Source organism: Notothenia rossii, assembly GCF_949606895.1.
Source record: "Notothenia rossii genome assembly, chromosome: 1".
In the NCBI taxonomy this organism is placed as follows: Eukaryota; Metazoa; Chordata; class Actinopteri; order Perciformes; family Nototheniidae; genus Notothenia; species Notothenia rossii.
In genome coordinates this window covers 48,529,509-48,601,597 of record NC_136912.1, presented here as the reverse complement: position 1 = coordinate 48,601,597, position 72,089 = coordinate 48,529,509, and the positions used below count along the sequence as shown (strand labels likewise).

The 72,089-nt window shown below is 42.2% G+C and overlaps 1 protein-coding gene and 1 long non-coding RNA gene across 5 annotated transcripts; both read left to right on the top strand.

Annotated features, from left to right (window-relative positions):
- The first annotated feature begins 14,022 nt into the window (after window positions 1-14,022).
- Window positions 14,023-16,920, top strand: LOC307015483. Of its 2 annotated transcripts, none has more exons than XR_013801550.1 (3): window positions 14,023-14,151; window positions 15,139-15,254; window positions 15,894-16,920. It is a non-coding gene; the product is annotated as an uncharacterized lncRNA (long non-coding RNA). The 2 variants fall into 2 exon arrangements; XR_013801551.1 differs by having other exon boundaries at window positions 14,026-14,158.
- Window positions 16,921-47,332: 30,412 nt separating this feature from the next.
- Window positions 47,333-55,051, top strand: LOC307047408 (zinc finger MYM-type protein 1-like). 3 transcript variants are annotated; one of them, XM_079694370.1, is made up of 4 exons: window positions 47,333-47,448; window positions 49,317-52,743; window positions 52,974-53,073; window positions 53,628-55,051. In XM_079694370.1, exons 2-4 carry the CDS (start codon window positions 52,130-52,132, stop codon window positions 54,153-54,155), a joined length of 1,242 nt encoding a protein of 413 aa, XP_079550496.1. In that variant the 5' UTR covers window positions 47,333-47,448; window positions 49,317-52,129; the 3' UTR covers window positions 54,156-55,051. The 3 variants fall into 3 exon arrangements, with proteins under 3 accessions (XP_079550496.1, XP_079550495.1, XP_079550494.1); XM_079694369.1 differs by having other exon boundaries at window positions 47,351-47,448; window positions 47,600-52,743; XM_079694368.1 differs by lacking the exon at window positions 47,333-47,448 and adding an exon at window positions 47,609-47,683.
- Window positions 55,052-72,089: the final 17,038 nt, after the last annotated feature.

The following is a 72,089-nucleotide window of genomic DNA, read 5'->3' as shown; positions in this document are numbered from 1 at the left end:
CATAGGTCCGTGAAAGGTCCGTGAAAAGGTCCGTGAGGTAAGCCGATACGTGGTCTTCGTGAGACAACGAACTGACAATTAACAGGAGGGAGCTAACACAATATATACACAGGTAAAGGGGACACAGTTGGAAACAATCAGGGCGGGGAAAATAATCAAGGACGCAGGAGACAGAAAAGGGGCGGGGAGCGTGGAGGCCTGAAATGAGAGGAAGAAATAATTAAGGGTATAGACATAAAGCACAAGACAAAGGGACATGACAACTCTAACATAAAGAATAAACTTTCACAATAAGTTTCTTGGACATGACAGTACCCCCCCTTCTAGGGACGGCTCCTGACGGCCCAGGCTCCTCTGAGTTGAGGCGGTCAAAATCCTCAATGAGGCTTTTGTCCACGATGAAGCGGGAAGGAATCCATTGCCGCTCCTCAGGACCATAACCCTTCCAGTCAACCAGTAACTGTCGCCCTCTACCCCTTTTCCGACTAGCCAATAGTGACTTGACCATGTAAACCGGACCTCCATCGATCATCCGGGGGGGCGGGGGGGGGTTTGACGGTGGGAACCATAGCGCTCTCCTTCAATGGTTTTAATTTCCCTACATGGAAGGTGGGATGTACCTTCATGGCCCTGGGAAGCCGTAGTCTCACTGAGACTGGGTTTATGACCTTGGTGATGGGAAAAGGACCCACAAACCGGGGAGCCAGTTTTCGGGAGAGTACGTGGAGGGGAAGGTCTCGTGTAGAGAGCCAGACTTTTTGGCCTGGCTGGTATACAGGGGCTGGTCGGCGTTTTCGGTCTGCTGCTCTCTTAACCAGTTGTGAATTCCTGCAGAGTATCTTCCTAGCCGCAGCCCACACGCGCCGACAACGCCTGACCAGAGCGTGGGCAGACGGGACCGTGACCTCCCTCTCCGTGGCTGGGAACAGTGGCGGCTGGTAGCCATAAACACAGTGAAACGGGGACAGGCCCGTGGCAGAAGTAGGGAGGATGTTGTGTGCATACTCAACCCAGGTGAGGTGCTCGCTCCAGGAGGATGGATTCTGGGACACCAGGCAGCGCAGGCAGGTCTCCAGTTCTTGATTTAGGCGCTCTGTCTGGCCGTTAGACTCCGGATGATATCCAGACGAGAGACTGACCGTGGCACCGATGAGGCTGCAGAACTCCTTCCAGAAGCGTGACACAAACTGGGGGCCCCGGTCGGAGACAATATCCTTAGGGAAACCATGAAGCCGAAACACATTCTGCATCATGACCTCCGCCGTTTCCTTAGCTGAGGGCATCTTTGGCAGAGCAATGAAATGTGTCATTTTGGAAAATCTGTCCACTACCGTGAGAACTGTGGTTTTACCTCTAGAGAGGGGCAGGCCAGTGACGAAGTCCATGGAGATCTCTGACCAGGGCCTGTTGGGAATAGGGAGTGGTTGTAATAACCCTATTCGCGACCTGGAAGAGGTCTTGTTTCGAGCGCAGATAGGGCACGCCTCCACATACTCCTTCACCTCCTTCTCCATGGATGTCCACCAGAAACGTTGTTTAACAATGAACATAGTTCTCTTGACTCCGGGGTGGCAGGTGAGCAGCGAAGTGTGAGCCCAGTGGATCACCTGTGGTCGCTCGGCCTCCTGAACAAAAATCCGGTTAGGCGGGCAACCCCTTGGTGCAGGAGCTCCAGCATTGGCACGTATTACCTCCTTTTCTACTGGCCAAGTCAGCGCTCCTACCACCCGGTTCAATGGGATGATGGGTTCCGGCTCCTTGGCTGCAGGCACAGGGTCAAACAGACGGGACAGAGCGTCAGGCTTGACATTCTGAGACCCCGGCCTGTAGGAAAGAACAAAGTCAAAACGGTTGAAAAACAAGGTCCACCTAGCCTGGCGGGAGTTCAGTCTTTTGGCCTTTCTGATGTACTCCAGGTTCTTGTGATCGGTCCAGACCACAAAAGGATGCTCGGCTCCCTCCAACCAATGCCTCCACTCTTCCAACGCTAACTTCACGGCCAGCAACTCACGGTTTCCCACGTCATAATTTCTCTCTGCCGGGGAGAGCTTCCTGGACAGGAAGGCGCAGGGGTGAAGTTTGTTGTCCTTCTGTTGTTGCTGGGAGAGGACCGCTCCCACCCCCTCGTTGGAGGCATCCACTTCCACCACGAACTGGCGAGTGGGATCCGGCATGGTAAGTATGGGGGCAGTGGTGAACATCTTTTTCAGCCGAGAAAAAGCCTCCTCAGCCTGAGGAGACCACACAAAAGGCACCTGAGGGGACGTGAGGACACGAAGAGGGGCTGCAATAGCGCTGAAGCTCCGCACAAAACGTCTGTAAAAATTAGCAAAGCCTAAAAACTGCTGCACTTTTTTGCGAGAGTCAGGGGTAGGCCAACAAGCTACTGCGCTAACCTTCTCTGGGTCCATCATAACCTGACCTGGGGAAATGATGAAGCCCAAAAAAGTGACTGTTTCCACATGAAATTCACACTTTTCAGCTTTGACAAACAACTTATTTTGGAGCAGTTTCTGTAGAACCAGGCGGACATGTTGTTTGTGGGTGTGAAGGTCAGGGGAGTAGATCAGAATGTCGTCCAGATAAACAAAAACGAAACGGTTCAGAAACTCCCTCACCACGTCGTTGATCATAGCCTGGAAGACTGCAGGAGCGTTTGACAATCCAAACGGCATGACCAGGTATTCATAATGTCCTGAAGGGGTGTTAAAACCCGTCTTCCATTCATCGCCCTCCCTGATCCTGACCAAATGATAGGCGTTCCGCAGGTCTAATTTGGTGAAAACCTTGGCTTCCTGAAGCTGCTCGAAAGCGGACGAGATGAGAGGGAGGGGGTACCGGTTTTTAACCGTAATGTCATTGAGAGGTGAGTAGTCGATACAGGGCCTAAGAGACCCATCCTTTTTGCCCACGAAAAAAAACCCTGCCCCTGCTGGGGATGAGGAATGACGAATAAGCCCTGTCTTGAGGGAGGCATCAATATAGTCCTTCATGGCCTCTTTCTCAGGTCCTGAAATTGCATAAAGTCGACCCTTAGGAATGGGAGACCCGGCAATCAAGTCAATAGCACAGTCATAGGAGCGGTGAGGAGGAAGAGCCAGAGCTTTGGACTTACTAAAAACTTCACTAAGGTCGTGGTAGCAGGAAGGAACTGAAAGTACATCCGGAAGATATATTTTTGGGACTGTATCCTGCCTAACACTCCCAGTGTTACATCCCCTGTCAATCTCTGCTACCTGCTTAAAACAGAGATCAATGCAATTCTTTCCCCACCCCTCCACCCTCCCAGATTGCCAATCTATGTGAGGGTTATGAAGTTTCAACCAGGGAAACCCCAAAATGAGTGGATGTTGGGCTGAGTTAAATAAGTGAAAAGACATTGTCTCATGGTGGTTATCATTACATCTTACTTCTAAAGGCTCCGTTTGGTGAGTCACTTTAAACAACAGCCGCCCATCGAGAGCACTCGCTTCAAGAGGCTGGGGTAGAGGTTTAGTTTTTATGTCCCATTTTTTAACTAAACCCCAATCCATAAGACTTTCGTCCGCCCCTGAGTCAATGAGAACACCATGAGTAACTACATTGTCTCTGATTTTTACCTGGATCCGGGTCAGGGTGCGAGGAGGAAAGTCAGAGGAAGAGATCCGGCTCACCAACGTACTCCTCTTCATTGGTGAGCCTCCTCTTTTACCGGACAAGCCGCTTGTGGGTGTCCGCGCTGCCCGCAGTAGAAACACAGACCTTCCTTGAATCGACGCTGACGTTCTGCCAGCGACAGCTTGGCGCGGCCCAACTGCATTGGCTCCTCCACGGAGCCAGGGGGCGCTGTTGTCCGGAACGCAGGTGGTGAGGGGTGACGGGGCCTCCAAGAAGAAGTAATATCCAGCGGCGAGCGTCTCCTCTGGAGAGGTGGATCAACCGCATCCTTGGATTTATTCCTTCTCCTCTCCGTCAAACGATTGTCTATACGTAAAGCCATGGATATGACAGAGTCCAAATCAGCGGGCAGATCGAGAGGCGCCAGCTGGTCTTGTAAAGAATCCGAGAGACCGCTGACGAAAGCGTCAAACAATGCAGCGGAGTTCCAGCCGCTGTCGGCTGCCTTAGTCCGGAACTCGATGGCGTAGTCAGCCACACTCCGCTGATGTTGTCGCAGCTTGATCAGAGCCCGAGCTGCTTCCCTGCCCGGCGTGGTTTGATCGAAGGTCTTCCTCATAGTGTCTATGAAGTTTTCCAGAGACCCGCAGATAGGCGAGCCTCGGGACCATTCTGCCGTGGCCCACGCTGCTGCTCGGCCGGAGAGATGAGAGATCATAAAAGCCACTTTGGAAATGTCCGTGGGAAAAGCAGCCGGTTGGTGGTGATAGTGTAACTCACACTGCACGATGAACGGCCGGCAGCCTTCTGAGTCCCCGGAGTACCTTTCGGGTGGAGCCAGACGCATGGAAGCCCTGTGCGGCTCAGTAACCCGGTTGGGATCGAATCCGGTCACCGCTGGAACAGGAGGAGTCGTAGGAGGAGAAAACAGCCTGCAGGTGAGTGAGCACACGCTGAACCTCTGCTGCCAGTAGATTAACTTGGGTCGTCAACGATGTTTGTAGTTCCCCCTGGCTGCTGGTTAGATCCTGCACTCCCTGCTGCATGGTGGCCATACGCTCCTCTTGTTGCCCAAGACGTTGGCCCTGAGAACGGATAGCGTTCTTAATCTGATCTGAGTCGGCTGAGTTCATTTTGATGGTCAGTTCGTACTGTCAAGGGGAGAACACTGAGGCATGAACTCAATTGCACGACTCAAAACTCAGACTCAGATAGCGTTTCAAAATAAAGACTTTACTGGAATTTGCACAGTAATAAAACAAGGAAAACAAAACCACTCTTTTGAGGAAAACTATAATGCGATCTATAGCATAGGTCCGTGAAAGGTCCGTGAAAAGGTCCGTGAGGTAAGCCGATACGTGGTCTTCGTGAGACAACGAACTGACAATTAACAGGAGGGAGCTAACACAATATATACACAGGTAAAGGGGACACAGTTGGAAACAATCAGGGCGGGGAAAATAATCAAGGACGCAGGAGACAGAAAAGGGGCGGGGAGCGTGGAGGCCTGAAATGAGAGGAAGAAATAATTAAGGGTATAGACATAAAGCACAAGACAAAGGGACATGACAACTCTAACATAAAGAATAAACTTTCACAATAAGTTTCTTGGACATGACAGGCCCAATATAGAGAACACACTCATTTGTCCTGCAGCCTTTCCAGCCATTTGAGCTATTGTTCACATCTTTACTTCAAATAAAAGGTTTCACATTGCATATTTCCAGCTTCCTTTACACATACTGTTATTATTAATACAAAGTAATTAACCACACACATCTATTTAAAACAAGTAGATTTCCCTGATAATTGACATGCTGAAAATCTTAAGAAGAATGTCCCCTCCCCCAGCTCTCTCGTCCCTGTCATAAAAGCTGCTTCCATTTCATATAGAGTAATAAAACATGTTTAGGCTAATTTCTCCACGATGTTTGTAGCCATTTAGTACCCACACATGAAAGAATAAAAACAGAGGTATAGTTGAACAGTAATCACGCAGCACATATATTTACTGCAATGAAAACACACACATTTGCCCTAAGCATGTGTAACGCAACCTCTTCTTTTACGAGGGAAACATTCCAGAGTTTTGGAGCTATCCCCAAATAAGGATGTCCCCTGCTCACATCCCTGAACACAAAGACTTCACCTCAATATATTGGGGAGGGAAAATATACTTTGTCCCTTCAAATTTAACACACATGAATATATATAAGGTGACTTTAAAATGAATATACTAGATTTAACTTTCCTGCCATAACACGGTACTTTAATACTTCAAATAATTCAAATAATCCTTCAAACCTCTCAAATAAGTCATTACAACTTGACGAATCTGCTCTGTGGCAGTATAAATCAACAAATCTGCAGTCTTGACTTTTGCTACACTTCTTGCGATAAATGTGTCGCAAAAGTATTTTTCACCTGTAGATGTGGGAGGAGGGAGGGGGGTTGGAGCGAAGGGGCGGAGCTATCAGAACGACGAGGCTTGGGTCAGTCACACAGTCACAGCCATAGTCAGCCAGGTCGTACCGGATGACTGGTTCGTGTCGCTACCAGTCCGCTGACATAGCGCGTCAATCAACGGTAAGTTTTGCCCATTACTTGCCCAGTATTACTTTGAATATTATTATTTTGATTGAGGATTAAATCCGCTTTGAAGACCACCGTTTTATATCGTGCAGTTTAGCAGTTTAGCAGTTTAGTTTGCGGTCCGGGGGACGAGCCCCCGGACCGCAAGGTTTAGTCTCCATTTCCATAGCCCCACCAAAAATATTTTACACCAGCCGCCACTGTAAGCCAGACTAGTGCACGGGACTCATTAAACAGAGTAACATAGTAGAGCCCTACATTATTCAGGGAGCAACAGCCTGTGTTAAAGAAGCTAGCGGAAGCCATTAGCCACACGCTAGTGGCGTAGCTCACAGAATGACATTAAACTACACATAAAACAGTTTCAAACACACTTCTTTGATCGAAATATGACATAATCTGTGTACACACTAATAACCTGTTGAACGGGAGAAATGAATGAAGCAGAGGGAAAGTTGCTGCCATGTGTCTGTCGTCTGTCATCTGTGGTCTTCTTCTTCTTCTTCTTCTCTCGGACCATGCCGTTTCTCTAACGCTAAACCGGAAGTGGCGATACCGTAAACCGGAAGTGAGGCTACGAACGGCGAACTTAAAGATAACAATACCATTAGCACTCCTAGTGGTGACTTTATGAACGGCAAACAAATTATAACATTATAAAATGCCTTTAAGGCAGCACACTGTTTGAAGCGCTGCACATTATATAAATTACAGTTACACACGGCAACGACATTAACTGCAAACAGTCGGGACTTGTGTGAAGTGTAACACTAAACAATATATTAACATATTAAATACAACATTTATGACACCACTCGTTCCACTCAGTAACCCTCTTTGTTCGAAGACACGTGATAATCTATACACTATCATCTTCTCCACCCATTTACACAAGTGTGATGTTAATGCTATGGGTCTGTAGGTCTGTAGTTACTGCCCACTTCGACCATGCACTGCGTGGGTGTAAAATTACTACAATCTGCTTGTAGAATAATGTTCTAAGTGTGGGGCAGACATTCGAGATGGCCGGGTTCGAGTCTCGGAGTGGAATTTCTTTCTCTCCAGCTTTTTTTATTATCTGTTTCGAATGACTTATAATCTTTTTATTTAATGGGGGGCTGTGGCTCTCCCGGTCGCCTGTGAGTCGAGGTCATTCTTGGTAGCGACAGCCAATAACGTTCACGTCTGCTACCAAGATTCTACCAAGAATTGAGAGCTCTGGCCAATCAGCGCCCGTATTGCAACCAAGAATTGCTCCCGCAGCTACCAAGAATTGACCAATCAGCGTCTCCGTAGGCGGGGCTACTCTGCGGACGCCGCGAGCGAGGGATTCACTTTTTCCCAACATCACGAAAGTAAGTACATCATCCTTTAACTATGTTGTCAATGCTTATAAACTGTCATATTAGATGTATAGATATATTTTAACTAAACAACATGTTGCACTGGGACATTTGACTAATGACTAGCGAACCGGACATGTCCCGCCGTAACTTGCCGCTTGTGAAGGAAGAGGGGACACATATATAAATATATATATATATATATGAAAACAAGAGGGACATAATAGCACAAAACAATTAATGATAATGATTATTTCAGCCATATGTATAATAGTGTTAATATCTATGAGATTTAAAGTAATAATAATAATAATTCCCTGCAAAAGCACTAATAACAATACAATAATGGCAAAAATAGCAATTCGATATATAGTACAAATCAATCATTGTCATGTGAAGCAAGGAGTGGTTGGACCCAAATGCAGAGACTGGAGACAGCAGAAAACTTAACAAAAATGTATATTTAACAGGCAGAACAGGAACTCAAGTAACAACAATCAACACGGAAAAAACATAACTTCATGACATAGACAAACAAGGAACCGACAAGAACAGGACAGAAAACCAGGACTTATATACAAACAGGTTGACGAGGGGATGAAGTGCAAGTGAACACACAACACAGTGTGTAGCTATGATGGAGATATTTTCAGTTTAGCTGAATGTATGCCATGGCACACATGTATGACATACATCCCAGGTCTTAGAACACCAAATGTATAACTTTATCAGTCTTTAAAAAATAAATAAACAAACCTGAAAACGTGATCAATTCCCAATGATGCAATATATTTTCACGAGAATTTTACATTATCCGTTGCTAGGTTTTAGATTATCAGTAGGTAAAAGTGGTATCACAATTAGTCAGTCGGAATATTTTATTAAGTTATGCCCAGGTACTCACAAGAACATATCCTAGATGTCTGACAATATCCAGAGAATACATTATAAACTTAATTTGAGCCTCTTCACCTCATTGGAGTCAAGAATTACTGTCAAGCTCACCAAGAAACAGCATCGCGTGTGAAGACTGAATGAAAATGGATAGATACAGTACATGTTGAAAAGCATTGTAATTAGTAAAAGAAACAAGACCATTTTTTAAACTTCATGCAGATATTAATAGCATTTCAAGCTGTGCATGTTCTCAGGCAGCAATGCATAGTGCATTTATCTATAGCTTTTTTTTGTTCCTTTCCTACAGTATGTGCTTATGTACCGTGGGACTAATGAACAATGTTAAACTCAGGGATATGTTTTGTAATATATCAATGTCAACAAATTATGTTTTCTTTAAAAAAACATTTAGTGGCTATTATTGAATTTCCTCATGAGGTCTTGACTGTTATTTGTCGAAAACACATCCCAATGGATGACTATATAAAGCCCAGTCACCGTGACAAAGTGCAGGCCACAAGCGGGGCTAGTAACTATCAGAACATCAATGAGAGAGACCATTGTTTAAACTAAGTAATTTATTTAAGGAAAATTCACTTGAATACTACAACATAAAAACATAGGTACACACATATATACACTGCACACTAGAAAAATGTGCAAAGTAGTCGTTTTAAAAAAGGCAATTAGTGTGAGTTCAAAGGGTAAAGCTTGCGGGGGGGCCGCTGTGAAATATGTGTCATGTCCGTGACAAAATCAGACAACATTCAATGTTGCCATGAATGACAGTATATTTTGGATGACGTCCAGTCCAAGATCTCCTCTACGACCAGCAAGAGGATCAAACTGTGCGGTGAGTTGCTCCTTGTCCTCATCGCTTAGCAGGTGCTGGTTTTGAGGTAAGGTGACCCTCTCTGGCCAGTCCAATGCAACATCCCCTGCATCAGCTCCACCCTCTCTTTCTGGCTCCTCCTGAGCATCTCCTTGTCCTCCACCAAAGAGGCTCTGCATGGCAGAAGTGGTCTGGCCCTACCGTTACAGGCAACCTTGGACAAAAAAATGTATGGGACTCTGGTGTGTTTCGGTCCTCAACCCATGATTGTTCCACTGGTCCAAAAAAAACCGTAGGTCATGGTTTATGCGTGGGAGATAGACATAATGCAGGGCCCACATGTGCATTTCATTGTCTATGTCTATTATGCCTTCACTCTCCAGGAAGTTGAAGAGGTCGTAATAGACATTGCTCACACCTCGCGACAGGTCACCCCAGAGCCGTTCTATTCTCTGGTTGTGAGTGCTTCTTCCACTGAGAGCACTGCCTCTGTGAGAGCCTCTGAAGATGTTCATCATTAGGCAGACAGAGTTGTTTTCGCCCCCATGGTCGGTTCTAACCCTCGAGGGCACACCATACTTGTCCACCGCGTCCATGAAGCTCGCCATCACGGTAGTGCTCCTGTTGATGTCTGAGGCCCGGAGGAAGACGACCAGGCGGTTATACCCATCAATACCCCCATGAATGACAATCACACTGATTAATTTATTAATGTGTTTAATACATTCTGGCTAGGACAACCACACAAACGGCAGCAACTTTCCCTCTGCTTCATTCTTTTCTCCTGTTCAACAGGCTTATTATCTGATTACCAGCTCTGATTCACTTACAAATTATATCCGTTTTCTTCAGAATCAGAATCTGTCTAATCACACTTCCTTTCTAAAACAGAACAAAGAACACAGTGCCCCTTTCACACCAACGCAGTTCCCGTTCTAGCTCCGTGCTAGTGCTCTTTTGGTTCGGAACCGGTTCTTCTTTTCAGCCCCCAGTTCCATCCCCTGAAGACAAGGAATGTGTCATAGTAGAAATGTGCATCCCAATGAAAGAAGGAAGCATAAAGCTTGTCAATTTCTATAACCCGTTTAAAAATCTTCACATTCGAAGTAACAAAGGGTCAACAGGTCATGGTGGTGGGCTGCTACAGACCCCCCTCAGCTGTCAAGGACTCTTTATCTTCATTGGCAAAATGTTATCTCAACTTGCCTACAAGGAAATAGTGCTGCTTGGTGATTTTAATTGGGACTGGTTAACTTCTGTGTCAGAGGATTTTAAAAACCTGTGTACCTCTTTGAATATTACTCAGATTATAGATAGTCCTACTCGCCCAAATATTAAGTCCCCAAATAAATCCTCCTTAATTGATCTCATTTTAACAAATGTTCCACATAAATACTCATCTGTGGGAGTATTTGCTAATGATGTGAGTGACCACTGTGTTGTAGCCACAATTAGGGACACTAAGGTCCAAAAGGTTAAACCTCATATTATCCTAAAAAGAGACAAAAAACACTTTGTGGAGCAGGGTTTTGTACATGATCTGTTTGATTTTGATTGGGGTAAAATCGATCTGTGTGCTGATGTAGAAACTGCATGGTCTTATTTTTATCTTGGTTTTATGGAAATTATAGATAGACATGCACCTCTGCGTAAATTTAGAGTGAAGGGACGAGACAATCCTTGGTTTTCTGCTGAACTGTCCAGTCTCCTTCAGGAGAGAAAAAATGCCTGGGCAAAGGCTAGGAAATCAGGCTCAGAGGTAGAATGGCTACGCTTTAGGCAGCTAAGAAATAGCTTCACATCGCAAATAAAAAGTGCTAAGTCAAAGTACTATTTGTCAGTTACCACAGAAAACCTAAATAATCCTAGGAAATGTTGGAAAGCCATAAAATCGATTTCCACTGGTGATATCCCAAATGAGCTACCTCCGTGCCTCATCACAGTATCTGGCATTATATCAGACAGGGCTACTATGCTAAATTGCTTTAATAAGCATTTTGTGTCTTGTGGCTCTCTGTTTGATTATTTCACTGACTGTGCTTCTGCTTCTGTGAACACTCTAATCCCTGACTCTGAACAATGTGGTCTGGAAAACCCTTTCAGTTTTACTCCTTTTACTGTTGGTGTTGTTCATGAAGCATTATCCAAGTTAGATCCTAGGAAACCGGCTGGCCCGGACAACGTAGAACCTTTCTTTTTAAAGATAGCTGCAGATTTTATTGCTCTTCCTCTTACTACTCTTTTTAACCTCTCCCTCAGCACAAATATAATTCCAAAAGTATGGAAGTCTGCTTATGTCTTGCCTTTACTGAAAGGAGGGGAGGCAACTATTTTAAATAACTATAGGCCAATCTCTAAATTGTCAGTTCTAGCTAAAGTGCTCGAACGACTAGTGAGTGAGCAAGTAAAGGAGTTTTTATGTAAAAATGATATCCTGTCTAAACATCAGTCAGGTTTCAGAAAGAAACATAGCACCATCACTGCAACAATGAAAGTGGTGAATGACATTACTAGTATTTTAGATAATAAGCAGAGTTGTGCAGCTCTGTTTATTGACCTTTCCAAAGCGTTTGACACCGTTGATCATCGCATCTTAAAGCAGAGGCTACTCAGTATTGGCATATCCAGCCATGCAGTGGGGTGGTTTGTGAACTACATCTCTGAAAGGTCCCAATGTGTTCATTTTGATGGGCTGTCTTCTGAGTGGTTAAATATTTCTAATGGTGTACCACAAGGTTCTGTTTTAGGTCCACTTTTATTCTCCATATATATCAACAGCTTAGGTGATAATGTGGATGAAGCTACTTTACATTTGAATGCGGATGATACCGTGATGTATTGTGCAGGTACCTCCATTAAGGAGGCGGTTGTTAAATTACAGGCTGTTTTTAACACTGTTCAGACTCAGCTCTCTGAACTAAAGCTTCTTTTAAATGTGGATAAAACCAAGGTAATGCTCTTTTCAAACGCTAAAAAGACACCAGAGCCTGTTGTAGATATTGTAACTACGCAAGGGAAAAAACTTGAAGTGGTAACCTGTTACAAATAACTTGGTATCTGGCTTGATGACTGTCTCTCTTTTAAACTGCATGTCATTAACCTGCTAAGAAAACTGAGGGTTAGGCTAGGTTTCTTTTACAGAAACAAGTCCCGTTTCTCACTTGAGGCCAGGAAAAGGCTAGTCACTGTGACCTTTTTACCTGTGCTGGACTATGGTGATCTGTTTTATATGAATGCACCGGCCAATTACCTGATCAAGTTAGATGCCGCCTATCACAGTGCACTGAGATTTGTGACAAACTGTAAAGCATTAACCCATCATTGTACCCTGTATGCAAGGGCAGGTTTGCTTTCACTAACTGCACGGCGGCTCAATCACTGGTATCTTTTTATTTACAAAGCAATGTTAGGGAAACTTCCATCCTACATCTGCTCCCTGATCTCACGGCGTATTGTAAATGGCTACTGCCTGAGATCGAATGCTGTGGTTGTATTAAATGTGCCAACTGCTAGGACTTTCTTAGGGAATACAGCTTTTAGATGCGCAGCTCCGCTAATTTGGAACAGTCTGCAAAAGGAATGGAAGTTGAGCAGTTTGGTTCCATTACATGTTTTTAAAGCAAGGATAGATGCTATCCAATCGGAAACTGTTGGTATCTGTAAATGCTCCTAGCTATACAAAATGTAGTCAATGTAAATATGCCATATGATGTCCTCTTTGTTTTTCTGTCATGTTTGTATTCATGTTGGAACCTACTTGCAGCGGGTCACCATTGAAAAAGAGGTCAATGATCTCAATGGGTTTTCACCTGAATAAATAAAGGTTTTGAATTGAGTTGAATTGACATTGAAACTTGACAGACAATAGCAGGGACGGCTCATACAGGGAAGTATGGTGTGGTGACTTTAATGCTCACAACAGCCTATGGGGAAGCAGTCAAACAGACAGTAATGGGGATGTTGTAGAAGAAATGTTAGAGAAAAGATCATTGTTTTTGCCTTAATGATGGACAAAAAGCAAGAATAGATGTGAATAGGGGGACACAATCATGTTTGGACCTCACACTTGTGACGGATAGTTTAGTTAAATCATGGGAATGGTATCTGAAAAGTGACTGTACCAAAGGAAGTGATCATTACCCAGTTTTCACTATCATCAACACAAATAGGAAGTGAGTATATTTTCTAGGTGATGCTTTGGTAAAGCAGACTGAGAGAAATGTAGACTTTGCCGTAAGGAGTCAGCACAATTGTTAGCACTAGAAGGAAGTAATGAGGAGTGCTCAAATCAAATCACAATGCACATTAAAGAAGCAGCAAATAAAACTATACCAAAAACAACAGAGAGTAGGAGGAAAGTGGTGCAGTGGTGGAATGAGGAATGTAGCAGAGCTATTAAAGAACGAAAAAAGGTATTCAGTAACTACAGACCCATAGCATTAACATCACACTTGTGTAAATGGGTGGAGAAGATGATAGTGTATAGACTATCACATGTCTTATAACAAAGAGGGTTACTGAGTGGAACGAGTGGTGTCATAAATGTTGTATTTAATTTGTTAATATATTGTTTAATGTTACACTTCACGCAAGTCACGACTATTTGCAGTTAATGTCGTTGCCGTGTGTAACAGTAGTTTATATAATGTGCAGGCATTTTATAATGTTATAATTTGTTTGCAGTTCATAAAGTCACCACTAGGAGTGCTAAATGTATTGTTATCTTTAAGTTTGCCGTTCTTAGCCTCACTTCCGGTTTACGGTATTGCCACTTCCGGTTTAGCGTTAGAGAAACGGCATGGTGCGAGAGAAGAAGAAGAAGAAGACCACAGACGACAGACACATGGCAGCAACTTTCCCTCTGCTTCATTCATTTCTCCTGTTCAACAGGTTATTAGTGTGTACACAGATTATGTCATATTTCGATCTAAGAAGTGTGTTTGAAACTGTTTTATGTGTAGTTTAATGTCATTCTGTGAGCTACGCCACTAGCGTGTGGCTAATGGTGTCCGCTAGCTTCTTTAACACAGGCTGTTGCTCCCTGAATAATGTAGGGCTCTACTATGTTACTATGTGTAATGAGTTCCGTGCACTAGTCTGGCTTACATTTCAAGTTTATTCTGTTTGTATAAATAGGTCAAATGCTGGTCTGAGGTCATATGTTCATATTCAATATCTTAATATTTTTTCTAAACTGATTGTTGTTTTTAAGTCTTTGTTTTTAAGTCTTGTATTACTGTGTGATCTTCTTTGTTGCTTGTTTTTAATTATGCTCTTTAAGGTGTCCTTGAGAGCTTTGAAAGGCGTCCATAAATAAAATGCATTATTATTATATTATTTAAATGCTAAAGCGCTAATGCTATGCTAATATTGTGCCTCTACAACAGCCATGTTAAAGTGAGTACAGTCGGGTTGTGTGTGTTATCTGTTATCACTGTATTATACTGTAAATGAAAAAGGCTTTAATCTTTCATGAAAGTCATAATATGGCATGTGGATTTATGTCCATTTTTGATTAGAAAATGAAATATGACAGATATTCAGTTATTTTGAATGGCTAAATGTATTTTTACATTCTCAGTTAGCTTCAGGCCTCACTGAGGAGAAGAATTGAGGTAGAAAAATGGTGAAGCCATTTCCTGCTGTCATTATATTCTGTTTGCACAGATAATAGACCTGGTTGGCAAGAAGGAAGTCATATTCATTCGATCACACAACATAACGCAGAGATACATGTGGCGTCAAACCAGAGAATGATTAGATAAATAGAGAAAATGGATATAATTTGTAAGTGAATTTATTAATGTGTTTAATAAGGACAACCACACAAACGGCAACAACTTTCCCTCTGCTTCATTCTTTTCTCCTGTTCAACAGGCTTATTATCTGATTACCAGCTCTGCACAGCGGACTTGTAACACTAGCAGCAGTGGAGATGGAGCACCAGAACCTGGAGAATACAGCAACAACAACAAGGATCCATTTGAAGATAGGTAAATGTAAATATTACAGTAATAGTGTACTTTCATTGTGTGGGTGTAACATAGTTAAATAGGTTGTAAGAGAGAGAGAGACTCAAATGACTTACATATGATTATATAGAGTGATTGTTCATTTGTTTTAAAGCAGGAGGCGCAAACGCTTGCCTCGGGGAGGGAGAAAAAGAGCCAAAGCGGAGAATAAAAAGGAAGGGCAACCATGCAAGGGAAGTCTTCTTCGCTGCTTTTGTGGCAGACTACAGTGCCACTTACAGGCCTGGCATATGTACTAAAGCGTCTCCAGCGCTTTCAAGCAGCAATGGCCGGCCGTGGCCCAACCTCTCATTCCCTTGATAGGTGGAGAATTGATCAATAGCCGTAGCGCCGCCATCCTGACGCCAGAACAGTGTTCAAATCTGGATCAGTCTGTATCAGATCCCTTGCAGCCCCTTTTTTAGAGATTTGGGTATGGAGGAAAATAGAGAGGGTCTTGTTTTCTGACACTTGGTGAGTTCCCTGGAACACCGGGGACACATATTCATGTATAAAAGACGTACAAAAGTGAATTTTGCATGATAGGTCCCCTTTAATGAACTTAGAAGTAATTATTGTCCTATATTTCTTTCCGATTTCACATCTGCCTGGGCCTAGCAGCAAGAACCTCCATCTGTGCCAGCACCCAGGTCAAGATCTTCCGTGGCTCAAGGGCCTTCACCAGAGCCATCGCCACCAAGGACCAGAGGACCAGCATCACTACAGCAGCCTCCATCTCCATCTGTGCCTGCCACAATATTAAGATACACCTCGGTACAAAGGCCTTCACCACAGCCATCACGATCAACCCAGCCAGCAAAGAAGTCTCGCCTAGCACACCTCCCTCCCTCCGACACAGCCACCAGCAGCCCATGCACCATCACCCCCACCTACACGGCAGCCAGACTCACTGTCTTGGAAGACACAAAGACCATGGCACTGCTCCCTCTGTCTTTACATTTATAATGAATATTTGGTTGAGAAAGTTCTGATATTGTCAGGGTTCGTACGGTCATTAAAGACTTGGAAAAGTCATGGAATGCAATATTTTTCCCAAGTTTTGGAAAATTCATGGAAATATAACTAAAGTTGCATCAAATATAATTTATATGTTATATAATCGCCAAAATAGTAATACTATTATGATAATAAATACTGTATCGTATAATGAAACGTAAAATGGCAACTGTGGCAGTATTTCGCTGGTGAGAGATGTTTACAATCACGCCCTCTAGTCTACAGGAGCTACTATTTGAGATAAAGATGCCAGGGAAGTGCAGTTTCAACAATGAATCGCTTCTAAAGGATAAGTACCAATTGTGGTTATCAAAAGACATTGACCCAAGACGTGCTAAATGCAAACTGTGTTGTAACATATTCGATATTTCGAATATGGGCGAGGCAGCGCATGCTAGCCACATGAAAGACTCATTTTTTTTGGTCATGGAAAAGTCATTGAAAATCATTGGTGAAAAAGTGTATGAACAGTTTCTTATGTTAACATAAATAGTTGGTTGAAAAAAAAATTGTAATGCTCAATTTGTATTTGTACACATCACATGAACCTCAGTATGGAATATGAATTCATGACTCAGTCCTGATCTAACTTTTTTCTGGTGAAAGTAGAGTGATAGAACTATTTTACTCCAAATTCTAATTTACACATTTTCATTTTAGACATGAACAACACATTTATATAGGCCCATAGTGTAATTCATATATTTCACTACTTTTGTGAACCAAAAACGTTGGTAAAACCAAATCTGAGACACCAAAAAAAATTGATGACATAAGTACATCTGTGTTTTCACAAGAGTTTTTAAGTCTTCCAAAAATCTGATTTCTAAGCTTAGTATCTCATAAGACAGTGCTCTAAGGTGAGTGACATTGTATTTCTAGCAAGACCAGAGACTGAACATTTTGATATGTAACACCATGCCATGTTATAAGAAGTACATTTAAAAGGTGATTTAAGGAGACATAAATACCCTTCACTTCAGTAAGATAAGGTAAGGTAAGGCGATTTTATTTTAAAAGACAATGAAGGCAGGTTATATTGATTGATATAGTTATTATATTGAAAGGCAAATTAATACCTAGTCCCCTGAATCTGGAATAACGTACAATTTACAGCCTCACAATGTCAGGAACTTTTCACCTACAGATTGCTTTGGTCTGGCTTTGCTCTTCACTGATTGGTTACTGAAACTTTGAACTCAAACGGACCTCCCGTTTATTAAACGGACCTCCCCGTTTATTCGCACGTAATTTCGCGTAAATAAACGGACCTCCACGTTAATTCGTGCGAAACTACGCGCGAATAATGGCGCAAATGGCTTTCCATACCGGATTGAAATGCAAGCGTGTCGGAAAAAGTCAAGAAATTAGCGAAAACCGAAAAGATAAGCAGCATCTGGCTGCATTTCAATGATATTGGAGAAAGCAAAGCTGTGTGCAGGATTTGTAAAATGAAAATAACCTTCAAAGCAGGTTTTTGGTAACCACTCAGGATTTATTGTCAGAGGTGGGAGAAGTTGAGATCTTGTACTTGAGTAAAGTACCAGAGTGTAGGAATACTCGGTTACAATAGAAAGTTCTGCGTTCAAAATGTTACAAGTAAAAGTACAGAAGTATTAGCATCAAAATATAGTTAAAGTACCACCTGCAGAGTGATCTAGATTCAGGTGTTCTTTTACCCATAGAGACCGCCTCGCTGCACATTATCCCTTGCACAAAAATAGATTGTAGATCCGTTATAACATGTTGTACACAGTGGAAAAGTAAGGTATAGAAAAAAACACGTTACTTTACCAGCAGAGAGAAAATTGATTATTAAATTATTAATGTGACTAATAAAGAGCAGTTTGATTATTAAGTATTATTCTGTTGATCGATGTCATTACATTTGGTGAAAAGCACATAATTACCTTTTTAAGACTCGTTTTGTCAAAGTTTAGGACTTGGACTTGACTTGAACTTGCCCATCCTGTTGGGGCAGAACCTCTGCTCCGCGCCGTTCCTCTATGAGTTTGTTTTAAAAGAAGGAAAAGTCAAAGCACCAGGATAAGGGTTAAACAATCATCTGTGTTAATGGTAGAACATACAATACATCACCCAATCACCTAATCACGAAGCACTCTGCAGAGTACTCCGGGCTCAGGTTCTACCACCATGTGATATACGTACCACGACAGCCAGTCAGAAACAAGAGCCCCGATCTTCAAAATGATCACAAAATTTATACACAGGTGGGGAGGAGTTGTATCGCTTGCTCCTCCCTAGGTATTTGTTATTGGCGAGTTTACTTCTGAGCGAGCTAGCCAGTGAGTTGGCAGTGTCGGTTTCACTTCTGGGCGCGCGTTTGTGTGTGTGTGTGTGTGTGTGTGTGTGTGTGTGTGTGTGTGTGTGTGTGTGTGTGTGTGTGTGTGTGTGCGTGTGTGTGTTTCTGTCCCTCTGCCCTCAGGCAGTCCCCAAATCAATGATTTGGAGTCATGACAGAGGACTCTTTGACAGGACACATACTCATTCCCCCTAAACATCTTCAACACACACACACATCCTATCATGTATCTTATCACACAACAGTCACCTGTTTTTCTTTATGAAAGCCATATTTGTAAATATCCAAACGTCATCGTCCCATGACAGTCACCGAATCAGTCAACCAACATAAGTTAATTGTTCTTATGGCTTAATGGCTTCTGTGAACTTCCTTTCACCTCAAGTTAGCTTACTTTAGAATCAGAAGGACCATTGTCTCTCTAACTTGTGTGTGACCCAATCATCTCCTGATCTGATAAGAGTCTTGCAGGAAACGCACGTACATTTCAACACACCAACACCCTTATCGTTTCTTAACTAATGCATGCTGGACATGAATCACTAATTAACAGGACTTTAACTGCATTATATTTGAGGAAAATGCCCTTTGGCTTAATCAATAATAGTTTAAGCACTTAACAGAGGAAGCCAGAGACTCAGGGCCTCTTCAGAGGTCTGGGAACTGCAAAGCAGATGTCAAAGGTCATTTGTATTATTCTCAACCACAGATAGCCAAGAAAACACCCTTTTGATTACACATAAAAGTGGAAGAAAAGACTATTGCGCTATATTTAAAAGAGGAAAAATGTACTCTGTCCCTTCAAATTCAACACACACGAATATATGAGGTGATATCAAAAATAAATACATCACAAATCCCCCTTTTGATCTTTATAACAAAAGATCAATTTACATAAGACATTTGAAACATAACTACTGTCATGCTTTGCTACTGTGTCTGTCCGCCTACATTAAACCTTTGGGAACAGAACACAACTTTCAATGTCAGTGAAGGAACTATCAGAGTGAGAACCTGAGTGCCAGAAAGCAGCATCCTTGTGTGTTGTTGAATCCTCAGGGCCCCCCTCCCCCTCAAAGGAATACGCCAATGAGAGCAGCTGATAGGGAGGGGGAGATGCGGCCTTTCCTTCAAAGGTGGAACTAATGAATCTGATCAGAGAGAAGTAGACTCCTCTGCTGCCTCGAGAAGTCCCCCAGCCCGCTGACGGCGGCTTCTGGGCCGTCTGCTGGATGTATGTCCTCAGGATCCTGCTCCTCCAGTTCTCTGATGGCCGCTTCCTAGACGAGTCCTAGGTTTCCCCGCCGCACACTGGCTCCAGTGGTACCAGCTGTCCCCCTTTTCTTCTCGACGGACGCCATGAGATGTCCTCTGGGTCACTCTGTAGAGGCCGGAGAACCTGGGGTTGAGCCACCTAGACCTGATGACCTTCAGCCAGACAAACTCCGCTGTGTCTGCCTCCTGCTCCTTGGGTCCCCCTTTTGGCGTCAGGAACTGTTAACTGTGTTCGTTATTCTCCCGACCAGGAGAGAAGCTTTAAAATAGGAGACTAAATGGAATCTCTGTGAAAGTTCAATTGTGTACTTTAATTAAAAAAGGCGCGGGTTGGTCACAAGCATGATATTGTTCAGTCAGACAAACAGCTGTGATCCGCTCCTCGATAGGGAAGAGAAGAGACTGGATCTCTCCTCCGGTGCTGTTATATATCCTCTGCTGGCTCCTCCCCGCCAGCCGGCTCGCCTCGTCTCCAATGTCCGTTATTGCATTTAAACAGAGGATAGGTACTTTTCACATTCAATATATGCTTAACACGCCGTTTCTCCTCATATTCTCTTTCATCACTTTTCATTTAACACATTCTAAACGCTGTAATCAACTCTAAAAAATACTTCTCGGCTCGTTTGGTTTCCGGTCATTCCGGATGTTGTCACATGCTACTCTCGTCTGTAAACAATAATGTATTCAAATAAACTGTACCTTCATTTAATATTCAGCATGGTATTATTCTCGACATCTATAGTTGTAGTGTTAAATCAGTAGGCTTCGGTTTGCACCACTCCATATCATTTCACTACTAAATTCACCTCTTTAGGAAATCGTATATTAGCCACATGCTAAATGCTAACCGGAGATGAAGGATTTTCAGAATAAAAGCTTAACTGCTTGTGCACAAGAATTTCTGGTTTTTCAGTATAAAAGAGCATTAAAACTGACGGCATGTTTAAACTACATTTCCCCATTAAAACATTGATTTTAATTTCTAACAGTCCCTCCTTACACACCTAAAAGGTGTGTATAATACTGAAATCAATGAGTTCTTCATCTGAACTTTGCATATTACATATCTCATATTAACAAATATAAAATTAAATGGAATGGTTTTACAGCCGGCTTTACAAAAATACAAAATAAATTCTTGTCTGTGTTCAAACATAAAAGTTTTCCCTTGTGTATAACTTCTAGTGTTTGCATTCAATATCATTCTTCAAAATAGCAGCAATGGCTTGGTATCAGAACATTTCTTCCTCCCTCCTTTCACAGAAACCGTTCTCATACCACGCTCAGTGTTAAGGCACTTGTTTTTACAAAGTGAAAAGAAACAAACCATTTTAGAATAGCAATGATTTTTACAACATGAGATCCACCATATTAGAATAGTATAAAGTAATAAAGAATAAAATAAAATATCTTGGATTGGCAAAGTAAATTGAAAAATAAAAATAAACTATCTTGGAATAGTGTAAAGTAAATTGAAATGGATTCACTCCATTTTAGCATTTTATTTTGCTTACTTCTTCACATGATTTCATAATGTAAAGAATCACATCAGCTGGACATTCATTGATCAATCTCATCTCCGAACATCCATATCATTTAAACTAACTCATCATTGTCATCAACATCTGTATACGGGGGTTGGTCGTCTTGTTCTGCTAGCATTTGTAATTATCTCCTCATGAGAAATGTACCCTCCCTCCTTTCATACCATTTAAGGTATGAAAGTAATATGTTCTCTAGAAGGGGCCGTCGTGATCAATCGGTACGTTCTACTCTGGGGTACGGCATTCTAGACAGTCATTTCTGGGAGAAGATTTTGGTCAGTTACAACAGTTGTAGAGTTTCATCACTTAAAAGTTCCTACTCAGTAACTTAGGGTGGTCTGTTCTAATGCAGTGATAAAGTCCCTGAAATGGTGTGAGAACCAGTGGAATATCAATAACTCATTATAGTAATTTATTTTCAATTCTTGTCTTCTTAAATAACTATGCTAACCCCTTTAACAGTGTGTGGAACCTTGGGTGCTAGAGCATGTGATAATTACTCCCTCCTTTAACAAGAACTTTAAAACAGAAGTCATTTCATTAATGGTTTGCAGTTCAATTCAGGAATTTACACCTATGGCAGATATGTTTTTCCTTTAAATAACATCTCTAAAAGTCAGGTCATCACTGATTGAATGGATGACCTTTAGGAGCTGGTGGCGCTTGTCTTTTAAAACTCATACTCTGGTGCCGTGCGCTCCCTCTGAAGCTGCAAGTAAGATTTAAAACATCTGCAGGGTGGATCGAGCGACCCCTTCTCCCTGAACGATATTTGTTGTAAAATATGCACCATCACAATGAGTGCTCCAAGGCCCCCCATGTATTACTCCCAATTATATTAGTTTTTTTTTAATTAAAATGTGCAATCTCTCTTTTGTCTTTTTAAAACTCTACATCTTGGACAAAAAACAACTGTTATTTCCACCTTAATCTTCCCTCCTGAGGTAATAACCATGCTACAATGGAGATATCAATACTCTAGATTGGAATACTATCTTTGGCTTGGTACTAGCTCTACCTTTAACATTTTCCATACAAATAAAGATTTGTCTGCTTTTATAGAGTGGTTACTAAAACCATCCCTTTAAACTGTAGGTCTATACTGTAACAAATTAAATCTTACCCAAATTCACACATGAATAAAAAAACTCTTAAAGAATAATTTGTTCATATGATGAAAAGATTGAATAATATGTTCTACCCTCAGTGTGTTTTTAGGGTTATCTAATAGTTTCCTCTTTTTTTCTTTATAAATTCACCAATTGATTAATTCATGGCTAATAAATATTTTTCTTTACGTATTTCTTGTTGGTGAATAAGTGTGTTTATGTGTAAACTCACTCACTCCCGTTTTCCTTCTCTCCCCCTCTGGTTGTCAAGCCACGACCCCCTCACGTTCTGCCGGACCATGCCAACTCCTCCGGCCTGTCTTCTCCTCCGTTCACCTTCTCCTCAGTCCATCTGCGCTTGGATCCTTCCGCTGTAACTCTTTTCAGTGTCCCATCTGCTTTGCTTTTCATCTCCTCCTTTACAGTCTCTACTTTGTTGCATGGAGGGCATATTCTGCTCTCATGTCCCACACTCTGCTCTTGTGTCCAAATCTTGTGGCTCAGCTTGGAACTTCATGTCCTGTGGGGGACCGATGAGAGTGTGCCTTTTATGTCACCTGTAGTTCTGGATTCCTCAGGTGGAGATGGTTCTGGATAAAGTCTTGTCATTGTTGGTTCAGCTCTGCTTCTCTGTCTGTTCGATGGAGGAGGAGGAGTCTTCCGTGGTGAGGTCTTTTGTCTGCTTGGAAGTTGGGGTCGTAGCGTTCTGACAGGCGGAGATAGAGAGAGAGAGATCTCGGGACGCATTATCTATAGTTAACACACTGAGGTAAAATAAATCCAATCTTTCCCACTCTATTTTCCTAACCATACTATCTTTCTTTGATGTTAAATGTCATCTAAGCCCAGTTAATGTTTTCTAATAATTGTACCATATCCCTAAACATTGTTTTCACCCACTGTAACATGTTTACTCCAATTAACTCTTTCAGGAAACCACTTTCTTCCATACATTTAAATACCTAGATGCTTCAAGCACCACATATTTCACACACTATAAAGGAACGTCTCCATATTTTCTCCATCACTTTAAATCTCACTGTTATTTAGAACATAAGTAACTTTGGTGACTGGACATATCTGCAATGTCGCCACTGTCTGCTAGGAAATTTTGTTCATAGAGTTTGTACGTACAAAGCTGTACTTTTGGGTTAGTAGCCTGTTTCAACTGTAATCATTTTCAATAATTCTACTCAGGTCACCGGTCGGTTGTTCATAAACTTAACAGGGGGTGTTTCTGGTACAGACTAAAACATGGATCCAGTGTATTTAGAGATTCCCCTAATCTGTAAATCCCCATCACTTACATATCCCGATCACTTAAACCCATCTCATCATTTGATACAAGAACTGCATATAGGGGGGTGAATCATCTTGATTATAACCGCCTCTTGTTTGGGAACGAGTATTTCTAACTCCTCCTCTTGTTGCTCAGCTGATCTTTTGGCTCTGAGGATAAGTGAAAGTCTGTGAAACGCAACTGGAGTCTTGTTAGTGATGTGGGCATTCTCTATGAGTGAACTAATGGTTCCATGTTTTACTTGATATTGTACTCCCCATCCAACCAACAAGGTGTCAAGTGTAATGAGCACAATCAACAATGCTATTCTGACTCTTATCCCTAGGGGACCACACAATTGCTTTGGCTTTGTTCTCGTCATCATCTCTATTTTATCCCTGGTTGTGTCCGTTACAGAATTTAAATAATGAGTCCAAAAATAACATACAAAAAATTGGACTCTTTTTCAGATGTAAAACAAAAAAAATAGGTTTTCACATTAATGTACAATTTATAAAAATCTATAGACAATTTGTCTTTTGAGCTGTTTCTATCTTTATCTTATTTCTATGTATTGTTTTGTTCCAGCTCTGCCAAATCAGTCCTAACTCCCAATAATGTTCTGGAAGTCGCCAGTGAAGGGTGACAATGTGTGAGGTGGTGTCAATTTGCTCCTTTTTCTTTAACTTTAAACCGGAGCGCGTTTGAAGTTTGTTACAACCTTTCACGCTTCCGTCCACCGGGGATGAGCCCACTGTCTTTTGTGAACTTTCACCCTCACCCAATCACCTGGCCAAACAGGAGTCTCTTCTGGTGTCTCGTCTGGTATCTCTGTAGTTTTCCTAGCCTGCTGTGTAGACAAAAATTGCATAATATTACTCAGAGTTCTGACATATTCATCCACTTCTATTTGTCTAATATCTAAAACTGGACCACTCCCTCCTTGGAGAAGGCCCAAGCTTTGGCATACCTCTTGTTGTTATGAGACCTATTGTCAACTACATGTTATTATTTATTAACTACGTCACTGAAATCAACATATCTGTATAATCATGACACTCCCTCCTTTGAGCATAAAATGCTCAATTAATATTGCAATGATTACCCTATTATGAACAGGATAATGTAAAACCCATAACGTTGCATTAAATAAATATAAATTCTCCGTGTACCCACAAGGCGTACAAAAATATCATATGATGTATGGCTTTCTGATGGCATAAATGCATATTCACAAAACATTTCCCATTAGCATTTCTAATAGTTTACTTGTTTCAATAATGGCTTTTGTCATGGTATTATGCATCATCGTTGCTGCGAAAAACAATACCCCTGGTGTCGCTAATGCGTCTCAATAATTCTAGGATTAGAGGATTGGTTGACACTGCTGAACTAACATATGATAAAATAATCATTCTCCAAACTGGAGGGAAAATATGAACTATTCTCAAAGAGGGTGACATGCATGAAGGGCTGGTGCCCCTCACTCAAATGAGATATTGCCTTACGCACTACACTATAAATCAGTAAAGTTACTCAAGAATAAATAAATAAAGACTGATTCTTGAAACTGTTGTAAAAACCCTACAACTTCTTCATCAGTGTTATGTTATTTAATCTGCGGCTCATGCCTTAAAACAGACACTTCAGACCGATTATAAAATTGTGTTTATGAGAAAAATGTAATCTGACTCCATAAATCACATAATTGTTTGATTAAAAACTGCACTTCTGGCTAAGAATAAATGAAGTTCCCCTTTAAACACAGCCCCGGTCTTCTGACGGGGTCCATCTATGTACTGGCTGGAAAATGTTGGGCCAGTCTCTGTCGCTCCGTCACAGTTCTCCCACTAACAGTCACTCTCTAGTTCTGCTGGGTTCTTGTTGACTTCTTCACTGGTTTGAGACAAGCGACCCTATCGGACACCTCCCTTTGTAGCCAGACTTCACCACAGCAGAATCGAGTTTCTGTTTTCAGGTCTGGACAGCTTCACGTCAGGTGTATCGCCGCCCCTTGCATATTTTGGGTGGAAGCCCGTCTTCTTGACCTCACTAGTTGTGTGGACACAATAGTTTTCTGTGTGGGGGAACAACATCACTTGTAATCTGTATCCTTCTCATAATTACAAAAATAGTCTGCTAAATGTTCTACTCTGCTACTTCTAATTGGTGGATGCTCTGTGTAAATGCAAATTCAAAGCAAAAGGAGCAAATTGAATTTGCATTTCACGAAATGGCGATTGCCCTGTCTTTGTTTTTCCACATGTGGGGTGTAAACAAGATGGCACCCGATTATTTCGCACTCTGACCTGTAGACAAAGAGATTTGTCCATGCGGCTCTCAGGTGGGAGTTTAAACAATGGCGAGGTGATCTTTAAACGAACCGTAACAAAGTAAACCACTGGTGTGGTATTATAAACCCTGAAATCCAAGCCAAAACAACACTTAGTTTAAAATAACAACATTTCTATCTAGTTTACTATGAAAAAATGGGCTTTATCTTATTGATATCATCACTTAAAGTTAGGAACCCTTACGCACTAGCTATAAACCTGTTCACGTAATATTTGACTTTATAGTCGACTATGGTTAACTGTTGCTATTTGGACACGCCAAACCGGGACCAATATGGAGACCTATCAGCCACTGATAATAGACCGTCATCTTATTACTGCACTGCTGTTGTAATTCCGATTACCGTAACCCACCCGCAATATCTTTTTTAAACAGAACAGTTTTAACCACTGATAAAGGCTTAGACCTTAACCAAGCCTTTCTTGAAAAGGACTTTCTTTAAAGCACTGACTTCGGTCTTAACCCTGAGTTGATTCACTATGCCCCGCTGGTTTTCACTTACTCGGCCCTTAACCGATTCGCTATGTCTCCAGATCTTAACAAAAAATCGTCAAATGGGCTATATACCCTTACGTCATAGGCTAAATAACTATTAACGTAACAAGAGACACCTATGTGAAAGCAGCAAGGCACCTATCCGAAGTACAATGTCCACACACTATATATTTAAAATTCAACACCCACACGTGGTTAATAGCATGCAGGGTTAATGGAACAAAAGAAAGTGTGAACTCACCCTGCTTGTGACAAAACAATGCCTCGTGGTTTTAGAGTGATTATTTTATCAATTTGGGTTGTTTTAACATTAAAATGCACAGCTATTTTCAGGATCAGCCGGCTGCCGTCAAACACACAAATCTAACTTTGCCTAGTTTAACTAGTGAAGAATCTTTGTCATAACAGGCATCTTCTTACCGATTGATTTGAGCTCTTGTGTGTCGAATGGCTGCAAGCGTCTCCAGGAAACAGCCGGTTGGTTTTCTCTCCTCGGTCAGCGGGATCACGTCAGGGAAGTCACCAGATTGTTAACTGTGTTCGTTATTCTCCCGACCAGGAGAGAAGCTTTAAAATAGGAGACTAAATGGAGTCTCTGTGAAAGTTCAATTGGGTACTTTAATTAAAAAAGGCGCGGGTTGGTCACAAGCATGATATTGTTCAGTCAGACAAACAGCTGTGATCCGCTCCTCGATAGGGAAGAGAAGAGACTGGATCTCTCCTCCGGTGCTGTTATATATCCTCTGCTGGCTCCTCCCCGCCAGCCGGCTCGCCTCGTCTCCAATGTCCGTTATTGCATTTAAACAGAGGATTGGTACTTTTCACATTCAATATATGCTTAACACGCCGTTTCTCCTCATATTCTCTTTCATCACTTTTCATTTAACACATTCTAAACGCTGTAATCAATACTCTAAAAAATACTTCTCGGCTCGTTTGGTTTCCGGTCATTCCGGATGTTGTCACATGCTACTCTCGTCTGTAAACAATAATGTATTCAAATAAACTATACCTTCATTTAATATTCTGCATGGTAGTATCTCGACATCTATAGTTGTAGTGTTAAATCAGTAGGCTTCGGTTTGCACCACTCCATATCATTTCGCTACTAAATTCACCTCTTTAGGAAATCGTATATTAGCCACATGCTAAATGCTAACCGGAGATGAAGGATTTTCAGAATAAAAGCTTAACTGCTTGTGCACAAGAATTTCTGGTTTTTCAGTATAAAAGAGCATTAAAACTGACGGCATGTTTAAACTACATTTCCCCATTAAAACATTGATTTTAATTTCTAACAGAACCTGTGTGGAGAAATCTGATAGCCACCCCTCCAGTCTACGCTCAGGGCTCCTGGGCCCTCAGGTGTTTGACCCACCACTGGTAGGCTGCTTGGAGCCTGTTGGTGGGGTGTCTTAAAACAACAGCTGTCTGTGAACAGGTTTTCTGAATTAGTTGCAGACCTCCTATCTGCCAGTGCAGCTTCAGAATCTTAATACTTGGCCTGTGTCAACAAAACAAACCCCAACATCTTCAAGTGAACTAAATAACATATTTCAATAGCTCTGAATTTCTGACGAGCATCTGTGTTATTTTTAAATGAAATCCTTGAGATCCTATTTAAAATCGACATATAATATGAACTACTAATGTTTCTGATAAAGAAACACACTAATGTTCTGGATTCAAAAACAACTAATTTCATCAATGGTTTGTAGTTGAATTTAGGAATTATCACTTACGGTAGGTATGTTTTTACTTTTTAACATCTCTAAATGTCAGGTCATTACTAATTAAATGGATGTCCATTCGAAGGTGGAGAAGCATGTCTTTCAAACTCATAAACTGATGCCTTGCGCTCCCTGTGAATCTGCAAGTGAGACCAGAAAACCACAGCAGGATGGGTTCAGTGACCCCACATTCCTTCCAATCATATGGCTTTTTCCAAATCAAATGTGCTGTTTCTACTTTTACTCCATTTTAAACACTACATTCTGGACTACAAACAACAGTTATTTCCCCCTAAAATGTTCTCGTATAGTAATATATGTTACAATGGTGAAATCAATACTTTATAGATTGGAATTATATTTGGCTTGCCACTAGCTCTCCCTTCAACATTATCCATACAAATAAAGATTTGTCTTATAGAGTGGTTCCCAAAACTATCCTTTTAATGGTGATCAATATTGTAACAAATGAGATCACTACTTTATTCACACATGAATAAAAATCTGTTAAAGAATAAGTTATTAATATAATGAAAAAATTGAAGAACTTGGTTCTACTCTGTCATGTCTCCCCCTTTATCCCTCAGTGTGTTTTTAGGATGATTTTTCTCATTTTACTTTAATAGTTTCCTCTTTACTGCTATTTTTAATTGACCAATTCATTAATTCATGGTTAATAAATCTTTCTGTCTTTACATATTTATGAAGTTAATTCAAATTCTTTAAATGTGCGTTTGTGAATAAGTGTGTTTATGTGTAAACTCACTCATTCCCGTTTTCCTTTTCTCCTCCCCTGGTTGTCTCAAGCCGTGACCCCGGCCTCCTCACTTCCAATCGATCATGCCAACTCCTCTGATTCTGTCTTCTCTTCAGTCCATCAGCTCTTGAATCCATCCGCTGTCAGCCTTTGGCCCAGTCACATCTGCAGCCCACATCATGCCACTGTTCTTTGCACTGCTTTGTATTTCATCTCCTCCTTTACAGTCTCTCTGCTACTTTATGGAGGGCGGATTCTGCTCTCATGTCCCCCACTCTGCTCTTGTGCCAAATCTCGTCGCTCAGCTTGGAACGTCATGCCCTGTCTGAGGAACTGATGAGAGTATCTCTGTTACGTCAGCAAGCTGTTCAGTTCTGGATGGCTCAGATGGAGACGGTTCAGCTCTGGTTCTCTGTCTGTTTGATGGAGAAGGAGGAGTCTCCTCTTGGGTTAGGTATTTTGTCTGCTTGGAGGGTCGGGGTCGTAGCCTTTCTAACTCAGAGGGGGAGTCCAGGTCTCGGGACGCATTATCTATAAGAAATCTAGCACACTGAGGTTAAATAAATCCAACCCTTTCCACTCTGTCTTTTTCTAATCATACTATCTGTCTTAGTTCAATTAATATATACTAATGATATTACAAAAACTCCCTCTAAAAATGGTTTCATCCATTGTTACATATCTACCCAACCTGACTCTTTCAGGAAACGATTTTCTCCTATAAATTGAAATACCTGTTTCAAGCATCACATATTTCACACACTACGAAAGAACATCTCCATACTTTCTCCAATATTTTAAATCCCACTGTTACTTAGAAACAATAGTAAACCCTGCAGAGCACACTGATCAGATCACAGTAATATAATTTGACTCAAGTGTAGGCCTATGTCTACTTTCCATTATACTTATTACATTTGGTGAACATTTATTTATATTGTCTAAATTCCTTGTCTATGATGTGCAAACAGTTAGAGTATAAACATGTGTTTTTCTCAATGTATTTACACTCCACGGATTCTTGAGTTTACTCATCTCCTGGTGTTGTTGTTCCTGTTGTTGTTAGCAAACACAAAATGTTAGCAAACACAAAACTCCCAATGTGACAAAAGAACAATGATTTGTCTTTCCCAAGATGGTGGTCTAACAGAATGACTCTTGACCTCATGGGGTCAAATAGATTTAGCCATGAGGCGGCTGACTTTAAAATGAACTGTGACAAAGAAACCACATGCGTGTGGGTACATTATAGTTAAGAAATATAACGCAAAACAACACTACATTAAAATAACAAAAAGCATGAAAAACAAAACAACTTAATCTACTCTCAATGTTCATGTACACCATCACTGTGTATTCAATCAGTAGTTACCGGTTGTATCCCTATCTATTTCACCATTTTCATTTATTTTAGGTTACTCATTAAACAATATGACATTCCCGAATAGTAGTTAACTTTATATAACTTTTACTCTATATTTTTCCAACAACCTTACTTTTCTCTCTCTCTCTCTCTCTACTTTCCAAAACATCTAATTTCTCCTGTCCACAAGTTTCCCATAAATCACCCCTTTGTGTAACCGTGTGAGATGGCTGGAGCAAAACCTCATGCAGGACCTCTGTCATGCTTAAACATTAACAGATTCCCTCTGACAAACTTACTAAAACCTTCTTTTTACTTTCTACTTCTTCTTCATAAACTTAAAAACACAATTCTGGTGGATCGTTTACGTTTTCAGTTTCCTATCTACTTTAAACAACCATCAACTGAGAGTAACTGTATATGATAAATACAACTCCTAAATAACATTACTATATCTATCTCTTCCAGTGAATTTGTTATTTAATGTTTAACAAATTCTCCTCTTTCTATGTCTTTTTCTAGGTGGAAAAATCCACTATTATATTTAATTTGAATAAAGCCTTAACTTTAATGTACTTCATATACTCAGTAAATCTCTTTTTACTTTCCCCTAAGGTTACTGTATGTAATATAATTTTTCCTTGAAGTATAATTAAGTACAATCCTTAGTTAATGACAAATACCATGAAATTCACAATGCAATGCAACGGTATCAATCAGTTCTCAAAGACTATGTTTAAATAGCAGCAAATCATTGTTTCTTATTTATTTCAATACATCTCCCACTTCAAATCACACATTGATCTGTTCATTTTCAATGTATTTCACTCCAACTTCAGGCATTAGAGAAAAAAGCAAGCAGACACACTCCGGGCTGCTAATGCTCTCGAGAGGAAAAAGGGGGGGGGGGGGACTCTCACAGACAAACACTGACACCCCCCTCTCTCCCCCGCTGTAGCTCTCAGCCTTTTTAGGAGAAGGGGGGCTTCTTTCAACAATTAACACTTCTGCTATCATTTTATTTAATTGTTCTGCTTGAACCCACTGTTCTCGTAAGCTCTTAACTCACGCTTTTCTCGTTCAAATACTCCCTCTATTATGACTCCGTATCTATTTATCTGACTAAGGCTGTTTCATGTTCAATAATATATTCTATTTATTCACATGGCACATAAATATATCCTCCTCACTGTCTGTGCAGCTTTTAAGATGCGATATTTCTTTCAACAGAATGGGAGTTAACCCCAACAGACTTATAACGCACCTCCCGCCCCATGAGCGTCGGATCTGTTATTTAATTTAGTCTTAGATGCAGACTCAATACTAGCACCTTCAGCTAGCTGCCGTGCGGGACTCTATACCCGCAACCAACACTACACAGATTTATAACACACCTCCCCCAGGAAGTATAGCTTGTGAGGACTCGATACCTTCACTTAAGCTAGGGACTCGATACCCTTCCAGCCGTTAGAGACTCAATACCCTACGCTGAAATACTTCGCTTCTTCACTTTTATATTTATATAACTTTCCTACCTACCTAAAATATGTATTGCATATTCCAACGTAACAACTATGACACCGGAATATCTCTGACAACTCTAAAATTTGGGTTATATAGCCAATTACAGATGTTTGATAATCACAGTTGCCTGCTCACCTTTTCCATTGTCAGAGATTATTCTAGGCATCTTCTCCGGACTACTCCGTCCGCTGGCTGCTAGTGTTTTCCTCTAAAAAACCCTATTCATGACGTCAACACGTCGGCACGTCCTCACGTCACCACGTCATGACGTCATCACGTCGGGGTCACCAATTTGTTGAGGCAGAACCTCTGCTCCGCGCCGTTCCTCTATGAGTTTGTTTTAAAAGAAGGAAAAGTCAAAGCACCAGGATAAGGGTTAAACAATAATCTGTTTTAATGGTAGAACATACAATACATCACCCAATCAGCTAATCACAAAGCACTCTGCAGAGTACTCCGGGCTCGGGTTCTACCACCGTGTGATTTACGTACCACGACAGCCAGTCAGAAACAAGAGCCCCGATCTTCAAAATGATCACAACATTTATACACAGGTGGGGAGGAGTTGTATCGCTTGCTCCTCCTTAGCTATTTGTTATTGGCGAGTTCATTTCTGAGCGAGCTAGCAAGTGAGTTGGCAGTGTTCCATTGGTCGGTTTCACTTCTGGGTGCGCGCGTGCGTGCGTGCGTGTGTGTGTGTTTCTGTCCCTCTGCCCTCAGGCAGTCCCCAAATCAATTATTTGGATTCATGACAGAGGACTCTTTGACAGGACACATACTCATTCCCCCTAAACATCTTCAACACACACACACATCCTATCATGTATCTTATCACACAACAGTCCCCTGTTTTTCTTTATGAAAGCCATATTTGTAAATCCAAACGTCATCGTCCCATGACAGTCACCGAATCAGTTAACCAACATAAGTTAATTGTTCTTGTGACTTAATGGCTTCTGTGAACTTCCTTTCACCTCAAGTCAGCTTACTTTAGAATCAGAAGGACCATTGTCTCTCTAACTTGTTTGTGACCCAATCATCTCCTGATCTGATAAGAGTCTTGCAGGAAACGCGCGTACATTTCAACACACCAACACCCTTATCGTTTCTTAACTAATGCATGCTGGACATGAATCACTAATTAACAGGACTTTAACTGCATTATATTTGAGGAAAATGCCCTTTGGCTTAATCAATAATAGTTTAAGCACTTAACAGAGGAAGCCAGAGACTCAGGGCCTCTTCAGAGGTCTGGGAACTGCAAAGCAGAGGTCAAAGGTCATTTGTATTATTCTCAACCACAGATAGCCGAAAAACCACCCATTTGATTAGACATAAAAGTGGAAGAAAAGACTATTGCGCTATATTTAAAAGAGGAAAAATGTACTCTGTCCCTTCAAATTCAACACACACGAATATATGAGGTGATATCAAAATAAATACATCACAATCCTGACTTGAGACTTGACTTGAGCTTGAGCAAAAAGACTTGAGACTTGACTCGGACTTGAGCGCAAAGACTTGAGACTTGACTCGGACTCGCAAAACAATGACTTGGTCCCACCTCTGGAAGTACTTCAATGTATTGTAAGTAGTAGGCTAACTAATACAAAGTCAAACTGTATCAATTTCATTAAGAACTAATGGTAACATTATATTTGGATCATTCATCAAAGATAGCAGAAAAACATGCATTATGTACTAAGGAGGGGACTTTGACAGAGGATTACTCACAAAGTACACAGCAAAAGTACTTCATTTCTGGTAGAAGTCAAACTAGAACCGAGTCCAACAGTGTCAGTTTCCTTAAGAACTTGTGGTAACAAATATTTGTGTCACTCGTACAATATAGCAGGAATAATGAAGAGCAGCTGATTTGAAAAAACAAACTCGAGAGGCGGCTGAGTGACCGCAGTGCAGAACCGCTGTATAGTTTAAATCTCCTAACAATGTTGTCCATTTTAGACAGAGGCTTATTATATTTACAGCCTTTAATAACATAAACTTTCTGGGCTCAATATGTGTCTTGGCCGTTTTCACTGTGATCGCTAAATTCCCCTTGTTTATAATAATCACCGGTCCTTCAGCAGGATACTGTAGTGATTCAAAGTGTGATTGCAGCAAACGAGTGCTTTTGTTTTGAAATCACTTCCGAGAGTCTCGCCCCTCGCTCCAAGGACCATTTGACCAGTTAGTAAGGTAAAAAGCAAAAAGCAAAAACGCCTCTCAGACGCTCTTCCGTTTACGTGTCTAATAAAGAAAAACAATTGGACGGTAGATACACGGATTATACAGTAACCCATACATACATTGACACATGGGAAAATAACCCTTCCCTCCCCCCACCCTCAACATCGGACATTCAGGGAAACCTCACAGATTTAAATGAAACAGGAGTAAATACAATCAGATATAAGTAAAGGATGTGAAACAATATTACAAAAAATGTATATGAAAGAATAATTTGTTTCTATATTTAGAGATAATTATTATCGTTATTATTATAAGCAGCATTGTTATTATTCCTTATTATTTATCAGTGTTTGATAGCGATATCCATCAATTTCACTCATCAAGTTCCATTTGATGACTTTCAAGGAAGTGCATGAATGTGTCCCATATTTCCTTTAACTTATTTACTTTCTTTTTAATCACATAGGTTAATTTTTCCAAAGTGAGGCAGGACGCCATTTCCCTCAGCCACAATGCAGGTTTAGGACCATCCGTATTTTTCCACCTCAGTGCAATTACTCTCCTAGCCTGAAGTAGGCAAATATTAATCAAGGGCACTGCTTTACGGCTTGGTACAAATTGGTCGGGATATATACCTAATATACAGAGCTTTGCGTCGAGAGGAATCTGTATAGTAGTTACACAAAAAAAAAATGTGTCGTAAAACTGTGAAGTAACACATTTTTTGTGTGAAGCAGCTCAATGAACTACAACTCTGGTCTCGCACAATACGCGCCACCAACACAAAGATGGCTGTCACATTAGCACATTTCACCTATTTCTTTCAGAACGAGGCGAAAATCAATACAAGTCTGGGCATGTTGAGAGCTGTATACACGAAAGGGGAGTTAGTCGGTTCTGTAAGAGCCAGCATGCGGGACCGGCTTTACAAGGTTTCAGTGAGTAATATGAGTGCAATGTTTAACGTTAATGTCAGCTAGCTAACATTAGCTAACAAGGTACACTAACGTGTTTTGTTTTAGCAACTAGTTTTCTCATTAAGAACTTCGTGGTCTCTGTGTATGCTGTGGATAACACAAGAACAAGGTACTGTTAGGATTATGTTTTAAACAGGACCCAGGCGCAGGCAATGACTGAAGATGTTTAAATGGTTTATTGTTTCGGAGACTCAGGCAGGTTTGGTGATTATGGAGGTCCGGAGTGGAGGTAGGCAGTGAGAGGCTGGACTGATTACAAGGCAGGCAGGTAGGATGCAGGAAGAAGCAGGCAGGTTGGCTGGAAGCTCTGGTGGATGATGGCCGAGGGATTGAACTGGAAACACAAGAGAAACTAGTTACAAAGAGTACGGAATTACACGCAGACAGGATAACTGAATGGGCAGCCAGGAGGATGTAATACCACTGGTGTAGAAAACAATCTGGCGGTGAGTTGCTGGGAGACTGGAGTAGATAAGCTGTGTCCTGATTAGATGATGAGGGACAGCTGAGTCGGACGGCCAGGTGAGAACAATCAGGCTGCTGCCTGCAAGGGACACCACACCCTCTCCACACACACACACAGGGGAACAAACGGGGACACAGTTTGGACTGTGACAGTACCCCCCCCTCAACGGGAGCCTCCAGGCGAACCACCAGGCTTATCTGGGTGGTCCCTGCGAAAGTCCCGAATGAGAGAGGGACATAGAATGAGCTTGCGGGACACCCAGCTCCTCTCCTCAGGACCATAACCCTTCCAATCAACCAGATACTGGTACCCACGGTCCCGGCGGCGAATGTCCAACAGCCGTCGGACCGTGTAGGCCGGGTGGTCATCAATAACAAGGGTGGGTGGAGGGGAGATGGCTGGAGGCCACAAAGGGCTGGACAACACTGGTTTCAACTGGGACACATGAAAGGTTGGGTGAATTCTCATGGAGGGAGGCAGCTTGAGTCTAACAGCAGATGGATTGATTATGCGCTCGATCACATAGGGGCCAATGAAGCGTGGTTTCAACTTCTTAGACTCAGCTTGTAAAGAAATATTCTTTGAAGAAAGCCAAACTTTCTGACCTGGTTGGAACTGGGGAGCTGCGGTCCGGTAGCGGTTTGCAATATGCCGATTGCGTTCATCGGAGCGGAGAAGGGCAGAGCGGGCATCCTTCCAAATCCTACGATAACGACGGAGATGGGCTTGGACAGAGGGAACTGCGATCTCATCCTCTTGGGCTGGGAACAAAGGGGGTTGATATCCAAGAGAACATTCAAATGGGGACATACCGGTAGCAGCACTAGACAGTGAGTTATGAGCTTATTCAATCCAGGGCAGATGTAAGCTCCAGGAGGTGGGATTCCGGGAGGTGACACAGCGAAGTGCAGCTCCAAGGTCCTGATTGGCTCTTTCGGCCTGCCCGTTAGTCTGAGGATGATAGCCTGAGGAGAGACTGACAGATGCTCCAAGTGCTCGACAGAATGCTTTCCATACCTGAGATATAAACTGTGGCCCTCTGTCGGAAACAATGTCTGTTGGAATGCCATGGAGCCGGACCACATGATTGACTAAGAGGTCAGCAGTTCCAGAGGCTGTGGGGAGTTTAGGAAGAGGCACAAAATGAACCGCTTTGGAAAAGTGATCGACAATAGTGAGAATGGTCGAGTTACCCTGTGAAACCGGGAGGCCGGTAACAAAATCTAGGCCGATGTGACTCCAGGGACGACTAGGGACTGGGAGAGGCTGGAGTAGACCGATAGGAACCTGGTGTGAAGACTTGCTACGGGCGCAAATAGTGCAGGCCAGCACAAAGGCTCGAGAGTCCGCTTCCATAGAAGGCCACCAGAAGTGTCGTCTCAGGAGGGATAGGGTCCGACTCACACCCGGGTGGCAGGCAAAGCGGGAAGCATGGGTCCATAGGAGAACCTGTGAGCGGACAGAGTCAGGTACAAACAAACGGTTATCTGGACTATTTCCTGGATCTGGATGGTCTCTCTGTGCCTTCCTCACTGAGTTCTCAATCTCCCATGTTACAGCGCCCACCACTCTGGTAGCGGGGATTATGGTGTCCGGAGCTATGGGATCCTGATCCACTGCAAACTGCCGGGACAATGCGTCAGGTTTAAGGTTTCTAGAACCAGGTCGGTAGGTAAGGGTGAAGTTGAACCTCCCAAAAAACAATGCCCAGCGTGCCTGACGGGAGTTTAATCCTTTGGCAGTTTGTATGTAGACCAGGTTCCTGTGGTCTGTCCACACAATGAATGGATGTTCAGAGCCTTCCAGCCAGTGCCTCCATTCTTCCAGCGCAAGCTTAACAGCGAGCAGCTCCCTGTTGCCAACATCATAGTTGCGCTCAGGGGTCATCAGTCGTCGGGAAAAAAAAGCACAAGGATGAAGCTTTTGGTCGGAGAGTGAGCGTTGTGATAGAACAACCCCCACACCGGTGTTGGATGCATCAACCTCAACAATAAACTGAAGAGATGGGTCAGGGTTCATAAGAATAGGAGCCGAGGTGAAACGTCTCTTCAGCTCAGAGAAGGCAGCCTCAGCCTGAGTAATCCACGAGAAGGGGATTGCTGGGGAGGTGAGTTGGTTGAGAGGACCGGCAACACGACTGTAGTCTCTGATGAACCGGCGATAGAAATTTGCAAAGCCCAAGAAACATTGGAGCTGCTTCCTGGTGGAAGGTTTGGGCCATTGTGCCACTGCTTGTACCTTCTCTGGGTCTGTTCTCAGCTGACCTTGCTCAATGATGTAGCCCAGGAAATCCACTGAATCCACGTGAAATTTGCATTTCTCTACTTTGACAAACAGCATGTTCTCGAGGAGCCTTTGTAGAACCTGCTGCACATGTTGGGTATGTTCCTCCATGGTCTGTGAGAATATCAAGATATCATCAAGATACACAGATACTGAACGGTTCAGGAAGTCACGGAGGGCATCGTTCACAAGAGCCTGGAAGACAGCTGGGGCATTGGTGAGTCCAAAGGGCATCACTAGATACTCGAAATGGCCTAGTGGGGTGTTGAACGCCGTCTTCCACTCGTCTCCTTGACGTATGCGGACCAGGTTGTAAGCATTCCTGAGGTCGAGTTTCGAGAAAATTGTGGCCTTCTGTAGGGGTTCGAAGGCTGAATTGATGAGGGGCAGTGGATACTTGTTCTTGATGGTGATGTTGTTAAGGCCCCGGTAGTCAATGCAGGGGCGTAGGGAGTGGTCCTTCTTGGATACAAAGAAGAAGCCTGCTCCGACGGGAGAAGAAGAGGGTCTTATTATGCCAGCAGCCAGTGAGTCTTTGATGTATGTCTCCATTGCCTCACGCTCAGTTCGGGACAAGTTAAACAGGCGACTGGATGGGAGAGATGCCCCAGGAAGAAGATCTATTGTGCAGTCGTAAGGGCGATGAGGGGGCAGAAAAAGAGCTCGCTGCTTGCTGAAAACCTCTCCCAGGCGATGATAAACCGGAGGGACAGCGGACAAGTTGAGTGGCTCCTGCTGAACTGGAGGAATACCGACCTCTGCTGGGGGAATTGCAGACCGCAGGCATGAAGAGTGACAAAAGGAACTCCAACTCCTTACTTGATTCTCCGACCAGTCCATGTGGGGGTTGTGCAGTCTTAACCATGGCTGGCCCAGAACTAGGGGTGTGTGAGGGGAGGACATGACGTGGAACTGAATCATTTCATGGTGATTACCGGACAGGACGAGATGTAGGGGTTCGGTGACATGGGTAACGTGTGCCAGGAGCTTCCCATTCAGACCTCGAGCATTGAGAGGAGCTGTCAGAGGTTGAGTTGAGATGCCGGCTGAGGCAACCAGTTGGGCATCCAAAAAACTCTCATCAGCCCCAGAGTCCACTAGGGCAGGCAGAGAGAGAGACTGTTGATTTAACAGCAGTGTGGCTTCAAGAGGCTTGCGGGTCTGGGGGGTTGAGGAAGAAACAGCCTTGCTCACCAGTATCCCCACCTTTACTGGCGAGCACCCTCTTTTGGGCGCTGGGGGCATGTGTCCACGAGATGACCGGAGTGAGCACAGTAGACACAAAGTCCTTCTCTTATTCTCCGGAGACATTCTTGGGGAGTGAGTCGGGCTCTGCCTAGCTGCATCGGTTCCTCTGAAGACAGGAGAGGAGAAAAGACTTCAGATGGAGCACTAGGACTTGGGAAAGTCTCCGACCTGAATCTTGCGAGAGGAGACGAGAAAGGGCGAGAGGGGAGTGACCCAGGAGATCGACTAGCTCTTTCCCTACGGCGCTCCCTAAGGCGGTTATCCAGTCTTATGGCTAGGGAGACCAACTCATCCAAGTTAGCTGATTCGTCCCTGACTGCTAACTCATCTTTAACAGAATCAGTTAGCCCGGTTTGAAAAACCCCTTGAAGCGCTGTGTCATTCCACCCGCCTCTGCAGCTAAGGTCCTAAATTCCACTGAGTATTCGGCTACAATACGGGAGCCCTGTCGCAGTGAGAGGAGGCGTTTAGTAGCGTCCCTACCGCTGACGGGGTGGTGGAAAACGTTCTTAATTTCTTCTGTAAACTCTGGATAAGAATAACAAAGGTTGGACTGACTCTCCCATACAGCTGATGCCCAGGCTAAGGCGCTACCTGTAAGTAAACCTATCATATAACAAATCTTAGCTCTGTCATTAGCATAAGTAGACGGCTGCTGCTCAAACACAAGAGAACACTGCATTAAGAAAGATTTACATGTCCCTAAGGCACCTGCATACCGATCTGGAGTGGGAATGTTTGGCTCACGTCAAGGGAGAGCGGGCTGGGCTGGAACCTGTGCTAACTCTTGTGGGGTAGCTGGATCCTCAGGAGCAGGCGGAGCAAGATGAGTTGAAACCAGGTTGAGGTGATGTCCTATCTGTGCTACATTGGCGGCTAGTGATGCGAGGTTATCCATAACCTCTCTGAGCATCTGGTCATGCCGGCCCACGAGGACGCCTTGGTTGGAGAGAGCCTCACGAATTGGGTCCGGGCCTGCTGGGTCCATGGTGGCCAGATTGTTCTGTTAGGATTATGTTTTAAACAGGACCCAGGCACAGGCAATGACTGAAGATGTTTAAATGGTTTATTGTTTCGGAGACTCAGGCAGGTTTGGTGATTATGGAGGTCCGGAGTGGAGGTAGGCAGTGAGAGGCTGGACTGATTACAAGGCAGGCAGGTAGGATGCAGGAAGAAGCAGGCAGGTTGGCTGGAAGCTCTGGTGGATGATGGCCGAGGGATTGAACTGGAAACACAAGAGAAACTAGTTACAAAGAGTACGGAATTACACGCAGACAGGATAACTGAATGGGCAGCGAGGAGGATGTAATACCACTGGTGTAGAAAACAATCTGGCGGTGAGTTGCTGGGAGACTGGAGTAGATAAGCTGTGTCCTGATTAGATGATGAGGGACAGCTGAGTCGGACGGCCAGGTGAGAGCAATCAGGCTGCTGCCTGCAAGGGACACCACACCCTCTCCACACACACACACACAGGGGAACAAACGGGGACACAGTTTGGACTGTGACAGGTACACTCCCGAGTTTTGTTTTAGTTGCTCTTCAGATTGAAGCGGCCAGTTTTATATCGACTATACTGTATGTGTCATCTCCTTTTACATCTCATTTTGTCATTTCAATCAATCAATCAATCAATCAATCAATCAATCAATCAATCAATCAATCAATGTTTATTTATATAGCCCAATATCACAAATGTTACATTTGTCTCAGTGGACTTCACAGTTTGTACATAATATCAGTATGACAATACGACACCCTCTGTTCTTAGACCCTCACATCGTACAAGGAAAAACTTCCGGAGAAAACCCACAGTTTAAAGGAGAAAATGGGAGAAACCTCAGGGAGAGCAACAGAGGAGGGATCCCTCTCCCAGGACGGACAGACGTGCAATAGATGCAAATTGAATCTGTAAATTGAAAAGATAATAAATTTGCAACGTAGGTAGTCCAAATGTTTGGAAATGCATGTGTGTATAATAGGAAGATGAATCCACGAGGATATCCATCCAGGACTTATGATCCAGGACCACAGCCACGACTCAAGATCCAGGACTCGTGATCCATAACACAGGACCGCAGGATCATCCATGACTCCGGATCCCGGCGTATATAGACACCAAAAAGAAAGACATTTGGGGAAGCTGGGTTAATCGGAAAACATGAGAGTACACAGGTATAGACACAGAGAAGGAAGAAGTAAGATGTCCCCCGACAAACTAAGCCTATATCAGCAAAACTAGGGGCTGAATCTAATCAGCCCTAACTATAAGCTTTATCAAAAAGGAAGGTCTTAAAGAGCCTGTGACACGAACCCAACAACTGTTGTGCAATGAAATAGTGGGCTACTAGTAATCTCGAACCGTCAGTTTAAAAAAGAAAAAGCGATACCGTTCCGATAAATATCAATAATTTCGAACATCGCGGGAAAATTCCTTCGACTCATTTTGAGGTTTTGGGGGAAGCCGGAAGTGACGTCAATGCGGGAACGCTTCACTGTGCGGCGAGAGAGCCAAACACGGACAAAGTGTGTTGTCATGCGTAGAAATGGTGAATTACTGCGTTTAGGCACGTTAATAACGTTTTAATGAAGTTGACTACAGTATAATCATATTTGTCAGTGCTTTCATGTCAATTCGGCGAACATAAACATAAATGATCGTGGTGAAGATGATGATTAAATTAGGATTAAAAATCGGCAGTGAGAGCTGCTGAATTTCCTCCCGTCGGATGTGATATAAAAACAAATCGATTATTTTTGTAAACTCAAGTGGATGAAACTACATTTATTAGTGCTTTCATGTCAATTCGGCGAACATATGATACATTAAATGATCGTGAGGATGATGATTTAAAAATCTTTTGTTTGAGCCGGTCTGCATTTCCTGATGAGAAAACAAACCTTAGCTTTTTGTAGTTGCAGTCAGTGGTGTAGTGGGCGTTGGACGCGGGGGTACGCCGTACCCCCACTTATTTGAAGCATGATTTCTTTTTTTAATAGTCTAATACATCTAAAATCATTGCCAGTGTTATCAGTTGCAAGTGTGTGTTTGTTGTAATAATGACGAAAACATAATAGGCAGATTTCACAGTAATTACAATAAAAACGTAGCTCAAGCATTTATGCAACTTGATTTGAAGCGTGTGTGTGTGAGGGGCAGAATTCTGTGTGTAGGGTGACCAGGTGTCCCGCACTGTGCGGGACTGCACACACAGCATTTTTATTATTTGTCCCGCGTCCCACACATTGAGACTCTGTCCCGCATTTGAGTGATAGTGACGCAGAAAGGCCGGATCGGTTCGCTGACCGCCGGCACCGCCCTTTATTATTATATTGTCTAAACGGCATCATGTAAGTTGCGCTGACAGGCGACACAGAGGTCCCCAAGCCCCCCCCCCGTTGACAGTTCACGAGCGCGTCCATAGTGTCTGCCGTCCACCCACCACCCCGTCCACCCAGTAAAAACATCCCCACTACACCACTGGTTGTAGTAGTACACCAACATGGATTAAACGTGTGTTTTGTTTTTACCACAATGTTGGGGAAATTAATGGATAAAATGGACGGATTATTATTATTATTATTATTATTATTATTATTATTATTATTATTCCCACTCCGATCGGGACACTAGGTCTACCGTTTCCCCGCAGCGAGGCTCCCCCCGTTGACAGTTTACGTGGGCTGGGCTGGGTGCAGTGGCGGACTGGCCATCGGGACGAATCCCGATGGGCCGGTACCGAAGTGGGCCGGTCGGATAAGTCACTAGCACATCCCCCACTCCCCCCGTTGACAATTTACTAGTGGTACCGAAGTGGGCCGTTCGAGAGTCCCGGGCTGATTTTTAGTCCCAGTCCACCACTGGCTACATGACCGTATGATCGCCCATATTGACGCACCTAATTCCTAAATTTCTAACAGATACAAAATAAACCGATCCTTCAGCCTCATATGAGCTCTCAGACACGTTCAAAATTAAACTGTCATCGCTGTCTGAGCTTGCTGCTGTGTGCGCCATCGTGCGTTTACATGCAGATGCTGGGATCCTGAACGGTGCAGCTGGAGCGCTGTGCCCGCATTGACGTCACCCATAATTTGGCGGGACTTGAAGAATCCCCGAGAAGATCCAGGAAATGGTCAACATTGAAGGGCAGATTAATGGTTATCAAAGTACAAATATCCAAAATCAGTTCAGTAACGGTTTTCAAGGGGACAATATTTACTCAAATTGATGGGTTTGGATGATGGGGGAAAATCGTGTTACAGGCTCTTTAAGCGCACTCTTAAAAACGGATAGGGTGTCTGCCGACCGAACACAAACTGGAAGCTGATTCCACAAATGTGGAGCTTGATAAGAAAAGGCTCTGGCTCCCATTGTACTTTTAGAGACTCTAGGAACAACCAACAACCCTGCATTCTTGGAACGCAATGCCCTAGTAGGACAGTAGGGTATAATGAGTTCTTTAAGGTAAGATGGCGCCTGCCCATTAAGGGCTTTGTAGGCGAGAAGAAGAATTTAAAACTCTATCCTGTGTTCTATAGGGAGCCAGTGTAAGGCAGCCAGAACAGGAGTAATGTGGTCCCTTTTCCTAACTCTGGTTAGTACACGAGCTGCAGCATTTTTAATTAGCTGAAGCAACTTGACTGACTTCTTGGTACACCCTGATAATAAGGAGTTACAATAATCCATCCTTGAAGTAACAAATGCATGGACTAGTTTCTCTGCATCGTTTTGAGGCAAGATATGCCTGATTTTTGCAATGTTACGTAGATGGAAGTAGGCGGTCCTTGAAATGGATTTTATGTGGGTGTTAAAGGATAAATCCTGATCAAATATAACATCAAGATTCCTTACAGTCTCACTGGAGGCCAAATTAATGCCATCCATAACTAGTATATCTTTAGATCATTTGTTTCGTAAATTCTTCGGGCCAAGTACAATAACTTCAGTTTTGGTCGTGTTTAACATCAAAACATTTAAGGTCATCAACGTTTTTAAGTCCTTGAGGCAGTCTTGAATTTTATCTAGATGATTCGTTTCATCAGGCTTGATTGATAAATATAGTTGAGTATCATCTGCATAACAATGAAAGTTTACAGAATGATTCCTTATAATATTGCCTAACGGAAGCATATATAATGTGAACAAAATAGGTCCGAGCACTGAGCCCTGTGGCACTCCATGGATAACTTAGGTTTCCGTGGAAGATTCCTCGTTGACACGTACAAACTGAGAGCGTTCAGATAGATAGGAACTAAACCAGCCTAAAGCAGTTCCCTGTATGCCAACAAAGTGCTCTAGTCTTTGCAATAGGATGTCATGGTCGATAGTATCAAATGCAGCACTGAGATCGAGCAAAACAAGGATAGAGACAAGTCCCTTGTTTGAGGGCTAATCGAATGTATTTTGTGACTTTAACCAGAGCTGTCTCTGTGCTATGATGTGTTCTGAAGCCAGACTGAAAATCTTCAAATAAATCATAGTTTTTTAAGTAATCACACAGCTGTTTTGTGACCGCTTTCTCAAGAATTCTTGAGAGGAACGGAAGATTAGAAATAGGTCTATAGTTGGCTAAAACCTCTGGATCGACGTTGTGCTTTTTAAGAAGCGGTTTTATCACTGCTACTTTGAATGATTGTGGAACATAGCCTGATAATAAATACATATTCATAATATTTAATAAAGACGTGCTAATTAATGGAAAAACTTCTTTTAACAGCTTAGTTGGAATCGGGTCTAAGATACACGTTGATGGTTTAGAAGAGAGAATCATTGAATTTAATTGTTCAAGGTTTATGGCTGAAAAGCATTCTAGTTTACTATCTAGTGTAATATTAGAACTTACGTTTCCGGGAGCTGTTGATAATACTATACTGGTCAAAGGCAAGAGGTCATTAATTTTGTTTCTAAGAGTAACAAATTTATCGTTAAAAAAGCACATAAAATCATTACTACTGAGTGCTATGGGAATAGAAGGCTCAATCGAGCTTTTTGAGCTCATTTGAGTTTATTTGCTGTGTCTAGATTCAAGGATTTTGGTTATCTTGTCAATTTGTTTGGTTATCTAGGCACAGCTGTGTGTGACTCCCTCTGGTACACTGGTATGTGTTTTCCTAATGTAGAGAGCGTTGATTTAATTAATAAACTACACACTGAGTCTAGATCCTGACCATCCTTTTTTTTTGTTGATCAAATGTTTTCATTATTAAGACCTGGTCTGCCAGCAGGATGCCCTCCACTTTCCATCCAGCAAAATACACAATGGAGCCCTCAAAGCGCTCCACCAACCCCGCCACACTTTTAAACATGGCCTGATCAGGAAGCCCTGTTTCCATTCGGATGACATCATCAGGTAAGCCTGCTGCTGAATATGGGCCATTCTCTTACAATTATCCCCTGCCAGGTCTTCGGAACAACTGGACTGCACGCTGCAGGGTCCAGGTTCGGCGTCGGTGTCCGCGGGCTGCACGCTGGAGAGTTCGGGGTCAGTGCCTGCAGACTCAGGTCCTTTGGTGTAGGTGTGGTCGGTGGAGTGATTTACAGCTAAGCTCCCTTTCTCTTTTGTCCACTCAAATAAACTTGGCGCTTTGTCTTTTCCATGTGGAAAATGGCAGCTGCATATTCTGCATTTCTCATCTGGCTCCCTGTCTGCTCGTCTACAATGAGAAAATGATATAATTAATTACTAATAATCATTTAAACCTGCCAAATAGTCCCCCTACCCATAGTTTAAACAGTCTGCACTCTTCTATTTATCTTGTGAAGCACTTATAACATTTAGCTTGTGTGTGTTTTGGTTGTCTTTATTTCCAGGTAGAAGAGGACCAAGAGCGAGGAAGTAAGACAGAGCTCTTAAAAGGCCAAACAGTATGTTTGGCCTTTTATGTGTGACACATACCTGTATATGTAGTGATAAATGGCTTCACCTGACCAGTGTTCCTAAATACAACAAGTTTTCTGCATCATCAGTCATTTTCTCCAAATAATTACCAATATTTCACAAATTCTTCATGTAAACTTAAGAGCACAGCTGTATGTTGAGTATGTCAACTTTGCTTGGTTCATCTTACTCGGGGGCAGCTACATGGATGTCGGTGCAGTCCACAATCATTTTGCAGTTGAAGGCAGAATGAATGAAGGCAGGATGAATTTATTATTGACTCAGAATGAAGCACAACTTCATGTCATACAATACATTGACTTTATTTGTAATTGTGTGAAAAAATATGAGCATTGATTAGCAAGCAGGACCTGCAGGAACAGAGAATGGTGATGGATGGAGCTGGGAAGAGAGAATAATAAAGAGAACAGATCAACTTTATTATCCTATATTAAAAATTCAATTTTCCAAACAAGTTGCCGCTCCTACAGTTTTCAAGTGTGTAAGGATGATTTCACACGACCTATGCAAAATATCACAATCAATACATGTGTGTCTATGTGGGGTGCAGCTCTGGGGGGTGCATTGTGCCTTTGATGTAAATAAATAATATACCATAACCAAATACGTACAGTGGAAATCAGGTTGCCAGAGCAGGTCAGTCCAGTGTGCATGTTCCTCAAGGTCTCAGCAGAGTTACAGGTGAGGTAAAGAAAATAAAAGAGAAAAAGGTCAGTAACAACACTTTAAAGTAACAACACTTTGAAAAACTTTGAATAATTATCTCTTTGAATAATTTTCTCTCAATAATCACTTAACTAGTGTCTTTCCAACCAACAGAAAGATTACCTTTCGATCCCATTTGAATTGTGCCCCGAATTACACATATGATGTTTGTCAATTTAAAAGATAATTTTGCCGAATACATGTTTTAGCTTAACAAGCTTATTCAATCCTCTCACATTCCAGGATGTGATCTTTATGTCTGTTTTACCTGCCATTTAGTGTGGAGTGAATTGTATCGTGTAACACCACAGGGATATCTCTATTAGCTACTGCTCTTTTTTATCAAAATAGAGAAATAAAAAGGAAAATAAAGTAATACCAACTGTAGGAGCCATTTTATGGGTGTTGTTGTGTTGGTGTCTCAGTTTACCTTATTTATATGTATAGCGCAATATTATTTCTGAACACTTGGTGGCGGGGTTTAGCTGCACCGGGTGTATAGAAGGGGTCATAGGTGACAGGAGAGGACGGGGACACCGAAGAGCATACCGATTCTACCAGCCAGACAGACGGTCAGCCCGACAGATGCTCATACCCCAACCATTTGACACAGTGTACTTTAATCTTGGTATGTAAAGCAATAAACTTCATTTTAAACTGCACCACGGTCCGGATCCGGACCCAGACGCCGACCTGTACGGATCCGGACCTATAATCAAAATATTAAATAGGGGATTTCAATTTTGACGGGGCGATTCTATTTGAACCACCGCCGACAGGGGGCGAAAGAGACGAGTGAGCGATACAGGGAGAGAAACACAGAAGAAGAGATGAGAGCGCGGCAGAGAGGAGCAGAGAGGAAAGTGAGTAAAGAGAATAATTAGCGACACAGGGAGAGAAGACGGAGAGGAGAGTGAACAGGCGTGTTAGCGGCAGACAGGGAGAGACAAATAATGACACATGGCGCTCTCCAAGAAGAGGAAAGTGGACAGTGAGAACAGAGATTTTAACCCTGAGTGGACTCATTCATGTTCATCCTGCCCACTGGGAGCACAGAACCAGTGTGTCTCATTTGTTTAGAGACTGGCGCTCATTAAAATTGCCAAAACGCCACTATGAGACAAAACACAAAGTGTTCGACCAAACATTCCCTCTCAAGTCAGAACTGAGGTCACAAAAAATAAGCAGTCTCAGAGCCCAATATGATCAGTCCACCAGGATCAAAATTAAAACTAAATATCGTTCCAGGGCAGGCTAACCGAGGCTAACCAATGAGCACCTGCATGTGTGTATGAGAATGGCCCTGACACCATTTCAGCCAAGATTTAAACTCCTGGCTCGAGCTCAATTCTCGCACTGAATTAAAAAAAAGTGAGTGAGGGACTGCAATATAAGAGGGAAAGAAAGAGAAACTTTAAAACTGTTTAATTGTTATGATGTGTGAAGACTGATATTGTTCTATAATCATCTGAAACTGTTAAGTCATGATGTGAAACGGTTAACAAAGAAAAAGGGAAACTCAAGCTGATGCTACACTTTATTTTATTTATATAAAATTAAGCACTTTAAGATGCACATATTTTCAAAAGCTATTTTATTTATTTTCTCTATTTTATTTTTAAATGCAGCCAGAGAGGAACATTACACATATCCAAAGTATTTACTGTATATCTGTATAGTTCAATGTTAATTGACAATAAGTATTGTGGTTTTTTAATTGTACTTTCTTTGTTTGATTGGCAGTCAGTTGTTGATGACATGCAGACGTTGATAAAGCTACAGGCTACTTCAATATATATCACACTAATTCATAAAGCAAGTTAGACATTTTGATGTTCCGGACCTTTGCATGGGGACATTTTCTCTAACTGGACCTCGTTGAATTTTAGTTGAATACCCCTGACCTAAACTATCCTGTGAATTAACGGCAAAGGATAAAGAACATTTGAACTGTTAAAATTGCCATTACACCAGCAACAACAGTAGGATAATTATACCATATAATAAGCAAGACACCCTGAAAATCCCCCCTGAACTTCCCTAAAACCCCTAGGTAACTAAAGACTTTGGTCACTCTACATGCTTGATCCTCATAGCAAGGAGCAGCGTAACGCAGAAACGTGGAGATTCCCATATTTTCGTAGGCTCCAGCAATATTAAAGGTCCCATGTCATGCTTTTCCGGTTATTACTTATTAGGCTACTGTCTTTTGAAAGTAATAAGTTACATTACAATATTACTGTCTCCGAAATGTAATGAGTTACACTACTTTTTAGTTACTTTACCAAAATAACCGCAAAAGAATGGCTAGGAATTTGAAATGCCAAAATGTAGTTTAGTGCAGCTCATTATACATTCAGTGAAGGGTAATGTGATATAGCATAACAACTGGTTCGGCCCTTAAGGCTACTAACAACTTGTATTACACGGCTTAGTTGAATACTCGATTCTGATTGTAAATTCTTAACATGTGACACCTTTGATAATACATTACAGACCACTTTCAAGGACTATAATGAAGGTTGCTACGGAGGATCAAGAAAAAGAAAGGAAAAGAGGTTAAAAGACGGAGCGCTGGACGTCAGATAAATCACCAGAAGAAGACAGACAGGAAGTAAACACTAACAGGACACGGAATGGGCTCTGTATTTTGTTTAGAATATGGCCGTGTACAGGCCCGGTTCCAGAACAAAATGACTCAGGGTGCATCTGAGATTACAGGGGGCGCAGCAGTAGTAGGTTTACATGAGCAATAGTGGCCGGCAACAGCAATGAAAAATAGCATTGATGGTCTAAAATGAACAGATTATGGCATTTGTTATGCTTTGAAACCAAGCAAGTGAGAACATTTCAAGTGTGTTAAAAGTACAATCCTGAAATATTTCATATAGTCCAAAGTGGACTATGGCAAGGAAAAGCCCAAAAGCTTCAAAACTGTACTGATAAAACAAATGAGAACATATTGTAAATCAAGGCAAATATGATTTGAACCAGCTCATGGTTTGAAATGGCAAACATTGAAAAGCAAAAGTATTATTAAAACCATGTACTAAATCATGACTTTGGTCCCATCATATACTCTGGGAAGAGAATATTTACTGTGCTTGTGCTGTCCCGGGTATATGTAGTGTATATAAACAGCCAGATAAACTCCCTCCGTACACCAAGACTCTGAAGACGTGAATCCTTTGCCCACAGGATTAATGATATAAAGATGGTGTGAAACTAAAATAAACAAGACAAAATATAATTAATTCTATGATCATTTCTATATACCAGCGTTTCCGCCAGGGGGCCGTCTTGCCGTCATTTGACGCCCTTATTCAGCCTGCTACGGGACAACACGTGTTTTTAGTGGAGCATGCGCGTGAGCTGCGAGCACCAGGGTCTCGCAGCGGCGAAACTGAGGCTCCGTGGTAAACTGTGGTAACATGAAGAGCCGTTTGGGAGCCGAAACAGCCGGCGCTTTAAGAGAGCCGAGCCAAATGATCCAGCTCACTAACGTAAAAAGACAGTATCTATAAGTGACGGCTCAAGTCAAAATTCAAAACATTAATCGAATTCCCTTGTTATATTTACCGTAAGCTTTTTAATGTATTTATTGTAATTCTAGAACTTAAACAGTTCTAAATAGCATCATATTTTAAACATATAATCAACCATTTGTACATTTACTCATTTAACTCTCCTTGCATTAACCTTGTACAATATTGAGACAACTCGGAAGATCTCCAGCATTAAACACCACAGAATACAATATTTTCAAAAAATAATCATCTGTAATTGTTAATAACATAAACAATACTTACATACGATGCGATCAAAGGCATAAAGACGTATGCAGATGTAGCTGGATTTCTTACAAACAATAGCACATTGCTCACAGAGTCATGCTTTGCCTATTCCCTCTCTAATGATCAACTGACACACCCATCTGATCAGTGGCGGCCGGTCCATAGGGGCGCTAGGGGTGCCGCCCCACCTCTTCCCACATAAAAAAAAAATATATATATATATATATATATATTTTTTTTAATAAAAAAGGTAAATATTATATAATTTGTATCAGTAAAATGTATAATCTACAATAAAATGTCGTTTAAAATTGTGTTACGATGTCTAAAGTTACTGATAAGTCACATGTTTCCTGCCTGCCTGGCCTTGCCCATGTATCAACATCATTACCCTCTCTCGCCTGGGCGCTAAGAAATCAGCCGTCATCCAGTGCAGCAGCATCCACTAGCAGCTGACTGTTGCGGAACATAATTTCAGCCAATCAGCGTCGTCAAATCTGATTTTGACCGGGCACCAATGTCAGCGCCTGGTCCAATCTGTGAGTAGTTTGGACAGTGACTCGTATCCGGGTGACGCACTAGAGCAGAGGATGGCTTCGTGTGCAGTTGGAGTCTCCGGACCTCTGTCCCCACCCAATTCAGTTCAAGAGCTAATCTCCAATCCTTTCGAAAGGAGAAGTTTGGGAGATAAACAGTTGCTAAAAGATCTTGGACCGGACCAACCCGATTTGAATATATCGCAGCAAGCTCGTGAAAAAAACAAAACCTATCAATGAGGCTTCTCACGTAGCTGGTACACCAGAAAGGCATGGCTAACTGGATGCAAACAGGTGAATGCTGTCTTTTGTTTCCCATGCTTGCTCTTAGAAACAGCCGGGGACAGATACGATGTGCCCGTGGACTGTGACGGGGGTGAACGATATGAAGCATTTGTCCGAAAAAATTAAAAAGCACGAGTGCACGAAGTTACATATGACAAGTACCTTCAAGCTAGCTATGCTAGGCAAAGCTAACATAGCCGCGCAGCTAGATCAAGGGTACAAGATCTCATTGAAAAAACACAATGAAAAAGTGGACAAGAATAGGCACGTCTTGTCTAAAATAATTGATTGTGTGGCATTTTGTGGGGGCTTTGACCTAGCTTTGCGTGGCCACGACGAGACTGACACATCCGGCAACCCCGGCGTTTTTCGGGGTTTAGTTAATCTTCTGGCCTCGTTAGATAGCGTGTTGGAGGAGCACCTTAAAACGGCTACCGTTTTCAAAGGCACCTCAAAGACGGTGCAAAATGAACTTTTGGACTGCATGTTATCAGTTTGTAAAGACTACATTCTGGAGGAAGTAAAAAATGCCAGTTATTTATCTATTCAGGCGGATGAGACAACTGACATTTCCACCCACTGCCAGTTAGTGCTTGTGCTACGCTACATTGACCCGCATAACAACGTCCAGGAGCGTTTTTTTTAGTTCATCCCTCTTCAGAATGCAAATGCTGACACAGTTGCCACCGCGCTGATGGAGAGGCTGGGCACTATCCTCCCCGATGGACAACAGGGCAAACTAACCGCCCAAGCCTATGACGGTGCAGCGGTGATGAGGGGAGCTAAAGGTGGAGTTCAGCGGAAAGTGAAGGATGTGTACAGTAGTGCGCACTACCTCCACTGCTATGCTCATCAGCTGAACCTCATTATGCAGCAGGCAACATCCCACATCCCCAAGATAAGAACATTTTTTTCAGACCTTGGTGGATGTGCTGCATTTTTCTCCAGGTCATTTAAGCGAACTGCGATCCTGGATCAAGTGGTGGCACACAGACTTCCTGGCACTTCCACAACAAGATGGAACTTTCACAGTTGTGCTGTTAACACTGTCTATGAGCACAAGGAGAACATCCTGAGGTGTTTCCAGACAATCAGAGACTCAGGTGACTTTGATCCCATAACAGTGAGAGAAGCCGGGGGCTTTGTGAGAATGATGGAAGATGAAGTTTTTAGCTTTTTCCTGACATTGTTCCACAAGATCATGCCACATGTAGACCTGCTGTTTAGCCAACTGCAGAAGAGGAACATCGACTCTGTCTACATCACAGGACTCATCAAGAGGTTCACCAGCAGCATACAAACAATCAGGTAAATCATTATTTACAATGGCTGAGATGTGCTTATTATAGGAAATCTGTGAAACCTAAATGTGATTTAGCTGAACACAATAGACCAACTCATACATACTTACTGGAAATGTATATATTATATAACGTTTATAAGGTGTATCTCTGACTACTATTTCAAATAGTCATACCTAATTTGTCAATTCTTTCCACAATGAGTAATTGTACATAGTTACTTGTGGTTTGGATCAGGGACTCCATTCCTTCTGGTGAAAACAGTGGATCTGTGCAGCAGCTGCCCACAAAGAGGAGGGGACTTGGACATGAAGAGCAACAGCTGTTGGCTAGAGAGGTAAGCAGTAATAGGAACGTGTTCTATGACCAAAAGCTCCTTTCATAATATATAGGTAATTTCATATCACAATAATGATACATTTCACAAGAAAGCCCATTTTCTGTAAATTCAATAAATAGGTAGGCTAGTTAAAATATCCAAATGGAAAGGCCTATTGCTTATTACATTCTGAATTGTATACACTTAACAAGGCCTAAACTGCAAAAAGTCCCACAGTCTCTACATTTCAAAGGGGATCAAGACAGATCAGAAAAGGTTTAGGCCTCCAGAAGCAACCACAGTAGACAGAAAGGGCCCAACAATGAATGAATGAAGTGTAAACATAGTCATTAAATGTATATATTGTAGTGACTTAATTTTAAACAGTAATATTGTTCTGTTGACGCTCAGATAGATGTCCTGTTATTCTGATTCAGTTCCATTCACAAGAAAGCTCTTTGTTTGTTACACATCTTATGAGGGGACACTAATGATATTATGAGTGATAGATGTGAAAAGGTGATTCTGTTATTTATTATGTCTTGATTTTTTCATTGTGCATTATTTCATAGGTATGTGATACCATACTGAGTCACGCAAAGGAGAGATTTTCCTTCACCAAACACCTCATCAGCTCCACCCTCCTGCAAGGAGACCTGTTCCAGCAGCACAGCCGAACATTTCCTGAAGCAGCGCTGGAAACAACTGTGGAAGCCTACCCTCGACTGGACAAGGCAAAGCTCAAGACGGAACTGTCCCTCGTCTATGAAAATGACCAGTTCAGGGCTTGCAGTGGTGCTGTTACTCTGCTCCAGTTCTTTATTGACAACAATCTCCAGGAGACATTCACAGAGACTGTCAGTCTTCTGAAGATTCTGGTAACCACACCCATGGCTACGGCTGAGGCAGAGAGGTGCTTTTCCACTCTGAAAAGAATAAAGACTTTCTTGAGGAACAGCATGACACAGGATCGCCTGAATGCTCTGGCTATGCTGTCAATTGAGAAAAAACTCATCATGAGCATTCCTGACTTCAACACCAGAGTCATTGAGAGGTTTGCCACTCAGAAGGAGAGAAGGGCAAAACTCCTCTACAAATAAAGACACACACACACACACACACACACACACACACACACACACACACACACACACACACACACACACACACACACACACACACACACACACACACACACACACACACACACACACTCGCAGCAAACACAGATGGCCGACCCTTAAACCAATGCGTTTCATTAGAGAGACAATTAAACGGCCGCAGAATGTTGTGAAGTTACTTTTGGATACCTAAGATTCATGTTCAACCACAAAGTCCAGGAACATTAGGACTGTTTGGAAACCTGTTGCGTTCGACTCATTTTCCCCAGAGGAAGTCGTTTCTTGTTTCCTTTTGTTTTTGTCTTTTTTCTGCCTGTTGCACATTTGTTATTCAAAGCAGTAAAAAAGGTGCTATAGGCCAATAAGCTGGATATCACTGTATATGTAGAGAGGAGGTTTCCCATGGTTGTGTTAGAAGTTTATTAATAAGTGGGCATTTATCACAGAAGTGATTGTTCTGTCTCCACCTTTGTTGCATTGTCTGTGATGTATTTTCCAACGGTTATAGCTCCTCCTGTCCTGTCCCAGCATCACTACACGGTTTGCAGCTCCACCACATTTTTGGTTTATCTTCGGTGTCGCTTAAAATCTGCTTCCCATCGGACTAAAACCTCCATGTAATCTGAAGACAGATACTTGAAGTTATTTAAACCTTTCTTGCTCTAGCCTTGCCAGTTACATTGTACAAATATATTATCATTATGCTAACTGGTTGTTCGAGTTAGACGATGTAGCTTTTTCATTTCTGAGTTATTGCTATATGTAAATAAGCCTGTTTGTAAATAATCCTCAGAGAAACAAAGAAAAAACACAATGTATGACATGCCTTGGTTAATGTGTTTTTTCTTTTTGTATAAATCTTATACAAATGTAAAGCTCTACTTTTTTTAAAATTGCATTTATTCACAGTTCAGTTTGAAATGCTGTAGTGACTTGTATTTAACCACTTACATATTTATAATTAATGCTACTGAAAAGATGCTATTAATGACCAGAAACACATTTTCAAAAATGTTATATCCCACATGCAGTTCACTGTAAAGCCACTTGGTGGAGGTGTTGGGTCAAACATGAACAGTTTTAAGAAAGAAAAAAACAAAGACCAGTTCTGAGAATACAAATTCCTAGTACAGTGGTAGATGTTCAGGTTGATAAATAATATTTTCAACAAAAAAAGTAATATATTACACTACTTCGTTACTCTCTAGTCTCTACATAAAGCTTCGCACTGGAACACACCGCAAAGACTTCAGCCGAGCACGTACGAACTGCGCATGCGTGAGTGGCAATAACCCTCCTTACCAGCAGGCGGCGGTAGTGTGTATTCGTCATTCAAAACAGGCAACAACCCGAAAACAGAGAAGGAGAACAGACTACGTGGTCTTCTTCTTCTCTGTTTTCCGGTTGTTTTCTATTTGTTTATATCTGTGTGTTAGCTTCACCTTAGCATGTGTTCTTTGCAGGTGTGTTGAGGTTTGATTATGCCTGATTTTAGTAAGTAAGGAAGTAACGCGTGTCGGGGCAATGTTAGTAACTGTTGTGTGGTTACTGAATTATAAAAATAGCGCGTTACACTACTCCGTTACCGAAAAACAATTCTTTACTCACTATGTCAACAGCCCCACCAAAAATATTTTTTCACCAGCCGCCACTGCATCTGATGATATCATCCTGATTCTTAAAGGGACCATGACTAGGCACATTAGGCACACAAAGAATAGCCCAGCAAATGCAAACAAGAGTAAACTTAGCTGTAACAGAACAGTGCTTGAAAACTGGTATCACATCATCATGTGAGGTTAACTTTGTGACCTGGAGAACATTTCAGCTGCAACATCAGCTTGTTGATAAGCTTGGGATATGAGATATTTTTGTAGACATTCGTGGTGAAGGCATCTGTGCTATTGTATGCATTATTTTTGACCCAACATTTCTACAGGCATGGCAGAATATGGCACTATTTTCACATGAATATTCTAGCCATTGTCTATTTTTATACCACGAGCTGCAAAATGACCGCCTAACTCCACTGTACAGGCGGTTACTTGTTTAGATATACCTGGGCAGGCTCTGTTTTGCAGTGGTATCCTGGCACCTGCGGGCCGCAGAGGGGCGGCGTAGTTTCGTGCGACGAAGACTGCTGCTCTGGGGGCGAGGGCGGCGAGTCAGGCGGGAGTAAGCTAGTGTCCACAACGGAAGGTAACGTGATGTCCCCATCTGACCTGTTGCTACTGTCTGCAGTAGATGCAGTGTTGCTGGAGTTTAGTGATGGTTGCTTTAACCATTTTCGTATAAATGATTATCCACAGATGTGTGTCACTGCTGTGGAAGCACTTTGGAAATGATGCACGCGCAGCGGAGCCGGTCACGCTTACCTGACACAATTTGCTGTTTGTATTTTTTGCTCCGTTCTCTTTTTTGAATAGAGGGTGCATAACATTGAACTGGGGGTGCGATGCATGCCTATGCACCCCCGAAGATCCCGACGCGACGCCTGAAGGGTTATCACCGGGTTTACTAATCTACCCGCACAATTTGTCTCTGGTGTCGGAATGTCTCGCTATGTTAGTATATTCTTTAAAAACACCATTTCATTTTGGGTTAAAATGTGTTGTAATTGCGTTACTGAGCATTGTAACAGGTCATATATTACCCACATTTCATTAGTAATGCGTTACATTACTTCGTTACAGCAAAAATAAATATATTACTGTAACTCCGTTACTTTTGTAACGCGTTACACCCAACACTGGTTATGTAGCTTTTTATGCACGTAAACGAGTCAAAAACCCTCAAAATACACCCTGTAGCGAGTAAAACTCTAACACTACCTCCCCAAAACACCTCGTTTGAGATTTCTCATTTTCCAATGTTTACTTCCTGGGTATCACTACGTAGGGATACCCAGTAGCCACGCCCAGAGCTATGGCCGCACCCTCTGCCAGCCTTTCATTGAAACAAAGCTTCCCAAACCTTTCAGCGATTCATGCCGGATATGTAAAGCGTAGGGCACTGAAGGACGATGCTGTTCCTACTTTGTTTGGACCAGCCGGAGATTCGGGTACACAACCTGTAAGTCAGTGGTTCCCAACCTGGGGGTCGCGACCCCCTTGGGGGGTCGCCAAAGATCGCAGGGGGGGCGCCAGACCTCAGATGATTTGAGGCCTAATATCATATTTAGAATAAAATAAAATAAAAATTACATATCATTTTTTTTTTTACATATCATTTTTTTTACATATTGTAACGCAATACATGATTACCGCTAAAAGCCTTGTCTATATTACAATAAAATATAGAAATTAATTGATTAACTAAAATTAAAATTCAAAAAATTCATCTGATACTCCTCCGATTGGCGCCAACATTGACGTTACTGTGTCAGCTTTCATAATAATAACAGTTTGCTGCGCTTGCTAGCTAGCGACCAACTTCATAAGGTGAATATTTTTGTCTAAAAATGTCTGAAAAACGTAAAGGAGATGACAGCTCATCTGCAATCAAAAAGAAAATGAGGACCTACCTAGAGAGCTATCTTAACTTCGGTTTCATGGAGGGAACGGACAAAACCCGCCCAGAGTGTGTGATATGCAGAGAGAAGCTAGCCAACGAAAGCATGAAACCCAGCAAAATGAAGAGACACCAACAGACCATGCACCCAGAAACATTCGGGCGTGATCGGGACTTTTTCATAAAGAAACAACACCTTGCAAAGGCAAACAAGCCAATGGATATTAGAACAGCGTTTGTTAGGGCTGGCAGCGAGGCCTCTTTTGAATGTGCACTTTTAATAGCAAAGGCAAAGAAACCGCACAACATTGCAGAGCAGCTCATTAAGCCAGCTTGCATTAAGATGGCTGAGAAACTGTGCGGCCCGCAGGTGGCGGAGAAGCTAAAAACTGTACCACTGTCAAACAATACAGTGAAAGACAGAATTGAGAAGATGGCAAGTAACTGCGAGTTGCAGCTGCTCGAAAAGCTTGGAAAGGGGCCATTTGCCATACAACTTGATGAAACCACAACTGTAGCAGACGAGGCTGTGCTGATCGTTTATGTGCAATATATCGATTGGGAAGATTTGAAGCAGGACATTCTTATGTCAGTCAACCTTACCACTACCACTCGGGGTGAGGACATTTTTACTGCAGTGGATTCTTACCTCTCATCCCACAAGCTTTCCTATGAGAATTTAGTTGCATGTTGCACAGACGGAGCTACCTCAATGATGGGGAAAAACAAGGGATTTAACAGTCGCTTGAAAGAAAAGGCCCCACACTGCACAATATTTCACTGTGTGATACATCGCCAGGCCCTGGCCAGCAAGAAACTGTCAGAAGACCTCAGCGAAACACTCTCAACTGTTATTAAAATAGTCAATTTCATCAAAAGTCCCCCCACCAACAAGCGTCTATTCGCAGACTTGTGCGAGGATGAAGCGCGCCAAACCCTCTTCCTGCACACCGAGGTGCGCTGGCTCCCACGCGGCCAAGTGCTGGCACGCTTTGTAGAACTGAAGGAAAAAATTGAAGAGTTTCTACAAACTCGTGACCGCGCACTGTCAGAGCAAGTGACTGAGTCATTCTGGATTAAAACAGCATACCTGGCCGACATCTTCAGTCTCTACAATGAAACAAACAAGCGTCTGCAAGGCGTGGAGTCCAACATTCTCCAATGATGCATTTGTGCGCAAACTGGAGTACAGGGTCGGGAAAATGGAGAGGGGGGAGCTGCAACAGTTTCCACTACTGCTGAAACAATCCCAAAACAATCCTGAAACGGTGCCTGTGTCTGTACGTCGCGAGTTCATCCGCCATATGAACGCACTGCAAACGGAAATGCAATCACGGTTCGCTGACATAGACGAGTATGTCTCCAAGGAATTGTGGGTTTTAGATCCCTTTATTGCCAAAGTTGAGGATGTGGAATACCTGGATTGCGAAGATGAGCTCACCGACATCCAAGCTGACTCGCTGTCAAAGAAATACTTCCAGGAAAAAGGATTCAAAAAGTTTGGGATTCTCAAAGGACCAAGCCTCGCTCCAAAGATCACACTGCATGCCACGACCAGGATTATACTCCCATTCAGTACGACATATCTATCAGAAACAGCCTTCAGCGCCCTTGTTGCCATCAAGACAAAAGCACGCAACACACTGGACGTTCACAACGACTTTAGACTGGCTGTCACTCACATTACACCTGACATTCCATCCCTGGCTGCGGGCGTGCAAGCCCAAGGTTCACATTAATGAACCTACTTGAACCTCGTCTTCTCTCTGCTACCTGTTCCATGGCAGACAAGCATTTGATTTACCTGTTTAATATGCCAGTTTTTCATTTTTTTTATATAGGCCTATGCAACCATATTACCATTTATTTATGAGACATAGTATATTCTTTTGAAGTGTCCTGTTCTTCGACATTTGAAATAAATATGATGCATACATTTGCAAGTTAGTAGCTAATAAAAGCATACAAAGACAGAAATGTATCATTTTTTCTTTAATATAAATGTTTCTTCTGCGCGTAAAGTGCCGGTTTCAGTTGGATTATTTGTCACAGTTGCTCCGATCAGATCGGTCTCCTCCATTTTGTAGATTATTTACGATTTTTTAATCCACATAAACACATCACCAAAATCCGGCTTACTTTGAGCATGTGTTTTAAACAGTTGAATCCCTTTGTGAATTGTTTCCACTTGCGCCGTCCTTTAATTTCTTGATACAGCGGGCATCCAAATTCATTAATCCTGAGTCCAATAACCAATAAAGTCACTCCAATAGCGCTCCTTAATTACGCTTTCATCCTCCTTTAATGAAATACTTCACATTCATCCAGATGGTGACAGTAGTTGTAGCATTTTTGAGACTTTTAAACTTTCCGCTGTTACCAGGCACGGCTGTCACTACCCGATCTGCCCGATCTGTACTGCGCATGTGCGAGATGGTCCGCCATACTGGACAACTACATACGGCAACTGTAATAGGACACTTCACACAGTGGCGTTTGGCAAAGCAGAAAAAGAACACAAAAAAACCGGGAGAGATGAGTTATTGTTATGACAACGTGACTTCACTTTTATTTAACAACTCTTTTTATTGGGTTCTTTTATTTGGGGTTAAGTACATTGTCAGAATAAGTGAGACATAGATTTAACTTCTGTTAGACAGCTATATGCCATACATTTTTGCATACATTCACAGTAAATATTTATTCAGTATGATAACTGCCAAACAGAAGTTAAATCCATTTTCTTTTTGTGCTTTGGCAAACGCCACTGTGTCAAGTGTCCTAGTTGGGTTGCCGTACGGAGTTGTCCAGTATGGCAGACCATCTCGCACATGCACAGTACAGATCGGGCAGGGGGGCAGATCAGCAACAGCGATAATTAAAGTTTCAAAGTTTTGGGGGGTCGCAAATTCCAACAGGAGTCATTTAGGGGGGCCCTGGGTGAAAAAGGTTGGGAACCCCTGCTGTAAGTATTCATTTTTGTTTGTGTATTTATGATGTTTAATACAAACAAGGTATCTACCACGACTGTTTAAATGGTTAAACGTTTTTCGGACTACTAAGTTGAAATGCTCTCCGCAGACCCATGCTCTCAGCGTTATAAACCTTTTACTTACCCAATATCAAGCCGCACTTATGTTTTTTACTTCTGCTGTGAAACGACTTCCTCTGGGGAAAATGAGTCGAACGCAACAGGTTTCCAAACAGTCCTAATGTTCCTGGACTTTGTGGTTGAACATGAATCTTAGGTATCCAAAAGTAACTTCACAACATTCTGCGGCCGTTTAATTGTCTCTCTAATGAAACGCATTGGTTTAAGGGTCGGCCATCTGTGTTTGCTGCGAGTGTGTGTGTGTGTGTGTGTGTGTGTGTGTGTGTGTGTGTGTGTGTGTGTGTGTGTGTGTGTGTGTGTGTGTGTGTGTGTGTGTGTGTGTGTGTGTGTGTGTGTGTGTGTGTGTGTGTGTGTGTGTGTGTGTGTGTGTGTGTGTGTGTGTGTGTGTGTGTGTGTGTTAGGCATGGGCGGTATCATCTTTTTCATACCGTCATACCTTGCTGACATCATACCGTGGTATACGGTATATGATGGTATCAGTCCCAATTTAAGGGGTAATTTCTCCCCCCCAAATTTTTTTACTCACTATATCAACAGCCCCACCAAAAATATTTTCCACCAGCCGCCACTGACGGTATGACTTGGGTCGACTTGAGTGAGGTGGCGTTCGGCGGCAAAGAGATGTTTCGAACGGTATATTGTATGTTCGGTGTAAAATGCAGCCTGAGCCGTTAGACGCTCGCAAAGTGCCGCGACGTGCGCGCAAGTGCAAAACAAGGGCTGCATACATGACACATTGTGCAAATGGCACATTTTGAGATCGGATACAGGACGCGTTTGTAGATGTCCGACGTTGTTTCCATAGTGAGCTAAGGTAACAATATATCATCATACATAAACATTTTCTGGGAGTAAATACTTGACTTATTGAATAAAGTTTGCTATATTCACTAACTAGTTTGGCAATATTATTCCGTGCATGTGTTAAAAACTTCATTTCATTGAATTCATTGGATTACTCGCGTGAATGTTTAGCACGTAAATGCTTTCGTTTTTAAAACCGTCCGACCTCGACTACAAAACCATCAACCAGTTGCTTCGGATTAAAAAATGTCAACACTCACTCACCCCGTCTTAAACATTCCCAAAGAAGTGCCTCTGTCTCTCGTTGTGCTGGATGAAGTCACTGGCGACGAGTAAACCCAAAATAGTCCCAAACAGGCGCAGAGGCATTTTTCTTTTTTACTAGTTGTCCGAGTTCGGGGCCGGCAAATGCTGCCGCTATCTTGCTCAGCTCGGCTCTGTGCTGAGTTCTGAGAGCAGGAAAGACGGACTGCCCTCCCCTGCCCTCTGCTGGCGCGTGCTGTGCATTACAACCAATGTCGTCCCTGTCAAAACTCTGTGTCAGTGTAATAGAATGAAACGCATCTGTGATTTGGCGCACAGTCTGTGACGTCACGGTATTGAAAATCATACCGACGGTATTTCGAAATACCCTGGTATACCGTAATACCGTCATACCGCCCAAGCCTAGTGTGTGTGTGTGTGTGTGTGTGTGTGTGTGTGTGTGTGTGTGTGTGTGTGTGTGTGTGTGTGTGTGTGTGTGTGTGTGTGTGTGTGTGTGTGTGTGTGTGTGTGTGTGTGTGTGTGTGTGTGTGTGTGTGTGTGTGTCTTTATGGAACTTTAGGAACTGTATAATAATATACATCTGATTTAAATATCATTGACAAATACAAACAAGTGGCTGTGTATTTTTTGTAACATGAAGGTATATTGTAGAACGTTATAGCCTATCATCATTGGAGTTCACACTACGGAACGGTTAACATATATATAACATTCTGTATAAAAGAAAAGTAGCCTATAAAAAACAAACAAATAAAACACATCCTATAGGCTACATAGAGGATGCAATCAGGAGCTGCTTTGTAGGCCTATTATTTTATACGAGCGCGTCTCCTGGCATTCTTCTGCGCAAAGTCCTGTATAACAGTCTTTAAATCTATACTGCGCGCGCGTCGGCTCTCAATACTAAGGACTGCTAACCCAGACAGTCTCTCTTGCGACATTGTGCTCCTCAAATATGTCTTTATTAATTTAAGTTTTGAGAAAGATCTCTCAGCACTGGCAACAGTCACGGGTATAGTTAAAAACAATTTCAGTGCTGTGGCAACATCGGGGATACTTGGCAAAATGGACTGATTTTCAATGAGCAGGGTTTGTGCAAGGTCTTTGATTGTTCCACGCTCAATTTTCTTTATGGTAGGCCTAAGAGCATTACGGAGGGACAGGATCTGGAAAGCAAACTTGGCTGACAGGTCGTCTTTATACTGGCCTGATAAAGCACTTGCGGACTCAGACAAATCCTTGTCTGTTGCGCGCAAAAGTTCGCGGGGAAGCAGAAAATAAAATAGCTGTGCAACTTCGCTCATTCCAACAAATCGATTTTTGAGTTGGGCAACCACAATATCGATACTTTGCGTGAAATACATTACATTCATTGATCAATCTCATCTCCGAACATCCATATCATTTAAACTAACTCATCATTGTCATCAACATCTGTATCAGGGGGTTGGTCGTCTTGTTCTGCTTGCATTTGTAACTGTCTCCTCATGAGAAATGTACCCTCCCTCCTTTCATACCATTTAAGGTATGAAAGTAATATGTTCTCTACAGTAGAAGGGGCCGTTGTACGTTCTACTCTGGGGTACGGCATTCTAGACAGTCATTTCTGGCAGAAGATTTTGGTCAGTTACAACAGTTGTAGAATTTCATCACTTAAAAGTTCCTACTCAGTAACTTTGGGTGGTCTGTTCTAATGCAGTGATAAAGTCCCTGAAATGGTGTGAGAACCGGTGGAATATCAATAACTCATTATACTAATTTATTTTCAATTCTGGTCTACTTAAATAACTATGCTAACCCCTTTAAAAGTGTGTTGAACCTTGGGTGCCCGAGCATGTGATAATTACTTCCTCCTTTAACAAGGATTTTAAAACAGAAGTCATTTCATTAATGGTTTGTAGTTTAATTCAGGAATTTACACTTATGGCAGATAGGTTTCTCTTTTAAATAACATCTCTAATTGTCAGGTCATCACTGATTGAATGGTGTCTTTTAAAACTCATACTCTGGTGCCGTGCGCTCCCTGTGAAGCTGCAAGTAAGATTTAAAACATCTGCAGGGTGGGTTGAGCGACCCCTTCTCCCTGAACGATATTTGTTGTAACAAATATGCACCATCACAATGAGTGATCCAAGGCCCCCCATGTATTACTCCCAATTACATTAGTTTTTTTTTATTAAAATGTGCAATCTCTCTTTGCCCAGTGTCTTTTTAAAACTCTACATCTTGGACGAAAAACAAATGTTATTTCCACCTTAATCTTCCCTCCTGAGGTAATAACCATGCTTCAATGGAGAAATCAATACTCTAGATTGGAATACTATCTTTGGCTTGGTACTAGCTCTACCTTTAACATTTTCCATACAAATAAAGATGCGTCTGCTTTTATAGAGTGGTTACTAAAACCATCTCTTTAAACTGTAGGTCTATACTGTAACAAGTTAAATCTTCCCCAAATTCACACATGAATAAAAAACTCTTAAAGAATAATTTGTTCATATGATGAAAAGATTGAATAATATTTTCTACCCTCAGTGTGTTTTTAGGGTTATCTAATAGTTTCCTCTTTTTTTTCTTTATAAATTCACCAATTCATTAATTCATGAATAATAAATATTTTTCTTTACGTATTTCTCGTTGGTGAATAAGTGTGTTTATGTGTAAACTCACTCACTCCCGTTTTCCTTCTCTCCCCCTCTGGTTGTCAAGCCACGACCCCCTCACGTTCTGCCGGACCATGCCAACTCCTCCGTCCTTTCCTCTCCTCCGTCCACCTTCTCCTCAGTCCATCTGCTCTTGGATCCTTCCGCTGTAACTCTTTTCAGTGTCCCATCTGCTTTGCATTTCATCTCCTCCTTTACAGTCTCTACTGGTTGCATGGAGGGCGTATTCCGCTCTCATGTCCCACACTCTGCTCTTGTGCCCAAATCTTGTGGCTCAGCTTGGAACTTCATGTCCTGTGGGGGACCGATGAGAGTGTGCCTTTTTATGTCACCTGTAGTTCTGGATTCCTCAGGTGGAGATGGTTCAGCTCTGCTTCCCTGTCTGTTCGATGGAGGAGGAGGAGTCTTCCGTGGTGAGGTCTTTTGTTTGCTTGGAAGTTGGGGTCGTAGCTTTCTGACAGGCGGAGCGATAGAGAGAGAGAGAGAGAGAGATCTCGGGACGCATTATCTATAGTTAATTATAAAACGGACAAGTCAAATCAAGCAATCTGATTGGTTCTTAGCCGTGATATACTGAGCGTATACCACGGGTAGATTTGTAAGTTACTTTTCACAACAAGTCAGTATCCCTCCGCGTCTGAGAAAAACAGTATACCGTTGGGCTGAAAAGCAAACTGCCTGCAGTTTGCTTTTCATACTGGAACAAGAAAGCAGCGGAGAGGTAACGGGGCAGAAGCTGGGCAGAAGCCCTTCTTTTTGACGCAGCGGTCCAGACATAGACATCAAACGGCAAAACATATTCAGTGTGCAGTTCCTTTGGCATTAGGGCAGGGATATCTAGATACTTTTGAAGGTTTAACATAATGAATTGTGCTACTTTTAAAGCAAGCAACGATGTTTTTGAAATCTTTAATCAAAGAGGTCCGCAAAAACGCTATCGACCAATCAGATTGCTTGATTTGACTTGTCAGTTTTATAAATATATTTAAATTTCTTCCGTTGCGAAACAAACTTACAAAGCATAAAATGGAAACATTTAAGATTAACTTCGACCTCCGGGGGGGTCTTACTATAGTATGTAGGAGTGGATTGAGCAGTTCCTATCTCCAGAAAAAAAAGCACCTAAACTACGACATGCAGAGCTCCGTGAAGAGCAGGTAGACCAACTGGAAAAGTAGCACCATTCAAAAGCTTTCTGATGCGGGTCTTGAAACAAAGCAGAGAAATTATGACCGTTAGTGGCCACAGGTGCGAAAGCTCTCTCCAGAGCTACTGGAAGCCCAATCTCGGGGACCGGAGAAAGTGGAGCAATATTCTCGCCACGCCAAGCAACAGCCTCGAACAACCTCAACCTATACAAGTGACCACGTAAGCCATGCTACTGATGCTGGACAGTATTTCAGTGGCTGCACAATAAACAGCAACATACACATTCATGTAAATAAACAGCCAAATAATGGATCAACGCTCTCTGTCTAATATGTTCGCTTGCTGTTAGTGTTGTTGCATACCAACCACCTTGCACTATGTTTTGTGCAGAAGGCAACTGAGGGACTATTTTATTTTGAACATCATTATTTACTAATAAAAACTATTTAAATTAGAGTGTGTATTTTTCTTTCATATTGCCACACTTGGTAACCGTTTTATAAAAGCAATAGCTCACTTCAGGCCGTGATATATGCTCATTATATCACAGCTAAGGGGGTTGTCGACCCTCCGCTTCGCGTCGGGCCGAACCACGCCCCTTAGCTGTGATATAATGAGTATATACCACGGCCTGTCGTGAGCTATTGCTTAATTCTAACACACTGAGGTAAAAATAAATCCAACCTTTTCCACTCTATTTTCCTAATCTTACTATCCATCTTAGTTGTTAAATGTCATCTAAACACAATTCATGTCTACTAATAATTGTACCATATCCCTAAACATTTTTTTCACCCACTGTAACATGTTTACTCCAATTAACTCTTTCAGGAAACCATTTTCTTCTATAAATTTAAATACCTACATGTTTCAAGCACCACATATTTCACACACTATAAAAGAACGTCTCCATATTTTCTCCATCACTTTAAATCCCACTGTTATTTAGAACCTTAGTAACTTTTGTGACTGGACATATCTGCAATGTAGCCACTATCTGCTGGGGAATCTTGTTCATAGAGTTTGTACATACAAAGCTGTACTTGTGGGTTAGTAGCCTGTGTCTAACAATCATTTTCAATAATTGTGCTCAGATAGGTCACCGGTCGGTTGTTCATAGCTTAACAGGGGGTGTTTCTGGTACGGACTAAAACATGGATCCAGTGTATTTAGAGATTCCCCTAAACTGTAAATCCCCATCACTTACATATCCCGATCATATGATGAAAAGATTGAATAATATGTTCTACCCTCAGTGTGTTTTTAGGGTTATCTAATAGTTTCCTCTTTTTTTTCTTTATAAATTCACCAATTCATTCATTCATGAATAATAAATATTTTTCTTTACGTATTTCTCGTTGGTGAATAAGTGTGTTTATGTGTAAACTCACTCACACCCGTTTTCCTTTTCTCCCCCTCTGGTTGTCAAGCCACGACCCCCTCACGTTCTGCCGGACCATGCCAACTCCTCCGTCCTTTCCTCTCCTCCGTCCACCTTCTCCTCAGTCCATCTGCTCTTGGATCCTTCCGCTGTAACTCTTTTCAGTGTCCCATCTGCTTTGCTTTTCATCTCCTCCTTTACAGTCTCTACTGGTTGCATGGAGGGCGTATTCCGCTCTCATGTCCCACAATCTGCTCTTGTGCCCAAATCTTGTGGCTCAGCTTGGAACTTCATGTCCTGTGGGGGACCGATGAGAGTGTGCCTTTTTATGTCACCTGTAGTTCTGGATTCCTCAGGTGGAGATGGTTCAGCTCTGCTTCCCTGTCTGTTCGATGGAGGAGGAGGAGTCTTCCGTGGTGAGGTCTTTTGTCTGCTTGGAAGTTGGGGTCGTAGCGTTCTGACAGGCGGAGAGATAGAGAGAGAGAGAGAGAGATCTCGGGACGCATTATCTATAGTTAATTCTAACACACTGAGGTAAAAATAAATCCAACCTTTTCCACTCTATTTTCCTAATCTTACTATCCATCTTAGTTGTTAAATGTCATCTAAACACAATTCATGTCTACTAATAATTGTACCATATCCCTAAACATTGTTTTCACCCACTGTAACATGTTTACTCCAATTAACTCTTTCAGGAAACCATTTTCTTCTATAAATTTAAATACCTACATGTTTCAAGCACCACATATTTCACACACTATAAAAGAACGTCTCCATATTTTCTCCATCACTTTAAATCTCACTGTTATTTAGAACCGTAGTAACTTTTGTGACTGGACATATCTGCAATGTCGCCACTATCTGCTGGGGAATCTTGTTCATAGAGTTTGTACATACAAAGCTCTACTTGTGGGTTAGTAGCCTGTTTCTAACAATCATTTTCAATAATTGTGCTCAGATAGGTCACCGGTCGGTTGTTCATAGCTTAACAGGGGGTGTTTCTGGTAACGGACTAAAACATGGATCCAGTGTATTTAGAGATTCCCCTAATCTGTAAATCCCCATCACTTACATATCCCGATCACTTAAACGCATCTCATCATTTGATACAAGAACTGCATATAGGGGGGGTGAATCATCTTGATTATAACCGCCTCACCTTTGGGAACGAGTATTTCTAACTCCTCCTCTTGTTGCTCAGATGATCTTTTGTCTCTGGGGATAAGTGAAAGTCTGTGAAACACAGCTGGAGTCTTGTTAGTGATGTGGGCATTCTCTATGAGTGAACTAATGGTTCCATGTTTTACTTGATATTGTACTCCCCTTCCAACCAGAAAGGTGCCAAGTGTAATGAGCACAATCAACAATGCTATTCTGCCTCTTATCCCTAGGGGACCCCACAATTGGTTTGGCTTTGTTCTTGTCATCATCTCTATTTTATCCCTGATTGTGTCCGTTACAGAATTTAAATAATGAGTACAAAAATAACATATACAAAAAATTGGACTCTTTTTCAGATGTACGACAAAAAAATAGGTTTTCACATTAATGTACAATCTATAAAAATGTATAGACAATTTGTCTTTTGAGCTGTTTCTATCTTTATCTTATTTATATTTATTGTTTTGTTCCAGCTCTGCCAAATCAGTCCTAACTCCCAATAATGTTCTGGAAGTTGCCAGTGAAGGGTGACAATGTGTGAGGTGGTGTCAATTTGCTCCTTTTTCTTTACCTTTAAACCGGAGCGCGTTTGAAGTTTGTTACAACTTTTCACGGTTCCGACCACCGGGGATGAGCCCACTATCTTTTGTGAACTTTCACCCTCACCCAATCACCTGGCCAAACAGGAGTCTCTTCTGGTGTCTCGTCTGGTATCTCTGTAGTTTTCCTAGCCTGCTGTGTAGACAAAACTTGCATAATATTACTCAGAGTTCTGACATATTCATCCACTTCTATTTGTCTAATATCTAAAACTGGACCACTCCCTCCTTGGAGAAGGCCCAAGCTTCGGCATACCTCTTGTTGTTATGAGACCTATTGTTGACTACATTTTATTATTTATTAACTACAACGCCACTGAAATCAACATATCTGTATAATCATGACACTCCCTCCTTTGAGCATAAAATGCTCAATTAATATTGCAATGATTACCGTATTATGAACAGGACATGTAAAACCCATAACGTTGCATTAAATAAATATAAATTATCCGTGTACCCACAAGGCGTACAAAAATATCATATGATGTATGGCTTTCTAATGGCATAAATGCATATTCACAAAACATTTTCCATTAGCAGTTCTAATAGTTTACTTGTTTCAATAATGGCTTTTGTCATGGTATTATGCATTTGTTGCCACAAAAAACAATACCCCTGATGTCGCTAATGCGTCTCAATAATTCTAGGATTAGAGGATTTGTTGACACTGTTGAACTAACATATGATAAAATAATATTTCTCCAAACTGGAGGGAAAATATGAACTATTCTCACAGAGGGTGACCTGCATGAAGGGCTGGTGCCCCTCACTCAAATTAGATATTGCCTTACGCACTACACTATAAATCAGTAAAGTTACTCAAGAATAAATAAATAAAGACTGATTCTTGAAACTGTTGTAAAAACCCTACAACTTCTTCCTCCAAGCTCTCAATCAGTGTTATGTTATTTAATCTGCAGCTCATGCCTTAAAACAGATACTTCAGACCGATTATAAAATTGTGTTTATGAGAAAAATGTAATCTGACTCCATAAATCACATAATTGTTTGATTAAAAACTGCACTTCTGGCTAAGAATAAATGAAGTTCCCCTTTAAACACAGCCCCGGTCTTCCGACAGGGTCTATCTATGTACTGGCTGGAAAATGTTGGGCCAGTCTCTGTCGCTCCGTCACTGTTCTCCCGCTAACAGTCACTCTCTAGTTCTGCTAGGTTCTTGTTGACTCCTTCACTGGTTTGAGACAAGCGACCCTATTGGAACACCTCCCTTTGTAGCCAGACTTCACCACAGCAGAATCGAGTTTCTGTTTTCAGGTCTGGACAGCTTCACGTCAGGTGTATCGCCGCCCCTTGCATATTTTGGGTGGAAGCCCGTCTTCTTGACCTCACTAGTTGTGTGGACACAATAGTTTTCTGTGTGGGGGAACAACATCACTCGTAATGTATTTTCCTTCTCATAATTACAAAAATAGTCTGCTTCTACTACTTCTAATCTGTGGATGCTCTGTGTAAATGCAATATTCTACTCACTATCTTTTAAATAACATTCAACCTCTCCCTCCTGTGGTGACATATGTGGCTCTATGTAGCTGGATTTCAAAATACTCTAGTGCTGAAGATGCATCACCTGATGGTCCGGTCCTCTAAGCTTCCTCATTGTTGTGGTTGATACCAGGCTGTCTGTGGCATTTGGTTCATGTTTGGAAATCCTGTACGTCTTTGACATCTCTGGGATCCCCTGCCTCCGTCATCATCATGGAAACTGCATGGTGGGACGTTGTTTGGTGCATGTGGTGGGTATTTCATTTGTTGTTGTGGACAATCTCTAGCCCAAGGGCCCAGCTGATTACATATGTAGCATCCCTCGAACCGGAGAACTTTTCCTCTGCCTCTGCCTCCTCGGAAACCTCCTGGTTGTTGGTTCTCCATCTGATTCTCTGGCACTATCTGAGATTCAACTGTTTGAGATGTCTGCACTGCATTCTCTGGTTCTTCCTGAGCTTGAATTGTTGGAGGAATCTGCCCTGCCTTCTCTGATGTAGCTGCCATTTGCCTTGCCGCTTTCTTGTTTTTATTAGCTTCGGTATCTTTCTCAGCCATTTGTATCTTCAAGAGTCTTAGTTGTAATGTTTTAATTTCTTCGTCTTTTTCCCTCTGGGTTGCTTGGTATTTCATATTGTGGTAAATGAGATGTTGTCTCCATTCTTCAATGGGTATAGCGTCTAATGCCACCACATCTCCCAGGCTTGCCTGCACTGATTGGGGAAGGGCGTTAATGACCGCGTTCTTCCACAGCATTACGACAGACGGTGAAACGTCATGTCGTTCTCCAGTGCAGTCCTCCCACACATCTCTTCAGGAAGGCATACATGTCTTCCCCCGGTTCTTTTCTCAGGCTGTTGAGGGCATGTAAACTCCGTGTTGTTGGGTAGATTTGACGAATGGCAGCCCAATACCTCGACCTGAGTTTGTTGAAGAAAATGTAATCTGGAGAGTTGGTGCATTTGGCCTTGGAATCCACTGCTCTTGCATCTAGCCTTCCTTCTATCCGTCCAAGCAGTGCCCTCATGTCTCCCAAGCACAGGTGGTCTTGGACTGTGTATTTCTCCAGATCATTCACCCACTTCTGACCTCCTTGTGTAAGTGGAGGTAGTTTTGCCGCTAATGCTTCCATGTCTCTGTGAGTCCATGATTGGTATTTCAATCCTCCTTCTCCAGCCGCTATCAGCGGTAGCATGAGTGTTGAGCAGTTCTTGAGTCTTCCAGCTTCAGTTACGGTTGTGGTGTCTGGAGAACCTTCGCCTTCTCTTCTCTTGAGTTGTGCTTCCATACTCTTGCTGAAGTCTTCCATCTTTCTGTTGAGCTCCTCTTCCATTCTTATGCCTAGTTCTTCCAATCTTCTGTTGAGCTCACCAGATACGAGTCTTACCTCATACTCCAAGTCTTTGACACGTGTAGCTGTGGGGAGACCGTCCAACTCCAATACTCCTCCTAAAACACCTAGAGTTGGAGCTTGTATTGGGGGTTGAAATAAACTGTATTCTTCTGTCATGTAGGGAGGAGGCGCATCTGTCAGGCTTGGAAGGAGCTTTGAAGGTTGGATTACTGGAGCTTCTTCTGTCTTTTCTTTCTTATCTTCCTTTGCTGTGAGCTCTGCTCCTTGAGCCACATACATGCTGTTCGTTGATTCTTGGCTGACATATTTTAGATGGAGTACCAGACTTGTAACTCTAGATTTTCTTTTTTCAGCTCTGTTCATAGCAATGTTTTCAGGTCCATACCAAGAGGGTTGTCCGGCTTTGA

What these genes read in the sequence shown, in the direction of transcription:
- LOC307047408 (XM_079694370.1), top strand. Translation starts at nt 52,130, where the DNA reads ATGGAGAGGCTGGGCACTATCCTCCCCGATGGACAACAGGGCAAACTA. An exon ending in AGCAGCATACAAACAATCAG is followed by an intron (nt 52,744 to 52,973) that starts GTAAATCATTAT and finishes GGTTTGGATCAG; the next exon opens with GGACTCCATTCCTTCTGGTG. An exon ending in AACAGCTGTTGGCTAGAGAG is followed by an intron (nt 53,074 to 53,627) that starts GTAAGCAGTAAT and finishes ATTATTTCATAG; the next exon opens with GTATGTGATACCATACTGAG.